The 64733-nt window shown below is 40.7% G+C and overlaps 3 protein-coding genes across 11 annotated transcripts in view; 2 read left to right on the top strand and 1 right to left on the bottom strand.

The window, feature by feature from the left end:
- LOC121769551 (probable methyltransferase PMT20) overlaps positions 1-1631 on the top strand; it is a 4094-nt gene extending 2463 nt beyond the window's left edge. For all 3 annotated transcript variants that reach the window (XM_042166396.1, XM_042166398.1, XM_042166397.1), the window contains exons 6-8: positions 272-947; positions 1045-1122; positions 1312-1631. In XM_042166396.1, coding sequence (XP_042022330.1) covers positions 272-947; positions 1045-1122; positions 1312-1534 — 977 coding nt within the window. In that variant the 3' untranslated portion in view covers positions 1535-1631. The remainder of the gene's footprint in view (positions 1-271; positions 948-1044; positions 1123-1311) is intronic.
- Positions 1632-4149: 2518 nt separating this feature from the next.
- On the top strand, positions 4150-9826 carry LOC121769092 (cyclin-dependent kinase F-4-like). 4 transcript variants are annotated; one of them, XM_042165779.1, is made up of 19 exons: positions 4150-4305; positions 5112-5473; positions 5566-5750; positions 5842-6024; positions 6100-6178; positions 6299-6367; positions 6448-6537; positions 6620-6758; positions 7152-7254; positions 7324-7376; positions 7469-7535; positions 7841-7949; positions 8149-8214; positions 8427-8495; positions 8607-8667; positions 8759-8872; positions 9044-9075; positions 9160-9241; positions 9460-9826. In XM_042165779.1, the coding sequence occupies exons 4-19, from the start codon at positions 6017-6019 to the stop codon at positions 9663-9665; spliced, it is 1347 nt and encodes a 448-aa protein (XP_042021713.1). In that variant the 5' UTR covers positions 4150-4305; positions 5112-5473; positions 5566-5750; positions 5842-6016; the 3' UTR covers positions 9666-9826. The 4 variants fall into 4 exon arrangements, with proteins under 4 accessions (XP_042021713.1, XP_042021711.1, XP_042021709.1 ...); XM_042165777.1 differs by having other exon boundaries at positions 5559-5746; XM_042165775.1 differs by having other exon boundaries at positions 5559-5750.
- A 449-nt stretch (positions 9827-10275) lies between these two features.
- On the bottom strand, positions 10276-15204 carry LOC121766554 (protein Brevis radix-like 1). Of its 4 annotated transcripts, none has more exons than XM_042162816.1 (8): positions 14945-15204; positions 14739-14854; positions 13982-14068; positions 13749-13866; positions 11281-11672; positions 11071-11200; positions 10704-10999; positions 10276-10615 (listed from the first exon to the last, which is right to left on the bottom strand). In XM_042162816.1, exons 4-8 carry the CDS (start codon positions 13851-13853, stop codon positions 10534-10536), a joined length of 1005 nt encoding a protein of 334 aa, XP_042018750.1. In that variant the 5' UTR covers positions 13854-13866; positions 13982-14068; positions 14739-14854; positions 14945-15204; the 3' UTR covers positions 10276-10533. The 4 variants fall into 4 exon arrangements, with proteins under 4 accessions (XP_042018750.1, XP_042018751.1, XP_042018748.1 ...); XM_042162817.1 differs by having other exon boundaries at positions 14739-14851; XM_042162814.1 differs by lacking the exon at positions 13982-14068.
- Between the last annotated feature and the right edge of the window lie 49529 nt (positions 15205-64733).

Raw genomic sequence — 64733 nt, 5'->3', positions numbered from 1 at the left:
TGTTTTGGCTCCCAAATAAGTGCATTTTCGGCCTTTTGGGGAACAAAGCTTGTGAAAATATGTCGACGTTCTGAACTTCTTGCGTTTTGCATGCCTAATTATTCGTAAAATTGCAGTCTTGGAAGGCTTTCCTAACATATTTCGTGATATGTGACAAGTGTCACACACTTTGGTGCATAATTGAGGATTGGTGAATCCTAACCCTCATCATGTGTCGAACACTATCTGCTGCCTTGTGTACTCTAAAACACTAAAATTTGATTCTTTTCAGGTGGAATATATCTTCTAGAAATACATCGTATTCTTCGCCCTGGGGGTTTCTGGGTGCTCTCTGGCCCACCAATAAACTATCGGAGACGATCAAGGGGATGGAATTCAACTATTGAAGAGCAGGAAACAAATTTCCATCAACTGCAAGAGTTGCTGACCTCAATGTGTTTCAAATTGTATGATCAGAAAGGCGATATCGCTGTCTGGCAGAAACTATCGAATAACACTTGCTATAAGAAGCTCGATGCCCCAAATAACTACCCTCGAAAGTGTGATGATGGCACTGAACCCGATTCAGCCTGGTACACCCCAATGAGGCCTTGTCTTGTAGCACCTGATCAAAAGCACAAGGCAATAGCATTGGGCTCATTAATGAAATGGCCCAAGCGCTTGCATGCTTATCCAGAGCGCATGGGAGATGTTCGTCGTGGAAGTATTTCTGCTTTCAAGCACGATAAGAGCAAGTGGGAGATGCGGGTGAAGCACTACAAGAAGCTGCTCCCTTTGTTAGGAACCAATAAAATCAGAAATGTCATGGACATGAACACTGTGTATGGAGGTTTTGGTGCTGCATTGATTGATGATCCCATATGGGTTATGAACATCGTTTCCTCATACTCGACAAACACACTACCGGTGGTCTACGACCGTGGCCTCATCGGAACCTATCACGACTGGTAAACATGCACTCGAAAATGTGCCACTCTTCATAGTTTTTTGAGTCCTACTATCTGACTGGAATATAATGTTGACTATCTCTTAATATCTTCTAAGGTGTGAGGCTTTCTCCACGTACCCTCGAACATACGACCTCCTCCATCTAGACGGCCTCTTCACTGCTGAAAGCCAAAGGTAAACGGGTATTATGTTAGCTTAGCCACACGGTGGTGGTACATCAGCTCTAAGTAAATCCTAATTAAGGATTAATAAACCAAATTGGGGATTGATGAGCCCTAATTGGGTGGATGCACCCTATGCATGGATGTGCACAAATTTATGCCTTAGCAGTTGTTACTTAAACAGTTCACATTCTTTGTGCAGGTGTGAGATGAAGTATGTCCTACTGGAGATGGACCGCATTCTCCGGCCGAATGGGTTCGCCATAATCCGGGAGTCGGCTTATTTTGTGGACGCCATCACCACCATCGGCAAAGGGATGAGATGGGGTTGCCGGAAGGAAAACAATGAACGCGGCGACGTAAATGAGAAGATATTGGTGTGCCAGAAGAAACTGTGGCAGTCCTCCATCAAAAGTTCTAGGTAATAAGGAGAGAGTCCATGTTGTTTTTAGGTAGGATATGTATGCTACATCTAGTTGAAGAAACTTGGTGAGATCTATATTATAATAATAGTTATATGAATCATATTTTAGTCCCCTCCCCAGAAAAAAAATAATTATGAGAAATTCAAATCGTAAATCGCTTTGAATTATAATTAAAGTGCACACACTTGATTATTGAAATAGAGATATTTCTTTTAGGGGATACAAATAGAGATATTATTGATGATGAATCAATCAATATGTTGAAATAAATTTGCATATTCGATGATGAATCAATCAATATGATGGTAGTATTTTTACTACACCCCCATAAATTTTGCTTTCGTATTCTTCTTCTTCTTATCTTTAATTCTTTTAATAAGTTGTCTTAAAAGAAAATGTGTGGCGGTGTCTCCATTAATCCATAATTATAATTTGGGTTTCAGTCCCTTGTCACGTAGGAGGCATAAAATGAATTATTTATGTGTAAGATAAATAGTATTTCCTATGAACGTAATTAGTTACTTCGTCCAGCCATAAATTGGATTATTTAGAAAATTATACTCCATAATAAATAAATGAAGAGAGTAAGTAAGAGAGAGTATAAAAAAAAGAACACTTTTTTTCTTAAGCATGTGATTTTGAAAAATTATAAATACTTTAAGGCTGCGTTTTGGTACACGAAATTGGAAGTGTGGATTTGGAATTGAACCTCCAATTCCACAATTTGAATTTCATATCAAAAGTAGTGGAATTCAAAATATTCACACACACACTACACATACTACACATATTTCATACACTACACACATTTCACACACTAAACAATTTCATATATTTCACACACTACACACATTTCACGTATTTCACATATTTCATACACTACACACACTACACATATTTCACACACTACACAATTTCACACATTTCACACACTACATACACTTCACACACTACACACATTTCACACACTTCACACATTTCACATACTACACACATTACACACACTGCACACACTTCACACACTACATACACTACACATATTTCACACATTTCATACACTACACATTTCACATATTTCACGTATTTCACCCACTACACACACATTAAACACACACCACACACTTCACACACTAGACAATTTCAGACACTACACACACTACACACATGTCACACACTACACAATTTCACACACTACACATATTTCACGTATTTCACACACTACACACATTCACACACCACACACATTTCACACACTACACACAATACACACATTAAACACACACCGCACACTTCACACGCTACACAATTTCACACACTACACATAATACACACATTAAACACACACCACACACTTCACACGCTACACAATTTCACATTTCACGCACTACACACACTTCACACACTTTACACACAGTTCACACATTTCACACACCACACATTTGAACTGTGTGTAGTGTGTGAAATGTGTGTAGTGTGTGAAATATGCGTAGTGTGTGTGAAATATGCGAAGTGTGTGAAATGTGTGAAGTGTGTGAAATTGTCTAGTGTGTGAAATGTGTGTAGTATGTGTGAAATGTTTGTAGTGTGCGAAATGTGTAAAATGTGTGAAGTGTGTGTAGTGTGTGAAGTGTGTGTAGTGTGTGAATATGTGAAATGTGTGAAATTGTGTAGTGTGTGAAATGTGTGAAATTGTATAGTGTGTGAAGTGTGTGGTGTGTGTTTAATGTGTGTAGATCTTTCCGCCGATTGCGTACGGCGGAAAGATCGGCCCTATTACTAGTGGCCTTATAGAAAATAATTGAACAGATGTCCAAATTGTTACTGATTTCCTAAAAGCATTTTTATTTCCTTTCTATGTAGATCATAAAGCTTAACAATCTCACAAGCTTCATTTGCCGGGCCTATTATGAGTTTAAATTAATACTAACTTCAAATTGTATTGTATTTTATTTTTATTAATGTTTATATTTTTGATATTTTGCATATATAGTTTATTACTTTCAAAACATTCTAAAAATTTTAATATTACACTTATAAATATATATTTAAATTTTTTTAAAAAAATTGTGTCGCGTATTAAACGACATAGTTTTCTCTGTGGTACCCGAGTTTAATTTTATAGTTAATATTTAAAATTAATCCAATTACAATTCATATTATTTAAAATTATATTCACATATATAGTTAATATTATTTATTATTCTATAATTTGAGTACACAATATATTTAGCTTCAATTTTTAATAATAAATGATAATTTAGATTGATAATATTAAAAATTATAAGGATAAAACTATTAAATATGTAATACATATTTCAAGTAGACCTTTAATATTTGTATACATATAATAATATTTTATCGATGTCATCATTTTTTATAAAAACCATATTAACAATTTTTTGAAACACATAAGTTATTCTTTTATGTTGATTCTTAATTAATACTCCTAGTTCATTAAGTTTTTTATCCATCAAATAAAATAAAAGTTGAATGCAAAGAAAGAAGCCCTAGTAATTTTTGGGTTTCTTAAAATGTTTTCCAAATAATCCGCGGAGAAAGTCCATTCAATAAATTTTAAGCAATTATTGCGCAATTGATTTCACGTTTATTATATGTATGTCTTCATCATTGCTGTATTATCACCGGCGCTGCAATAAATATACGCAACCCCCCAAAAAATCGTAATACTAAATTTTTGTGGGGGATTTTAGAGAGAGAAAGGGTGGCATCTCCGGGTTTCTTCTCCGTAGGTAATGCCGTTTGCGCCACAGGTATTATCCTTTTCCTTTTCTTATTTATTTTGCCTTTTATTTGAATTGTTGCGAACATCTTATCCGTGTTTATGCGTTTCTTTTTGGTTGTAATTGAGGGTGATTGTTATGTTCCGAAGGGAAATACGATTTGGATTCAGATTGTTTTGAGATTATGTTCTGAGATCTGAGATTGGTTTTCTAGCTAGATCTAGCTTCATACGCGATAGAAGGAAGCCCTAGTTACGCCCTGGTTTCAATTGGCATGCTGTTGGTGGAGTGAAACCACCGCAGCTGTTGAATTGATTTGCTGTTTTGAACTAATTTTTAGGTTATATGGTTGGACTGAATTGGAATTAGGGCGATGGTTTGTCTTAATATTTAGTGTTAGGCATTTTGCGTTGTTGATGAGAGATGTTTATCGGAAACCAGAGGAACCATATTTAGGATTTGTAAAATTGTTGTAGTATTTTATAAAGGTACCTTGGAGTTAGACAAAGTTGCTGCTTGTCGAGTTGCAAATTGCGATTTGAATTTCCAGTCTTTGCTTGATTTGAAATTATTGCTTCGGGGGTGTGATGGGATTTGGACTACCTATGACTTAGTGAATAGGTTAATGGCAGGGAGGCACTAGCAACAAACTCTTGGTGTTAGCTAGTTACTATTTCAATCTATAAGCTTGTCGAGATATCTTTCTATGTTAGTTGAAATAATGCCCTTTATATTTTAGTTTATGTATAATGTCATTTGCATGCATGTTCTGGAAGTAAGTTGCCCTGTATATATATAACTGAAATCTTGTTTCTACCTTTCCTCAATGCTAGCAGGATCTGTTAAATTACGAGACGAAGGAATTATCATTATCTAGGACATGGAGAAAATTTTCTTCTGGTCAGATTGCTATCAGCTCCGTGGTCTTCCATTCCAGGAATATCTTGAATGGCATTTTGTCATCCTTGGAGATTTTCTGCCTGTTTCTTTTGTCAATTGCACTTAGGCAACAGCTTACTGTAAATGCTCAGTACATGAGGCTGAAGCATTTTTCTCCTACTAGATGTTCTTTAGTGCACTTGTATGTGTGAATTGCGGCTGATTTAGCTCCGCGATTAGTTTTCTTGTGCAATTCTGCTATTGCTTGAGCATTGCCTCTACAAAATCCATTTGAGATCCTTATGGAGCAGACTTAAAGGTACTCTCTATTCCTTTTAATGTTTTGTGTTCCTGGGATTGTTTTGAAAATAATCGCTTACACTCTTTTTTTTCATTGTCATAAGTTTGCAGGTGTTAGTAGGATTTATTTTGGCTATAGAGTATTAGGTAGCTTTTTGGTATTAATAAGGGCATCTTTCAACTTGCATTTGATGGCCTATGGATAGTGGCAAGTTTTGGTTGACGGATTCGTATCAAATTCTGCATTACAATGTCTGGAAACTTAGCTTCACCATGTGCTCGACTGAGAGCTGTAGGTACTTCCAAATAACGTGTCAGTTTCTACTATTATGAAGATGTTCTACAGTATTCTGAACCCTCTGCAATTCTGCGTTGTCTTCATTTCAGGATATTTGATTTAGCGTACTTCACAAAATAAAGCTTTGAAGCTCATCCATCATAATCACATTCTGCAGTGAAGCTGAAGAGTTATGGTGGATTGCTACAAGGATGTCTAGAGACTATCTGCAGTTATTTAGCATAGTATATATATAGTGCTTTCTGTGCTGTTAAAAAGTTTACAATGGAAAGGTATGGGTTTTTCAATTTTGTATGTATGCAAATAGTTTCAAACTTATGATTGGCTTAACACTATCATTTATGCAGATTCAGTATCATAAAAGAAGTTGGTAATGGTTCTTTTGGAAGTGTTTGGAGAGCTCTAAGCAAGCAGTCTGGTGAAGTGGTAGGAGCCATTTTTGCTTAAATAGTCTATTCCAAGGATGAACCTTGTACCTCACACTGTTGGAACCAGTATCCACAAGTAACTTAAATTGATTTCGTACCTGATCAATTGCATTGTCAGGTTGCGATAAAAAAAATGAAGAAGAAATATTATTCATGGGAAGAATGCATAAATCTGAGAGAAGTCAAGGTGACAGCCATTTTATTTTCTTGTTGATGTTTGGGAATGCCTTTTTTATGAAGAACAACTGACGTGTTTGTTCCTGCCAGTCACTGAAGAAAATGAACCATCCAAATATAGTGAAGCTGAAGGAAGTGATTAGGGAGAATGATGTGTTGTACTTTGTCTTTGAGTACATGGTATGCCATCTCTTGCATAGCTTTTGTTTGCTTTTTAGAATCTTTATGGCCTATTCATTTATATTTGGATTCGAACTTTCAGGAATTCAATCTTTACCAGCTTATGAAGGACAGATTAAAACTTTTCTCTGAAGTAGAAGTGAGAAACTGGTGCTTCCAAGTGTTTCAAGGTCTTGCATCTGTACACCAAAGAGGATTCTTCCATCGTGACCTCAAACCAGGTTCTTACCATTCTGTTTCCTAATTATTGAAGTGATGATCCTAGATATGCTATCTGTCTTTCTTAATGCTTTTCGTTTGTTTATTTGATGATCCACTGAAGCCGTACTTGCTTTCATTCCAAGGATTATCACTTTTTAGCTATATATTTGGTAGTCAAGTATCTTCTTCCTAGGTTTGGCTGGAAACCTGGATGTTTATGTTATGTGATATATATGTGGATGTTTATGTTATGTGATATATATGTGGATGTTTATGTTATGTGATATATATGTTACTATCTCAGACTTATGTGTTGGCAGTGTTGCTACTAAAGTTTCACATCTTTGACAATTCTCTCTATCTATTTCTTGTCTTAACATACGGTGTTTTAACAATTACTTTCTTGACATCAGAGAATCTGCTAGTATCGAAGGATGTCATCAAGGTTGCTGATTTCGGTCTTGCTCGCGAGATTAATTCTCTGCCTCCATTCACTGACTATGTCTCAACTCGCTGGTTAGTGGTATACTTCTATTTGGTTTCACTACAATGTCTTTTTTGCATACTCAGTTTTATGGTTTGCAGGTATCGAGCCCCTGAAGTCCTGCTCCAGTCATCAGTATATGGTCCTCCAGTTGGTGAGTAGATGTTGACAGTGGGCAGCTCCCTAATTTCCTAATTTTTTTTTCTACATTATTTTCCTAGTGATAATAATAGTTTCTTCTCTCAGACATGTGGGCTATGGGTGCAATCATGGCTGAGTTATTCACACTCCGTCCGCTGTTTCCTGGCACAAGGTATAACTATCTTTCTTTATAGGAGTTTTGTATCTTGAATTCTTGATTGTAGTTAAACTAATTTTGAAGTAGGTGATATTAGCCTAATACTTTTTCCTTGCCTTGCTTGATATTTTATATTATTGCAGTGCTTATTCCTTCATTATCATACTGCATGTAACTGATAATTTCTTTGATAATCACACTGGACGTAATTGATAATTTTGTCACAGTACTAGTGCTCCACCTTTGCTAACAAACATGCCTCGATATTTAGTTCTCTTTATTAAAATTAATGTTGACATTCTTATTCTGTTTTGATGCAGTGAGGCAGATGAGATCTACAAGATATGTTCTGTGATTGGCAGCCCAACATATAATGAATGGGCTGAGGGGCTTAGACTTGCTAGCACTATCAATTACCAATTTCTGCAAGTGAGTGCTGTCTTTTGAGTGATGTTCTAGTTGCTTATTGTCTGAGTACTTGATTTAGATTATCTTGCTAACTATTAATGCGTTTCAGTTATGAATCACAGCCTTCTTTCTTTTAGGGGGTTTTATTTGATTTTCTGCTAGAATCTTTCTTTATGCCTACGTTCTGCAATTCATGTGAATAATATTATCAACTGGACAGGTTGCTGGAGTTGATCTATCCACGCTTATTCCAGGTGTTAGTGGAGATGCAATTAATCTTATTTCTGTGAGTATTTTTAAAACTTTGGAATTCATGCACATCTCATTTCTTGACATAGCTTTTAAAAAAACATATAGCTTCTTAGAGATTTATGTTTTACATGCCTAAAGTATACTACTTTGTCAGTGAAGATCCTTGTTGGAATTGTTTGAAACAAAAATATAACATTCCTTTGGTAGCCAGAACTTATGAGTTTCTCATGTTTGTGCCACATATAGTCCCTGTGTTCATGGGATCCATGCAAGAGGCCGACAGCCATGGAGGCCCTTCAACATCCCTTTTTCCAGGTGGTCTATCATTTTTTCTTATGCATCTCGAAAAGTCCTAGTATAATCTTTCCATTCATAGAACTGTTTGGTAAGAGGAGCTTGAACGCATTGTCTTTCACAATATTGCAGAGCTGCTTTTACGTTCCACCATCATTACGTTCTAAAACGGCTCTGGTGAAAACACCTCCGGGTTAGTCTCTGTCAATTTTGTGTGGTATGTCTGTCCAATGTACATGCTAGTACGAAATAGAATAGATTCTAAGATTCCTTGTCTTTTGCAGTTGAAACCAGTGGAGTCTTGGAACAAAGTACTAGGAAATATCCAGGAAGATTATCGAACCCAAAGCCCATGAAAAATGTCAATTTCACCAAATCAAAAGCATCCTTGAGCCCAAGTATATCCGCTTTGCCATTCTGTGTAAAACCGTTATCTACTGTGGCTAAATTCTGGAACTTTCTAGCTTATCAAATAATGAACTACTATTATGCATGCATAAATGTAAATTTACATTTATGTTTTCTGTAAATATGCATCTGGTTTTGACTTCATTGTTTCCTCCTTCTAGGTGTGCAAAGAAAGTTGGACTTGAACGATCTGGTTTGTTGAAACTATACTTTTATCAATTTGCCTATGGTATTTCGGGTAATATTGTTCTTAAGCTAAATCCTACTTATTGTGCAGGATACCACTAGAAATGGTAAAAGCCAGCCGAGCAATGTGAAGCAGCAGCCCAAGTATCGTCCACCTGGAATGAATGGCCCACGTGAGTGTAACTATACTATACTGATTTACTTACTATTTCAAATTGCGAATCTTAAATTGATCTGGGACATGTTGCTAAGTAACATTGCAAGTGTTCTAGGATTTGCTGCATTCATGTAAATGGCTATTTTTCTTGTAACAACCATTTCACACGAGCATAGTCTTTAGATTATGTTTTGGATTATACGATAACCAAACATATGTTGCATGTCTACACAGCCGGTATGTTAGGAAAGACGCGGCGAGTGTCAGATGTGGCGGAGAAGTTCTCAAACATGACAGTTAGCTCTAATAGAGCAATAGCAAAGGGGTCAGTTGGTCAACCTATGAAGTCTGGGGGATGGCATGGGCAATCTGATATGTTTTCAAGACGTTCACAGGAGTTTCTCCCAGGAAGATCGTATTCGAAGAAGGTGGCCGGATAACTAAACCCCTCACTATCCATGTATTTCAACAGTATAAAAAAGTTTGTCTGTCTTTCATTGATTGCCTTCATGAGATTTGGCTATGTTTATTTGTTATGTTGATGTTTTATGCTGAGCGGAGCAGACAGTTACTCAGTTAATAAATGTGTTTTTGATTCCTATTTGATATTGTATTTTAGAACTAAATTGGTAGTATTCTGATTTTATTATGTCGATCTAAAGTTTCTATTGAAACATGGGTTCACCATTTAATTATGAGTTGGAATATTGTGAAATTTAATTATAAAAGTCATAAACATAGTCTAGCTAGCCTAAGTGTTTTTTTACATGTCATATTTGATGTTAATTGTTATCAATGCTGTTCTAAATTTCTTGATACAGAACCAGACAAGAAAATTGTACTGATCTAATTAAATACGCCTCAATTTATCGTGTTAGCATATGGAGTTCGAGGTTCATAAATAGTACAAATAATATTCTTCAATTTGACACTGAATATATATGATCACAAATTCTGCTCTAAGCAAAAAGTCAAAAATGCAACAACAATCTACGCCATAATTGGTTATTTTCTAGGCTTCATCGCAATTAAATAAAAAAGAAAATAAAATAATGAATGAGTAAATACCATTGAATAGTGAACCAAGATATGGAAAGAAACATACCTTAAATATAATTTTCATGAAACATGGTATATGCCTTAAAGCAGCTACTACAAAGCCATATAAAAGAGACTGAAATCTTAAAACAAGATCATTTTGTAATTTTCAAACTTTCTATAGTTAGAACTATAATCAAAATGGATGATTTCTTGAGTCAAATCTCGAACCATCATCAACTGCAATGCACCATTCATCATCCTCATCTTCTAGGAAAGATATTGAGCTTGTATCCTATCCCTATTAGTGTCCCACCATTGCTTAGCATGCACCTCCCCAAATCGCTCCCGACTACACCATCAAACACACTTCAAAATTAAAACCAACCCAACAAATCTCAAAAACTTGATGAAGAAAAAAAAAATAGATGTATGTTCACCTGAATCTGACACGACGAAGCTCCCTCGTACCATCAACAAGCTGTCTGATGGTGATGTATACGCCCGGTTCGTCTTCCTCGATCCACTCTCCTTCAACTTCACTAGCATTGCTGATGGAGACTGCATCCTCGTCCCGGGACGCTGTGGTGTCCCGCGACCCCTCCATCGCGTATGAGCTCTGCCCTCCACCGTTGTAGTAGTTGCTGTACCTCGGCTGCCACTCTCTGTTCATTGATGCTGAAGTCATTCGCGGGCTCTCTCTCACTGATCCTAGCCTCGAGTAAGTTGAATCTCTCTGCATTTATCATAGTTAGTTAGTTAGTTAGAGAGAGATGTTTGTAGGGAGAGAATGTGATGATAACTTACTCCACACTCAGATCTGCCTGGAGTGTTCAATGCCTGCTGGTTGAATTTCTGGACATTGTATAGCTCCATTATTCTGTCAAAGTTCTCACTCCACCACCTCTGAGCTTGGGACTTGTCGAACATCTCCCGGCTGCAGGAGTTTATCGAGTTAACCTAGATTTAATACCAACTTAAAACAACGCACCTCAAAAAGAGGATGATGGGAAGTACCTGAAACGGATGCGTTTGAGGTCATTCCCACCGCGGGGGAGGGTGACGAAGGTGATTTGGACGCCAGGCTCGACCTGTGCCATCCATTCCTTGGGGCCGTCTTCCTCTCCCAGCCCCATGTCGTCGAACCGGGATGAGATGCGGTTCGGGGTCATGTCATCGCCACCGAAGGCTGTGTATGCAGAGTCGCGGGGGGCGGCACTGCCACCCCCGGCGTTCATGAAGTGCCAGGCTGGCGTGCTCGAGCTTCCGGGTTGGAAGTAGGGATAAGGGACTCCCTCCGATGATGTTTCGAATTCGGGATATGATCTTTGTCCTACCTTGAAGCTGCTGCTTGTCCCACATGGTTTTCCTTTGCTTGTTCCTGATACTTTTAGTGCCATGTCCTTGATCTAAACATCACCAAAATCATCATAATTAGAACACTTTACTTAGAAAAAATGAGTTAATTTGAAATATACCCCAGGATTTTCAAAATGAGTTAGGTCATGTTACCATCTAAGAACATGTGTGTGCCATATATGTCACACATTCAATGTTTTGATTGGAAAAGTGTGATTTTGATAGACCCTACTTGAATTAGCCAGGTCATCTTAGCCCTTTTGAATTTTGGGTGTCATGGAAAAAAAAGACATTTCATGATAGAGTGATTTAGTAAAAATGTAAAAAAATACATCTTACAAATATGTTAAATCAACTTGCAAATAGAACTTTCAATAGGAATGTTTTTATCAATGTGCCAACTTAAATCTGGTAAACTCCTCCACATATAGAGCATAAACAATCTCTTACTTTAAGAGACAATTCAAAGTGCTGAGCTATAAAATTACACAAGGGTTATGCATCATCTCGATTTAGTAATTCAATTTCAAATTGAGAGTGGAGTCCAAATCACCTGATAGCTAGGCTGTTTAAGGGCTACTTTATCTAACAAAAGCTATAGATTTCCTATTATTCTCTTGTACGATTTATGGAGACAGGTAGCAAGAAAGATTTAATTTATCATAAACATTGCATCATCTTCGTTTTCAGTTTTAATGAGCTGGAAAAGGACAGGAATTCAAAGGTGGGGCATTATTGCAAGGATCAGCCTGCCTTCTCCAAAACCTGAAATGTTGGGCTTTTCAAGAAAGATCTTCTCAACACCAATTCTTTTGACCCATAAAATTTTCATATTTGTTCAATAAAGAAGATTTCACACTGAATAAAGGAATATTAAAGATTTGGGCAATGGCTATATTGTCCCTTTGAAAGCACTTTTGAGCTTGCTACCAATAAATCTGATCTACTAGTGATCAGTCTTCAAATGAAATGCAGAAATGTCTTAGTAATTTGTGCATTTGAAGAAATTTGTAAAAAATAAAATGAAATAACGTACTGCCAATAGCATATTGAAGAGTAAAGAAAGAAAATGAATAATTTGGATATGGGGTAAGAACGAATACTTAATTAAGATGTCACTATACCAAAGATGGTTCATAATTGGCCATAGCTACTTATCATATGTTTGTTTGTTGTTTTATTATAAAATATTGCAATTCAATCATATGACTAATAAAAAAAAAGAAGCATGTTTGATACTGGGACCAGGCACATGATCCAAGGTGTGGCATGACAATCACCCATCAATATATTCCCAATATCTTTTTCTTGGGTGCGCCTTAACAGTCCCCAATACCTAAAAGATTAATAGATGCGCAATAATAGAGCCTTGGAATGTGTTATTTAGCCACTTTTTATATATTTATTTTACTAAAAAAATATTAGTACTACATGTGAATCGTAATTGGTACACAAGGCTCCTACATTTGTGCTATCAGTTTCACATCCACAATATCATATACACCCTCCGTTAAGCAATACTCATTTTGCAATTCTAATACGTTTTATTATACTGGCGAGTCATTTCTTTTTTTAGCAAAATGTCAACACATTTCTTCTCTCTTATTTTACTTTCTCTTATTAGTACTTTATTATCTCTATATCACTCTATTTTTTTCATTTCTTACTTTATTTTTTCTTTACTTAATACATTTTTTTTAAAATCGCATATGAAAAAGGAGGTAGTAATAAATAAACATTAAAAAATCAAATTGAACAAATTGGAATACTCCTAGTACCCACCTTAGGTGAAAAAAAAAAGTGAGGTTGAATAGTGAAGGATGCCAATTTCCTATTGTAGCAAAGTCTTTCTTGTGTCATTGACCGGAAAAAGACAATTCTACCCAGCATTTACCCTTTGGGAAGCAAAGGACAAAAACCAAAGCCCAAACCAAAAGCAAACAGTACACATCAAGATTTCACATTCCTAAAACAAAAGAGGGGCCCACGCCCATATTGGAAAGAGTGGGCCCCCGCCCGCTTGCATGTCGGAAAGAAGGCGAGAGTAGTAGTAAACACAGATTGAAGAGAAGAGACACCCACAAAACCTATACATACATAATAATCATATAGATACAAAAGGGTACCTGGTTGGCGACGCTTTTGACGGCGTCTTTTGTATTGGGAGTCCCACGCGGGGCATCTTCTTCGTCTTCCACTCTTTGTTTCGAGCAAGTTATGCATGTCAACATTTTTATTTTTTTACTGCAAAAGAAAAAGCCATTTCAGATTTTGATTCGCTAATACCATCAGTTTTTCTTTTCAGATTTGGCCTCATTACCCTATTATTATAAAATTTGAATAAAAGTTCAATCTTAACCTTTTCCATGCTCAACACAATCTTTGGAGCATTTGAAACAAATTAGTTTTTTAAATGATTTTTCTTGAGAATAGTACCTCTAATTTACTGCAAAAAAAGAACCAGAAATAGTATTAAATTTGTTAATAGGAGTTATGATTAAAGCTAAGGGGTGTTCCGTACAAGAGATCAGAGGAATCAACACAGAAATCAAATACGGAGCAGCAAATATTTAATGCTAATATTAAATACTAATGCAGCTTTAATCTTTCACGAAGAACAATAAAAAAAAGTGGGGATTGTACGCCGAATTTTCTGACACCATTTTTGTTGATTCGTCAATCACTCCAACTATACACATAAACAGTAATCTCATGCATTTTTTATTCCTATATATATATATATATAGAACAATTAATTTTTTCCTTTTCCCTACCAACGCAAGCCCAAGATTCTCATAATTTATTGATATAAAAAGCATATTCATTATCATTAAGGAAAAACGAAATTCAAAAATCATCAGAAAATTGAATGTCGAGTTTTGAAAGCGGCTGGCGAATGCATTTCCAGACAAAAGTCCGTGGAATTAATTAAATAAATAAACAAAACCTTCGTACTGTTGTATAGCTATTCATATATGATAGTGACTTTCCCCTGCAAATATACCCCTCTCTCCTCTCTCTCTCTCTCTGAAATAACTCCACACTTCACAAAATTGATCAAAAAAAAGAGAAAAATTCAAAAACCACAAAAGTGATTATCAATGCGAGAAGCGTACCTCGAGACTGAATCTGTGGAAAAGCCTTCTCAATTCGAAAACCGTGTTTGCAAAGGCTTTAATTTCTCAGAAATGATCGAATCTCAGTGGAAAACACTCTCATTCTTCACCAGCTTCTTCACACAAGTAATCAAGCAAGCAAAGAAAAGGAAAATTAGCAAAAATCAAAACTACTATTTCTCTGATCATCAATGCGAGAATCTTACCTAGACAAATCGAGAAACGCCTTTTTTCCTATTTGAAGCACCGATTTCAAACACTTTTCAGAAATGATCAAATCGAATCTCCGTCGACACTGGAAAATACTCGCATTCTCAAATCTCCGTATATATTTCGCAGCTATAATATCTTCAAAGGTAGCTATATTTCCGACGATCTCTCACAATCGCATGAGAGAGAGAGAGAGAGATTTAGAAAATATAAATGGGAGAAAAGTGGAACGGAGGCGACGAGGAAAGAGACGGGATATTGAGGTTGGGTCGTTTATATAGGAGTAAGGATGTGACGCCGTCAGCTCACGTCGTTATCTAACGGATAAATGTGTGTATATAAAAACGGTAAGCAGCAAGGACAGCTGCATCCATGACTTGTACCTTGCGCTGTTTCGAAGGGATTGTACTTTTTTTTCATCATTTATATATGGACAATTCGCACTTAGGAAGTCAATTTTTATTGCAAAATTTGTGTTTTATTTGGGGTCGACAAGGGGGCCCCGCCTGTCTTTTGCTCCTTGTACTATATATAGATGTTCAAATTACTAATATAGATATAAGTGTACAAATTTGGCTATTTAATTGAGCTTAATTGATTAAAATGAATTACTCTTGAATCTGTAAAATTTCCACACAAGTGGAAGTTCTGAAAATGGAAATAAATGTGTGTATATATTATCATATGTAGAGAACTGATATGCTGCGGACGGTTGCGTGGGGCGACAAGTTACGTGGTCAATTATTTCACTCTTTTTCCCCATTTCTACGGCTCCTATTATTTTTCTCTTATTTATTTTATTTTCCTTAATATTCTCTCTGTCTCTTCCATCCACCCCATTTCAATTACCATGTCTACCAATAGTTCTCTCTCTTCAAACGAAACCTTGGCACCAGACCTTCATTCTTCCTAAAACTTTCATTCTCTTGTATCTCACATGTAATTTTGTTCTTCCTCGTCAATTTCCTTCAACCACAGACTTAATACTCTCTGGTTTTAAACACTTTCGTTAGGTTTCTCTATTTCTGCGATTTAGGCCATCCGCAACGCTGTCTCTTATCCGTCTCATCTCTTAACTATTCATGGGCCCACTATACTTTTCACTCCATCTCTTAACTAAGATCATTAGCAATGGGGCGCGCCACGTCAGCAGTTTTATCCTCCTACCTCCCCATCTGCAGTGGGGCGCCCTAAGGCGCGTCACATCATCATTTTATTGTTTTGTTTAATATATTTAACTGTTTTCAAATAACAAGTAACGAGTAAATAAAAAACGGTCTAAATAACAAACGGCGAAGTTTTAATAAAAAAAGTTACATCATTGAACTAATAAAAAAAAAACTAAGTCGGACCAATTCCCAACTTCTGACGCAGCTTATCGAGTAACGCCCGGAGATATTCGGCTTCGTCGGGGTCGGTACACTTCTTGAGGGTATTTACAAATGAACGGTATTTATAAAAAAACGAAACCGCGTGCCATCGTCCGCGGTTGATCGTCCGCGACCTCCACAATGGTGCGGACGATGGCCATCGTCCGCTACAGCCGCAATGCGGCGGACGATGGCCATCGTCCGCGCTATCCTCCACGACCGAAGTATAGGGCGCGACTATCGTCCGCGCCCTATGGCGCGCACCCGCAATGGGTGCGGACGATGGATGGCGCGGACGATGCGCGCCATCGGGCGTGCCATCGTCCACCCATTGGGGATGCCCTAAGAAACAACACTTGCAACCCTCCATCTCTTATCCGTCTTTTAACCATATCATCCCTTAACTATTCATTCAATTTCATTATTTATTTTTATTTCCAACAAATTCAATTAATAAAAACACATTTCATTAAATAAAATAAAATAAAATTACTACTTCAAATTCTAAAAAAAATTAAAAAAACACATAATTAAAATCCTAAAAAAATATTAAAAATACATAATTTAATTTCTTCCGGGCACTCTACTGGTAGCCAAAGTTTGCCCAAATGTGCTCCATTAGATCATCTTGGAGTTGGGCGTGCGCGGTAGAATCACGTGTCCTTGCCCGAATAGACAACCGATCTTGCATAGACGGATGCACTCCACTGCGAGGCGGACTACTTGCGGTAGAGCTTCCCGGGGTTTCAGGGCCAAACCAATTTCCCGCCTCAGGTCCTTCGTCGGCGACAATCATGTTGTGCAAGATTATGCACGTATACATGATGTCGATCATATTCTCCATAAACCACGTACGAGTCGGGGCTTTGATAATGTTGAAGCGAGCTTAGAGAACCCCGAACGCTCTCTCTACCTTCTTGCGAGCAGCCTCTTACTTCTGCGCAAAAAGAGCCTGTTTTTCGTTCACTGGCCTGTTGAACGTCTTCACGAAGGTTGGCCACTTCGGATAGATGTCGTCAGCAAGATAGTACCCCATTTTATACTGCCGGTTGTTAGCGATGAAGTTGATGGCCGGCGCTTTACCATTCAAAACTTCGGTGAAGAGGTCGGATTGGTTGAGCACGTTGACGTCGTTGTTCGATCCGGGGACCCCGAAATACGCATGCCAAATCCATAGCCGGTAGTCGGCAACGGCCTCGAGTATAACGGTGGGGTGGGTGCCTTTGTGGCCGCTCGTGTATGACCCCTCCACGCCACAGGAAAATTCTTCCATTGTCAATGCATGCAATCGACGCTGCCAAGCATCCCAGGGAATCCGTGCACTTCTTCGTGAAGTCGGAGCAGAAACTGACAATCTGCCGTGCTTGGCTTCCGGAGAAATTCGTCGATGAAGGCTGCCCGGACACATTTGCAGAAGTTTATCAAACACATTCTCCCAATGATTTTCCCAATGTGCAGGTATTCGTCGAACACATCTGTCGTTTGTCCAGTAGCAAGCTGACGGATTGCTGCAGTACATTTCTGCAGCGTCGTGTGACTGGGACGGCCAACGGCGTCGAACCATTCTTGGAAGAACTCTTCCCGGGCTTCCAATGTATTTGCGATGTGCATAAATAACCGTTTCCACACGCGAAAACGGCGACGGAAGTAGGTCTCTCCCCATACCGGGTTGTCACAAAAGTAGTCGCGTACCAACCTTGCGGCGGCTTCCTCCCGGTTACGATGGATGTAAGTCCGAGATCGCCTTTGAGGCGCCGCAGCTTCGTCCTCCTCCCGACGTCGATCTTCTGCTAGCGATTCTTTCATTATTCGACGCATTTGCTCAAATGGATCCATGAATGGATTAAATATGGGAGAAGAATATTGTTTTGAGATGAAGAATGTAGAGTGTTTGATAGTGTTTGAGTGAGAATAGAGAGTTTTTTTTTTTATTAATTTGTGTGAATGATTTGATATTTGCTTAAACAAATTCAAAATAAAATAAAAAATTGTAAAAAACGACTATAAACGACTAGTATAATTCTGGGATTTTTTTTTCGAATTTTCCTGAATTTTAAAAAAATAATAAAAAATACATTTTCAACGAAAATAAACGACGCTCACTCGCGGGCTGGCGAGTGGGCATCACAGACGAACCGCAGCTCGCCGAGTGTCTCTCCGAGACGAGTTACGGGGCGGGCTGGGGACGAGACGGAGCCCGCAACACTATCTCGCTGCCGTCTCATCTCTTCGAGACGAGATAGGAACCGCAACGAGACGCGTTGCGGATGCCCTTAAGTTTCTAGCCAAATGAGTTTCTATAAATTATGCCTAAAATTTCGTGAAACCCAATAGCTATTTCCATTTGTTCTAAAAAAGTTCGAGATCCTTGCATATAAATTATCCATGGTTAATGCATATGGGCTTGCTCAAATCCACTCTCTCTCTTCAATACTGTTAAATTCTCTATATTCTATCCCACATCGACTTGGTGAAGATCTCATCTAATCTATATAAGTGTGGATAACCCTCCCTCTTATGAGGCCTTTTAAGGGGTGAGTGGCCCATTTCTAATATGGTATCAGAGCGGGCCCAAGTCGATGATGGTTTTCTCTTTATCTCTTATCTACCTCACGAGTGGAAGACCGATGTCCTTTCCGGCCCACATCGATGATGGTTTCTCTTGCATTGCCTACCCACGTGATGGAAGACCGATGTCCTTTCCGGCCCACACGTGAGGGGGCGTGTTAAATTCTCTAAATTCTATCCCACATCGACTTGGTGAAGATCTCATCTAATCTATATAAGTGTGGATAACCCTCCCCCTTATGAGGCCTTTTAAGGGGTGAGTGGCCCATTTCTAATAAATACCAATATCAGATTTCGCATTCATATCTACGAATACGATAATAGATAGCATTCCGTCCAGTTTAATCTAAACCAATAGTGACCTACAAAAAAGATATTGGAATTTACAAATAAAAGGGGGAAATCGGGAAATAGCAGAAAGGATAGGAAAGATGAAGATGAGATTTTGCAGAGAGATTAAGTTTTTAAATGGTTCGAAGTGTGGATTAGAGGAAATAGAATAAATCATAGAAAGATATAATATTAATAAAACACTCTAATAAGAGAGAAAAAATTGTGATAATATTCCACCTCACCTGTCGCCCACAAATCGCTCACGCAACCGTCCGCAGCACATCAATTCTCATCATATGTATACACGTGGTAATTAGAATATACAAGGAAAACGCCAAATCTACTAAGATTATCTTCATAAATGCCCATCAACATGCAATGCTTTTCCCTTTTTATTTATACCACATACACCATCTGTCATGGACGTCATTCGTAACGTGACCGGATGACGATCTTCGCGCAAGTTGCTGTGACCAAACCTTCGACGTGCTCGAAGGAAAGCTCACGATTTGTCGGTTCTCGGACGTTTTCTCAATGAAAGCACCAGTTGTTACGGACGTTCTCCGTAACGAGGCCGGTTAACTAACTTCTCGGAGTGATAAGGTGATCAAACCTTCGACAAGCTCGAAGGAAAGGTCACGATTTGCTATTTCACGGACGTGTTCCGATGACAGCAAAGAGAGAACCAAAATTACGCTTGTTTCTCAATCTAGGTTTAGGAAAAATATTTCATTCATTGATTGATTACAATGATATAATATCTCCTATTTATAATACTACCATACTACTACCCTAAATTAATGAACAAGAAACAAATATCTAAACAAATATGGGAAAGATATGGTGAATAAAGGAAAACTAAATAATTGGAAGATCAACCGTGGGGGAGTTGATACGATCATATCTCTTATGATCTTTCAATTATTTAGTTTTCCTTTATTCACCATATCTTTCCCATATTTGTTTAGATATTTGTTTCTTGTTCATTAAGTTAGGGTAGTAGTATGCTAATATTATAAATAGGAGATATTATATCATTGTAATCAATCAATCAATGAATCAATGAATGAAATATTTTCCCTAAACCTAGCTTGAGCAACAAGCATAATTTTAGTTCTCTCTTTGCTGTCATCGGAACACGTCTGTGAAACAACAAATCGTGACCTTTCCTTCGAGCTTGTCGAAGGTTCGATCACCTTATCACTCCGAGATGTTAGTTAACCGGCCTCGTTACGGAGAACGTCCGTAACAACTGGTGCTTTCATTGAGAGAACGTTCGAGAACCGGAAAATTGTGAGCTTTCCTTCGAGCACGTCGAAGGTTTGGTCATAGCAACTCGCGCAAAGATCGCCATCCGGTCACGTTACGAAGGACGTCCGTAACAACTGGTGCTTTCATCCCGTGCTCATCCTCCGTCTTCGTTTATCCATATCCCCCAAACAAATCACCAATATCAAAAAAAAGTCAGCCGCATCACCACCATCTCTACCACACCCACGCTTCAGTCCGTCGACATGTCATACGACTACGCCGGCTACCGCCATAGACAATACAACTTCCCTCAGGCCACACAGCCATTCCGTCCCTACCAGCCGGTCCAACCTCGCCGTGTAACCTGTTGGGACCCTCCGAGCAGCCTGGTGGAAGTACTCCGTCCGCCGTCGTGGTCTGATCCAGAATCACCCTACGTCTCACACCACTTGGATCCACCCGATCCGTCGCGTCGCTTGTCGGCGATGACCCACCGCGGGGATGGTCAACCGGTGCTGTCCCTGCGCGATAATCCGGAAGGCAGCAATCCCCCGTGGGCCTTCCCGGGATCGAGCGAGATTTTCTCCGCCGGGCTGGAGAAGATCGTGGCCCGATTTGACAAATTAAAGTCCATGCTGGAATCACGATGTGAAGGAATCGATCGCCGTGTAAAAAAATTGCATGCCTCAAAAGCAGCGTATGGACGACAACGCTATGTGGATTTCGATTCGGGAGCGCCTAGGCGTCGTCCAACTGGCTGGGATCCGACCTTCTAAACTTCCAGTCACTGTGTTGGAGAAACTCGTGGTCCTCCGCTGCCGGAACTACGGCTATACCGGAAGTCGCCCTACACCGACTTGGATTCTTCATACGAGCAGCCGAGGCAATACACGACCTCGACTTTAGGGCACCCACCTTATTCGTCGGACGTGCCCCCACGAAATCCTCATGCCGTGGAATCCCGACGCCTCTCACGTCCTTATCTCTGTCACGATCCATCTAGCCCCTCACTACCTGTTGTCGCTGCTGTTCCGCCTTCAACTCCACCAGCACCGTTGTGCTGCCCTGACGTCAGTAGAGATGAGGGTGAATTGTTACACGATGACCCGCCCCCACCGGCCCCAATTTTGCAGCTGTACAACCCAGATATTAGTGAAGAGGAGTCATTGCTAGAAGATAAAGAGGAGGATGGTTCTATTGGTGAAGTGGAGAAGATAATCGCATCGTTCAATGTTGCTCAAATGTCATCGACGGATGTGGATAATTGTTGGTTTAAGAGAGGAGGTGCTCCATGTTTGAGCATTCTGAGAGGTGTGAACAAGCTTTTCGTTGTGGCATGGAATTTTGCCAACAACATTGGGTCTCCTTTGTTGATTTTTGACAAAGGTGATAAAAGGAGATATTCAGTTGTTCGATATGTGTTTGATCCAGGAGGAGACGCCTCGCCAAAGCTTTTGCTTTCAACTCTCGTCGTTGCTTTGTGGTTTCCACCTTGAGGACAAGGTGGATTTCAACCGTGGGGGAGTTGATACGATCATATCTCTTATGATCTTCCAATTATTTAGTTTTCCTTTATTCACCATATCTTTCCCTTATTTGTTTAGATATTTGTTTCTTGTTCATTAAGTTAGGGTAGTAGTATGCTAGTATTATAAATAGGAGATATTATATCATTGTAATAAATGAATCAATGAATGAAATATTTTCCCTAAACCTAGCTTGAGCAACAAGCGTAATTTTAGTTCTCTCTTTGATGTCATCGGAACACGTCCGTGAAACAGCAAATCGTTATCTTTCCTTCGAGCTTGTCGAAGGTTCGATCACCTTATCACTCCGAGAAGTTAATTAACCGGTCTCGTTACGGAGAACGTCCGTAACACCATCTCCATCGCTCATGCAAATAGTAACTCAATAGTTGCAGGTGCTACATCTTCCTTCACAACTTAACTTATATTTTTGAGCTCTTCTGATTTTTACTTGCGTATTGAACATTGGAGCACCTGCATTGGTGTTGGATGCTAAGGCGGGCCGTCATGCCGCTGATGCAGCAAGCAGCTGCTCGTCGCTGTGCTCTTGCCGACGGCACGGTCCTGCTCGATGCATCGAGCACCGTCGTGCCGCTGAGCAGGCTGACGTGTCGCATTCTGATTGGCCAACGGCAAAGCCGTTGGCATTCCTTTTTTTAAAAAAATCAAAATATATTAAAAATTTGATTTTAAATTAAAAAAATTGTTTTCCCACTTCCCAATAAAATATATTCATTTTTCTCCACTTTTAATTTATTTTTCATTATTTTTATCCCAAAATTCACATTTTCATCTATAAATACCCCCATTACCTTACAAAAAGTTTTACACCACACTACACAAAATACTTCTCTCATCAATTCTCTCACCAATTCTCATCTAAATTCTCACTCTTTCACTCTTGCATAAAATGTCCGGCTCAGGCGATCACCCCTCCGACTCCCGCGGCTGGAACCACGAATGGTTCGGCTCATCGTCATTCTCTAATCCGGGTACGGATTTCTAGCCCCCTCCTCAAACCCAAGGTTCGCATATTCCGGGTGGCTACCGGCCTTACCCGGTGGACGAGCAAGATGCCGAGGGGCAATACGGGTGGGCTCCCAAAACTGGCACGAGAGGGAGCGCCCCGACGCCACCGGAGGGCGGTTCCGGCGCTCCTCCTCATCCTCGTAGTGTCCGTGTTCGTACTAGTGATAGTACCGGAGGTGACATCAACGTTCGCACCCCGTACACTCCGGGGAAGATGGAGAAGTTATTCAAAGCCTACATGGAAATCTCCGAAGATGTGGAAACCGACACGAACCAAACTGGGGACAGGTTTTGGTGGCGCATTTCTCGCTGGTACAATGCCAACCGACCGAATGGAACCATCGAGCGCAATGAGAATATGGTGCGCAATGCCATTGGAAGAGCCAACGATGAAATCCAAAAGTTCCAGGAATATTACCTCCAGGAACAGCGGTCGGCAGGGAGCTGCACGAGCGAGGTTGACATCATCACGGCCGCCATGTCGACCTACCATTCAATTAAGTACAAACCATTCAAGCATCTCAACGTTTGGCAGGAGGTACGTACTCATCCGAAGTATAAAGGAGGCGTCACATCCTCTTCCAGCAAACGGTCGAGGTCGATATCCCTATCTGACGCCGGCGAGGATGAGGTGGCTAGCCAGCTTGCCGGAGCTCACTTGGGTAGCCCCGACGCCGGCCCGAGCAGCTCCCAACGCCGGCCACAAAGAAGGAAACAGCCAACGGCCAACCGCCGTCGCGCCGTGACCCCAGCCGCACCGCGACCTCCCGCTCCCTTTGTACCGCCTCCACCCCCATCAACTCGTTGTGGTTTCTTTTGGGTCAAATCAATATGGGATATACGTCTCGGATGACTCCCGAGCAACTTGATTAACATCACGCAATGATACGAGCTCTCCGAGCTCAATTGGGGATACCGCCATCGGGCTAGTCTTCTTTAAATTTCCACGAATATATTATTTAGGATTTAATTATGTAATATTTAATTTGTAAGATTTTAATTATGTAATTTTTTTAGGATTTTAATTATGTAATTTTTAATTTTTAGGATTATAAATATGGAATTTTTAATTTTTTTAGTAATTTGTAATAGTATTTTGAGTATTTTTATTGTATTTTGATATTGTGGAAATGTTTTTATTTAAATTGAATAATAGAATGATGGAACCCTTGAGCATGCTCTTGCGGAAGAATATGTATATGGGTGTTGCGCTCTTGCGGAAGAGCAGGGAGTAAATGCGATTAATATTTCTTGTGTAAGAAGTTCTTTAGATGTACGAATTTGGCTGAAATTTGAAGAAAATATAGTGTTACGAGAAGATCCCAAAATTGAGAAAAAAAATGGTAAGGTGCAAATTTTGGGAGGCAAGATAATTTGATGTTGGGGATCATTTTGGAAATAAGAGTTCGTACTACAATTTAATTTATGGCCAATTCTTGAAATAGGTCGATCCAGCAATTAGCTTCTGAAAATGGGTCAGAAATTTTTTTTGGCTTTCGAAAATATGTGTTACTCATTTTCAATATGCGCGACACATTTTAGAAAATATAAGAGCACCCACAATCAAGCTCTTGCCAACGAGTACGGTTGTGGGTCCGACCCCACTTTTTCTGCCTGCTCTTAGGCAAGAGCACAACATCCACAGCTGTGCTCTTCCGCAAGGACGAGGTCCCACCATTCTATTATTCAATTTAAATAAAAACATTTCCATAATATTAAAATTCATTAAAAAAACTGAAATAATATTACAAATTATAAATAAAATAAAAATTACATAATTAAAATCCTACAAAATAAAAATTACATAATTAAAATCCTAAAAATTAAAAATTACATAATTAAAATCCTAAAAATTAAAAATTACATAATTAAATTCATAAGTGACCGAATTTCGTCCAAATGGATGATGAATGTGTGTATTTATATATGGTTTTGGGATTAAATTTTTTTAAAAAAATTTCAAAAAAACTGTAATAAAACGGCTATATTTTTAGGAATCTGAAAATATTTTTTTTGTATTTTTGGTATTATTTTTGATTTTTTTAAAAAAAAGAAAAAAAAGAAAATGTCAACGGCCAATAGAAACACGCCATGTCGCCATGCTCGCTGGCACGGACGTGCTCTTTGCATAGAGCAAGTCCGTGCCAGCGGCAAGGCGCAGCGGAGGACAAGCGTGTCCTTGCCAGCGGCAAGGACGGACGGTGAGCTTGTGCTCACCGTTGCAGATGCTCTAATGCACAACATATTATGCCTATCCATGTGCATTAAATATCGAGTAAAAATATATCTAAAATTAGTGCATTAGATTCTATCTACTCCCTTCGTTCCTTCACAGTTGAGTCATTTTTCCATTTCGGAAAGTTCTCAACTAACCGTTCCTTCATAGTTGAATCATTTTTTCCATTTCGAAAAGTTCCTTCGTAATTGAGTCATTTCCATATATAGTAACTTTTTTCTCTTTCTTATTTTATTCTCTTTTACTTTATTCTCTCTACTTTATTCACTTTCTGCTTTTTTTAAAGCTTTTTCTCTCTCTTACTTTTTTGATCTATTTAGTTAACACACTCAACATCACTTTCTTAAAGTCCGTATCGAAAAGTTTAGTCTCAACTATGAAGGAACGGAGGGAGTACTAGATTAGTTAATCAGACCATCTCCAACCATTTACACCCAAACCTAAACTCATTTTTCAGGTTCTGTCACATCAAACAGTAATTTTACTCCAACTATTTACACCATATTCAAACCCAACAGAATATTCCATATTCTTATACTTTCTATACATTTTTAATCTTACCTACATATTTATTTAAATTACACATTAGCCCCATATCACTTTAACAATAGTTTGTGAAATAAAATTATCTGATTTAATATTAGTAACTAATTAAAATACACTCAAATATTCCATAAATAAATGATTCCATACATTTTGCTTATTAAAATAAATCAAACATCAAACATTCCATAATAACAATCAAACATCAATTAAATATATATAATTACATAAAATATACGTACCACACAAATTAATTAGCAAAATTTATGACTCCAAATTTTCTTATATTATTAAATATCATGTCAAATATAATATCAGAAATTGTATAAGTGAAAATAAATAATAATTACTCATCTAAAACTTAATGTAAAATAAATACTAATTAAATAAAAATATATAAAGGATAATATATTAAAATTTCAAAGTAAGAGTTAATAATTTATCAGTCATTATACCCAATTATTAATAAAATCATTTGGCAAATATGAGCAATTTACCGACTGATAATACCTTTAGATATATTTGCATTTTTTATAATTATAGCCCATTAATTAAATCCCATTTAATATCCACAATTAATAGAAACCTAAATTGAAGCGCTGTTTCTGTTCATCGTCTTCCCCCATCCTTTGCGTTCGGTCTTCTGCCTAAAATTTTTGCATCGGACGACATGTTCTCCACAAATTAAGGTACGTCTTCTTGTCTCTATTATAAAATACACAAGCTGAAGGATCCAACTGCAATTTTAGAAAGTTCATAAACTGAATATGCAGTAGCAATAGTGCTACTGCATTCATTTTTGGTGTGTTACTGTTCAATATCCAAAAAAGGACGGTTTTGAGATGGGTTATGGAGTATGGTTGGAGCTTAATTCTACTCCAAAGATGCGTTTCCCAGTAGAGAAATTTCGGAATAAGGGATTAAATTCGCTGACCTTTCGTAATCAGGGATTCAATTCGCTGACCTTTCGTAATTTGAGATCGAGGTATGCGTATTCTTCATAATAAGGGATTTGTGATATTTTATCTTATTTAGATTCTTTTTTAATATTATTTCCCTCTAACAATTTATCAATTGCCTAAATTATCCCCTTCAAATTTTTATCTAAATTCTACTTCATAATTAGAGATTCAACTGTCTCTTTCAAAATAGGATTTGTCCAATTTTTTACTCCATTTTCATATATTTACGTGAACAATTCCTTAATTACTTTAACTAATAATTATATTCTTTTAACTAACAAGCTATGCTATTAACTGAATAATTGTGTTCAAGAGCATTTATCAATCACGTTTCGGTGTGGCGGAGGGTGGAGAGGAGGGAGGGGAGGAGAGTGAGGAGGGGGGGTTGTCGGACCAGTGGGGGGAGTCGGATATTTCGGAGATGAGGGATTTGGCGGAGGCGAGTTTGGAGCGGATGATTTGCCAGCGGGAGGAGAAGGAGGAGACGGAGAGGGGGGCGAGGAGGAGGAGGGAGATGGAGAGGAGGGTTTCGGCAGCGGAGGAGGGCATCTGTGTTTTGCTTTTGTGAGATTTACGAGACTTTGTGGCGGAGGGAATTGTGAAAATGAGAGAATGGGATTGGGAAATGGTGATGAAGAGTGAAGACTGGTAAAAAAAGGAGGGAAGAAGAGGGGTAGGGCACTAGAATCCCTACTAAGAGCATCCACAATAGCGCCTAGCGCACCGCCTAGCCGAGCGCCGGCGCTAGGCGGTGTGCTAGGCGATCTATTGCAGCCGCCTAGCGGACTTCGCGAAAAAAAACCGCCTAGCGCTCGGCGGTTCCGCGGCGCTAGGCGGTGCGCTAGGCGATCCGCTAGGCGCTATTGCAGCGTCCGGATCGCCTAGCGCACCGCCTAGCGCGAATTTTTAATTTTTTTTTCCGAAACACTATATATACGCGACTTGTCCGTCATTTTCATTCGCACCACTTGTATTAACGAGTACTCTCTCTATCTAAATTTCTGTACAAGATCAATAACGGTAAATGGATCTCAACAACGAGCCTACTTCAGGGAGTAGCGGATCTCAAACTCCCCCGATCCCCGTGGGAGGTGGATGAAGTCAGATGCACCCGAGTCAATGCACCCATACTACAACATGTACCCGGGGCAGCAGATGATGTCCGGGATACCAGCGGGGGGAAGTCCGCCGGGGGCGTTTCCGGCGATGTCGGGGTGGGCACCCAGTGTCCAGATGCCGGGGTGGGCACCCGGGATGCAGATGATGCCCGGGGGTACCGGTGACGCAGGGGACGCCCGCGACACAGGGGACGCCGGGGGACGTCTATCGCCCCAGTTTTGATTTTTCGACTGGTTCGTCGCACACATCGACGCCAACGGAGGCTGCACCTCCGGCCCAGTTTGACACTTTCTCCTTCGATGACTTGGGGATAGATCTTTCTGGTGTTCCGGATGCTCCCGTTCAAACGGGGGGCGCAGGGCGGGGTCGGGGTGCCCCAAAGAAGAAAGGCAAGGGGAAAAGGGTCGGTGAGTCCTCGCAGCCGGGTGAGGACGACAACGCGGTACGGAGGAGGTGGACGGACGCGGAGAACGTCGCGCTGTCCAAGGCGTGGGTGAGTGTTTGTGACGATCCTCTCGTTTCGAACAACTAGAGGATCGTCAACTTTTGGGGCAAGATAGCAGCAGCCTACCAGAGGTTTTGCCCGGAGGGGAGGCCACGCAATCGGGAGGATTGCCGGAAGGGGTGGGACCGAATCAGGGTTGCGGTCTCCCGATTTTCGGGCTTGTACACCAACGCCCTCCGCATGATGAGCAGTGGCCAAACGGAGGACGACTGCAGGAGGATAGCAGAGAAAGCCTTCCCCCTGAAGGGGGTGTACAAGGAATTCACCTACTGGAACTGCTATCTTGTGCTGAACGACTCCGAGAAGTTCCGAGTAGGTGTCGACTCTGGCTGGCCGAAGAAGCAACGGTTGAACTATTCCGGTGATTTCAGCGGCAGTAGCGGTGGTTCCTACGACCTCCCAGAGACGGCCCAGGAGGTCCCGACTCCTCGTTCGTTTGCTCGCCGTACTCGCCCGGTTGGGCACAGGCGGGCTCAACGGAAGGCGATGGGGGTCGCCGGGGGTTCACAGGAGGTCCAGTCGGCATCCCCCCTTGGCCAATCCACAGCGGATCTCAAATTCTTCGCGCGTCAACAAACGCGCGCTCAGATGGTCAAGACGATGGCCGAATGGCGGGCGGCGGTGGACCCCGTGGAGAAGAGTTTGCTTCAAACATTGCTCCTGAGCATGCAGGAGGATTTGGAGGCGGCACGGAGGGAGACCGGCGGCGGCGGCGGCGGTGGTGGCGGCGGCGATGGTGGCGACAGCGACGGAGGCGGCGACGACGGAGACGAGGAGTGAATTGGCACTCCTTTTTATTATTGTATTTTTTTTTTAAATTAATGTATTTTTTTTAAAATATTGTACTTTTTAAAATTTCAATATTATTATTAAACTTTTCCCGTATATGTCTCGTAAATTAAATTTCGTATATTGTGTGATTGTTAATTATTTCATTTCATTTTTTAAATTAATAGTGATGTGGATATTATGTGGCTAGGCTATGGCTGTGCTATTGCTGAGCTATTTGCTTGTTTTGATGATGTGGCAGGAGGATTTTTAGTGCTGATGATGTGGCAGTGACTAGGCTATGGCTGGGCTATTGCTGGGCTATTCCTATTGTGGATGGCCTAAAACTGCCTTTTATTTCGTTGTCCCATGCCCAGCTGTCAAAATCTATCTATTCCATTTGTTGGGGCCCGCTTTTTGTAAACGTAGTTAGTTCTGTAATATTTAACGAGAATTGGTATGCTTACTGTATGTGAATGCGTCTTACTAACATTTTACAAGCATGAGTCACATTTAGTTGGATTCATATTTATTGCCAACGTCATTCCTCAGTGTCGATTGATAAATGTTCTTGAACACAATTAGTTAAAGTAATTAAGTGATTTGAAGGGGGTAATTTGGGTAATTGATAAATTGTTAGAGGGAAATAATATTAAAAAGGAACATAAATAAGATAAAATATCACAAATCCCTTATTCTGAATAATACGCATGCCTTGATCCCAAATTACGAAAGGTCAGCGAATTAAATCCCTAATTACGAAAGGTCAGCAAATTTAACCCCTTATTCCGAAATTTCTCTTTGCAGTATGGTTGGGGATGCCCTCCATTTAAAAAATTTAGTTGTGTTGTGAAATTTAATTATAACACTATTTTATTGGTTAAACATTTTGAGCATGAGTAACTTGTTTAGTTCTATATTCTCAAAATGTGTAATACCTGTTTTAGTAGAAAAAAAAGTGATCCATTTTCAAAAGTTAATAGTTGGATCCATGATGAAATCAAATTTGTGAAAATAACATTTATAATGCAGAGTACCTTTTTTCTTTATTTTTTCTCTTCTTCTAATATATTTTTGACATAATTAATGTCGAGCTCAATTCAAAGATTTTGTACAAAAACTACTTTGATGAAGCGTCGTCTATGATGGCACGATAGCATGAAACTTGTCACGTAATCAGATCGTCTCACCTATTAAAATATTAACATGGGTGAATCTATGAGATTAGAGATGACGTCTCAATTATTTCTTATGAGTTAAGTAATTGGTTTTAAAAGATCATGTAGTATGGAATCTTGATTTGCGGTTTCATAGGACTTTTTCTTTTGATACTTAGGCTAGGGTTTTCTTCAAGAATAATTTAATTGCACTGATCATTCATTTTTTTTATCCATCTGTCCCATAGAAATAAACCATATTTCGTCCATCCCATATAAATAGTCCAAATTCAAATCCATTTATGACAACATTTTTCTTCTTCTTCTCTTTTATTTTATATTTATGGGTTCCACTATTCACTGCACAATTTCAACTACTTTTTCACATTCTCTCTTATTTTACCAGTTATGTATTAAAATCCGTGTTCATACAAATGATCTATTTCTATGGGACGGAGGGAATAATTTCTTTTACTTTGTTCATAAATGAATCATATGGATTTGATTTAGAGCAAAACTAACTTCATTTCCAAATTAATTTATTTTTTGCCTTCTGGTTGACTATTTATTATACGACGATTCGAAATGGATTCTGAATTTCACTATACATCAAAATTGAAATTTATATTAAATAAAATATACACAGAGAAGTATAAACACACACACTTGAAAATCAAATTCATACCAAACATTCACACTTGAAAGTGCATAGAGAAGTAAAAATAAAATTGGATTAGTTACACATTCTGTTTTGGCATATGGGTCTAGTTAAATATATCTATATTACCTTCTAAATACCATTAAAAAAAAGAAGTTACAAACAAGACAAAATTTCTAACGCTTAGAAAGTTAAGTTTCTAATGTCCGAAACTTTATTTCAGCCAATAATTGCAACTTTATGGTTTCATATGTATATTTGATGATTAGACTACTCTTGTGAGTTGTGCTATATATCATTTCTCTCATTGTTTTGAACTAATATCAACCGGTGAGAGATTTTGCTGACTGATCAGCATACACATTTTATTAATTCCTGCGTTATGTACGCAAGTGGCCAACTTTTTTTTTCGGCATAAAATTAAAAAAAAAACTAATGTTTATTAAGTTAGGTGGGGAAAATAAAGCATAAGAAAGAATAAAATAGAAGAAATAAATAAAGGCTAAAGTACGAAAAATAAAGAGGGAATATAGTAAGAGAAAAACTAAAATAAGAGAGAGTAAGGCAATTTTTATTTCTAAAAAAAGAAATTAATGACTTAAATAAATAATCCAAAATGAAAAGTTAGAACACTAAAATGAGAAGAGTAAACGACATGATTATTATAGACCACTCACTCTATGAAACGACATTTTATTACTGAGATTTTCATCTTCAGGTGTTTATTTGTCTCCTGTCAGTGTTGGTTTCAATTTCTGAATTTGCTGAAAATTAATGTCTGCTGTAGGAATAATGCACCACAAAACTTTCAGATTCTATAACCTTTGCCATCACCTTTGTAGAAAAAACAAAAACAAATAATGTTAAAAAATACAAAAAAATTAACGATTGGCTAGTCGTGATCAATGAATTAGTAAAGGGGGTTTCTATAAGGATTTATCTTTAGATTTTCCTTTTTTTTTAAACTTTTGGCTCATATGCAAAAATAGATATGAGAATTTAAAAGTTACGGAATACTGCAGTAATACTCTCTCCATCCCTACCTAGTTTAGTCGTTTTTTTGCACTTGATTGAGAAAAATATATTCCTTCCATTTCACCACAAGCGAGTCACTTTCTTTTTTTGGGATATCTCACCATAAGTGAGTCATTTATCTTTTATGCAAAAAGTCATATTTCTTACACTTTTCCCTCGCCATACTTTACTTTCTTCACTTTAGCTATTTAAATATCAATTTCTTAAATTTCGTGTCTAAAAGAAGTGGCTCGCTTATAGCAGGACAGAGGGAATACTAGTTAAAGTGGAGAAAGAGTAATTTAGAGAAGACTTTTCTCTACATCACTCTCTCTCCACTTTAACTATTCATTACTACTATCATTTTTCAAAAACGTGTTCTCAAAAGAAATATTAGTACTACATTGAGACAAATGGAGTACTCCCTCCGTCCCCAAAGAATATGCACTTTGGGTTCGGCACGGGTTTTAATACAAAATTAGTAAAGTAAGAGAGAGGTAGAGAGAAAAAGTAATTAAAGTATTGTTAGTGAAGAATGAGTCCCACCTCATTAGAGAGAAAAATAGTTACCAAAATTAGAAATTGCATATTCTTGTGAGACGGACTAAAAAGGAAAGAGTGCATATTCTTGTGGGACAGAGGGAGTATTATTTAGGTATGAGAGGAATGTTGGGAACATTTTTTCAATATCATGCAAAATGTTCAAATTCAAACCTTATGAAATGGTGAGTTAAAAGTTCAAACATAAGAAGAAAGTACTCTCTCCATCCCATTCAAGATATCTGCTTTTCATTTTTTGTTTGTCACACTGAAGATGTCCACTTTTCATATTTAGAAACACATTGCTCTCTCCTATCTTCTCATTAAAATATTCAATTATCTTTTTCACTCTATTTTATCATACTCAACTACTCTACCTAAAATTCCGTGCCACTCAATAATGTGGCAAGTGTATTACTAGCGAAACACAACGGTCCAACAGAAGCTAAAAACGGATCCCAAAACAACCCCTATATGCGAGTACCATGAAAGTGAAACAAACGTACCAATATTCCTGGGTTTCAATGCATCACTTCTTGTTTGAAGTATATGATCCTGTCACGACCGCAGTTAGCTAAGGATAGCATAATCCGGGGAATTCGCGACTAAGGAGGGATTATAAGAAGCGGGGATAGAATTTAGGGGAAATTAAAGCCAAAGCAAAACGAGACGCACATAATAACTTAAATACGGAAATACTTATAACCAAAATACACTCGATCATGTAGAATCGAGTGACCGTTCATACAAGTTCTGATTATCAGAGTAAAGAGTAAGATAGACACTGCCTCTTAACCGGCACAGCGGAAACGAAAGAACGCGGTCCATGTATGGAGACATGAACCTCCGAGAGTTTTGTTCATAGTTATCTACTAGATTGCTCTCCACAGCACTTATCCCTTCCCCTTTCCACGACTCAACCTGCACGTTTAGAAATATGCAGGGCTGAGTACAAAAAGTACTCAGTGAACATAATGCCGAAAATTACAAATATACATTTGAAAATATTGTCAAGCCATCATCGCAGTAATACTCGGGGTTTTATTTAAAAGACCCGAGCTTACTAAAATATTCACTTTGGGCCCTTTTTCCTGTACTTAGCCATATCTGATCACCTTGTGCCGTCGAGATGGTGTTCTCGCACGGTCACCTTACATGCATGTGCCGGGAAGGTGGCCACCTTCCTCGGTCACCTGCTCTGCCCAACATGACAGAGGGAGCTTGTGTACACTAGTCCGAGCGGGGACACCACCCTCACTGGGACCCGAATTCGACTTATATCATCATTCACAATTCACTTGGCCTTAGCCAAACAGATAGGCATCATACACAAAACATTTATGGCAAGACAATATCTTTAAAACATCCACGAACATGTGCTCGCGTTTTCATAGAATACGATTTGTATTTTAAGTATAAGAAAGCTCACCTTGATCGCTTATTTTCCTTACTTGAATCTCTTACTCCGACCTTACTTGCGGAGATAACCTTTTGAAACAACACAATAGGAAAAGAAAAAAAAAATACTAATTCAGTTTTAAACTAATCTGATTAAATGAGAAATAAAATCTCAAGGTTTAACTTTATTATTAACATTATTATTATTATTATTATTATTATTCGAAATTTCCAAATCTTGCATTATTTACTTCCACTTCGTTTGCTAGTTAGATTCCAACCAAAATTTGATATTCTATACTTTACTAATTACTCCCAAAAAAAAAATAAAACAATTTGGGTCACAACTATTTATTTTAGCTTACTTAACCATTTCATTCTTAGGCCCGGAATAATTTAATTTCGGAATGGACCTCAAATCAATATGCATTACAGCCCCAAGGTCGCTGAATCGGCTCGGAGGCTCCACGTTCCTCGCCGGCCTTGTCCTCGCAATGGATACTTCCTCCCTTGCTACACTCTGCTCCTCGACCGGCTCTTCCCGAGGCTGTAGGTCTGCCGGAGTCGTTTCCTACTCCCTGCTCGGCTCATGCCGAGGTTGCAGCTCGGCTGGGACCATGCTCGGCTCTTGCCGAGGTTGTAGCTCGGCTGGGACCATGCTCGGCTCTGGCCGAGGTTTCAGCTCGGCTGGGACCATGCTCGGCTCTGGCCGAGGTTTCAGCTCGGCTGGAACCATGCTCGGCTCTTGCCGAGGTTGTAGCTCGGCTGGGATTGCATCCACCAGCCCTCCCCTCCCTTCCAGCGCCGTTGCCGTCGAGACCCTCATCCCCTCCCCCTTTTTTTATTTAAGTTTTAAATACCTTTATGATAATAGACTTTGTTAATTTCATTCCAAGATTTCCCAGATTCATGGAACGAAAAGAAAGGATGGGTTTTTGGAGCGTGGGCTGTCATTGTTGACGACGGAGCGCCTAGCTCGCTGCCGGAAGTTCCTCACGGCAGATTTACTGATTGGCTCAAGATGAGTTTCTATATTTATTTTAGAGGTCTACATAGAATTGTTATAAGAGTCACATGCTTTTGGTGTTGTCTAAAGCATCATTAAAAGTCCTATGTTATGTCTATCATTCGATAGCTTGGGGAAAATTCTGGTTTTGGCATGCTACTTGTATGTGTTGGGTGAATTTTGGAGTCCCTGATGTAATATGTGGAAATAAAGGTTACCTAGCATGTTTCCATTTTCATTCTTACTATAATCTGATGTATATGCATAAAAAAAAAACTTGGAATTACCTTTTATGTGGGAGAAAAAGAGGTGGTGTTGGATTGGTGACTTGATTCTACAAGTGTGTGTAAATCTTCCTCCTTAGGCTCTGTCCGATGTGGAATTGAAGTAGGAAGAGGAAATAGTATGTGGGGTTTGTGAAGGAATTAAGTGGGGTTGGGAAGGGGTGATTAGGATATGTGATGGTAACGTTTTTCTGGTGAAAGAAAGTGAGGAAATATACTAATCTATAGAAGATGGCAATAAAAGATGGCCACGTAAGCGGTAATTATTCTTGGAGAGAATGTTCACCATTTGTGTCAGAGAATGAGAATTTTTTTTTTTCATACTTCATTAATGCATTCATAAATGCAGCATTTATTACTTTTACTACTCATCAAGTAACATTAAATGCATTGTCATGCCCTTCTCGGATAAGCTATCAGAGAATATATTAATTAATTATTATTATATATATATATATATATATATATATATATTTTTTTTTTTTTGATCATTTCATTTGGTGTAGGTACAAACGGCGCAAGCTCGGGGCTCGGATTTAATCGCAGTAAAAGTTACTTATATAAGTAATTTAGCTAATAATATTGTTTCTAATAATATCGGCTTAGCGGGTCGTTACATACTACCCCTCTTAAAAGAAATTTCGTCCCGAAATTTAGGATGTGTTTAAACCAAAAAGCTCGGGATATTTCTCCTTCATTTTCTCTTCTAGCTCCCATGTTGCTTCTTCCTGTCCGTGGTTTTTCCACAAAACCTTCACTGTAGTAATCGACTTGTTCCGAAGCTGTTGCACCTTTCGGTCTAGTATTTCTATCGGCTTTTCTTCGTAGCTCAGGTCAGGTTCTAAAGCGATTTCCTCGTGACGAATGACATGCTTCGGGTCGAACACGTACCTCCGAAGTTGGGAGACGTGGAATACGTGGTGCACATTACAAAAATTGGGTGGTAATGCCAAACGATATGCTACCGGGCCCACTTCTTCCAGAATTTCATAGGGTCCAATAAACCGTGGTTTCAGCTTTCCTCTGAGTCCAAATCTGGTTATCCCTTTGGAAGGAGATACTTTCAAAAAGACTTTCTCTCCGATGTTAAATTTCAAATCCGCTCGACGCTTATCGGCGTAGGATTTTTGTCGGTCTTGCGCTTCCTTGATTCGACTCCGGATTCGTCTCACGATTTCAATCATCTCCGCCACGGATTCTGGGCCTAATACCTTTCTCTCCCCTACTTCGTCCCAATAGAGTGGAGACCGACATTTTCTTCCATATAGTGCCTCATAAGGTGCCATGTCGATGGTGGCTTGATAACTATTATTATAGGCAAACTCTATCAGATGCAAGATGGATTCCCAATTTTCTCCTCTATCGAGTACGACGGCCCTCAACATATCTTCTAGAGTTTGAATTGTCCTCTCGGATTGTCCGTCGGTCTGGGGGTGGAATGCGGTGCTGAAATTTAATCTCGTACCCATTTCCCTTTGCATGCTTTGCCAGAATCTGGATGTAAACTTCGAGTCTCGGTCTGACGTGATTGTCACAGGTACTCCATGCAGACGCACAATTTCCCTTACGTATAACTGTGCTAGCTTCTCGGATCCATACGTGATGGGAATAGGGATGAAATGAGCACTTTTCGTGAGTCGATCAACAATTACCCAAATGGCAGTATTTCCACGCTTGGATCTGGGCAGGCCTGTCACGAAATCCATGGCGATATGTTCCCATTTCCACTCGGGAATTTCCAAGGGTTGTAGTTTCCCGTAAGGTCGTTGGTGCAATGCCTTGACTCGCTGGCAAGTTAAACATCTCTCGACAAACATTGCGATGCTTCTTTTCATGCCGTCCCACCAAAACTTTCTTTTCAGATCCTGGTACATTTTTGTGCTTCCCGGATGAGCGGTATACGGTGTGTCGTGTGCCTCAATCAATATTTCATTCCTAAGGTCCGGATTGGCCGGTACACACAGTCTTCCTTCAAAAGTGAGGGCATTGTCCGCCTCTTCTCTATAATTGCTTTGCTCACCGGTCCGCACTTTTATTCGTATTTTCTCCAGCGCTTCGTCGTGTCTTTGGGCGTCAACTATTCGTTTCCTCAGGTCGGGCTGCAGCACCAAAGTTGCGATTTTAGCTTCCACCGTTTCCGGTGCTTGTATTATTTCTATTCTCATCTTGGCGAATTCTTGTATTAGTATTCCCTCCCTGGTGGCTAGACAAGCTTGTGATTGGGACTTTCGACTCAGTGCGTCAGCTACCACATTTGCCTTGCCAGGATGGTAGTTTATGGTGCAATCGTAATCCTTCACCAACTCAAGCCATCTTCTCTGTCGCATGTTTAGATCCCTTTGTTCGAAAAAGTACTTTAGACTCTTGTGGTCAGTGAAAATCTCACACTTAACCCCATATAGGTGGTGTCTCCAAATTTTTAGTGCATGCACTACGGCTGCTAATTCCAGATCGTGAGTGGGGTAGTTCAGTTCGTGGGGTCGAAGTTGTCTCGACGCGTAAGCTATCACCTTCCCGTTCTGCATTAGGACGCACCCAAGTCCATTTTTCGAAGCATCTGTGTAAACCACGTAGTTTGATCCTGGTTCCGGCACGGCTAACACGGGGGCGGTGGTTAGTTTCTCCTTTAGCAGTTGGAAGCTAGCTTCGCATTCAGGGGTCCACACGAACTTGATGCCCTTTTTGAGTTGTTGGGTCATTGGCCTGGCAATCCTTGAGAACCCTTCGATGAATCTTCTATAGTAGCCAGCCAGTCCTAGAAAACTTCGAATTTCGTTCGGGCTGGTTGGTGATTTCCAGTTCTGTACGGCCCCTACCTTTGCTGGGTCTACCCGGATTCCTTCTGCTGTTACTATGTGTCCAAGAAAATTAACCTCCGTGAGCCAGAATTCGCACTTGCTGAATTTAGCATAGAGTCTCTCGGTCCTTAATATTTCGAGGGTAGTTCTTAGATGTTCCGCGTGTTCTGATCTATTCTTCGAGTAAATGAGGACGTCGTCTATGAAGACCAGGACGAATTTGTCGAGATATGGATGGAAAATGCGATTCATCAAATCCATGAACACCGCAGGGGCGTTGGTCAATCCAAAAGGCATTACTACGAATTCATAGTGACCGTACCTGGTGCGAAAAGCTGTTTTGGGTATATCTTCAGACCGAATCTTCAGTTGGTGGTATCCGGACCTTAAGTCAATCTTAGAAAATATACTGGCCCCCTTGAGCTGGTCAAATAAATCATCTATCCTTGGCAATGGGTATTTATTCTTGAGTGTCACCTTGTTCAATTCTCGGTAGTCTATGCACATCCTCAACGTCCCATCCTTCTTCTTGACGAAAAGTACAGGAGCTCCCCATGGTGACACGCTGGGTCTGATAAAACCCAGGTCTAAAAGTTCTTGCAGTTGTAGTTTCAGTTCTCCCAGTTCCTTTGGGGCCATTCGGTATGGCGCTTTTGAAATTGGCGCGGCTCCTGGTTCCAAATCGATGGTGAATTCCAGTCGTCTGTCTGGGGGTAACCCGGGTAGCGTATCAGGAAACACGTCTGGAAATTCACGTACAATCTCCACGTCCTCAATCTTCTTTTCTTCATTATGTTCTCTGCTTAAGTAGACGAGGTAGGCGGGACACCCTTTTCTCACCAGCGCGGCTGCTTGTAGGACCGAAATTATGGATTTGCGCTTGTTCATAGTGATTCCATGGAGTTCAACTTGCCCTTCTCCTGGAGTTTGAAAGGAAATATGTCTTTCACTGCACTTGATGGTGGCGTGGTTCTTGGCCAACCATTCCATTCCTAGTATAATATCGACATCTTCCATTTTCATGACCCCCAAGTTATTAGCAATAACCTTACGTTCTCCGAGCGTGATTTCTAGATTCGAGCACTTTTGTGTGATTTCTATAACTCCTCCTACTGGTGAGGACACCGTTACTCTAGGTTCGGCTGGTTCTGGTGTGAGTTCTAAAGTGCTTACACACGAGGTTGATATGAAGGAGTGCGAGGCACCAGTATCAAACAATAGGACAATAGGTACGTTCAGTAGAGTGCCCATACCTGCCAAATTCCCATGGTTGTTGTTCTGTTGGTTTCGTCCCAATGCATATGCCCTAGCTTGAGTGGAGAGGCTCGGTCGTTGTGGATGCGGGGTCTGGTGGTTCTGGGTGTCTGCATGTAGAGCCCGCAAGTGTTGACGTTGTGCTGGCTGGTTAGTTGGTGCACTCCTTCTCTGGGGTCCATTTTGACAGTTCCTGGCGATATGGCCATACCTTCCACAAGTAAAACAAATCATTTCTCCGGCCCTGCAGATTCCGCTGTGGGGCTTGTTACATTTGGGACAAAGATTGGGCCTTGGTTGAGTGATTCCTGTGGGGTTAAAGATAGGCTGCCTTGCAAAGTTTTGTGGGCGGGGTGGTCCATGCCATGGCTTCTTTTGTCCCCACTGGTTCTGGTTTCCTTCCCACTTCCTTTTGTCCCTTGGGGCCTGGGACGAGGTCTGCAGTGACATATTTGTAGGGTTTGGTGCAGGTCTTTCTTTAGGCAATGCAGCTTCAATGTCTAAGGCCAGTTTTAGAGCTTCGGTATATGGTAGTCCGCCACGGCTAGCCAATGCTACTCTTATTTCGTGCCTCAAGCCAGTACAAAATTTCTCGGACATCTTTTCATCCGTATCCACTTGATCAGCTCCGTACCTGGACAGGTCAAAGAAGGCGCGATCATATTCTGTCACTGACATTCGTCCCTGTTTCAAGTTGTAAAACTCTGTTTCTTTTTGCTTTTTATAGCTCTTAGGGATGTACTTGTCATAGATTCCTGTCTTGAACTGTTCCCAGGTTAGGTCCTCTAGCTGCTGCGGGGGCATTATCTTTTTGCGAGCCTCCCACCAATAATCTGCTGACCCTGTCAGTTGGAGTGAGGCACAAATCAAGCGCTCATCATCTGTGCATTGCAGTAAGTCAAACAGGCGCTCTAGTGCACGTATCCACGATTCCGCTTCAGCGGGGTCGCCTTTTCCGTCAAATGTTGGCGGCTTCTTTTTCAGAAAGGTGTTAATGACAGTCCTATCCACTGTCGGGGCAAGTGGAGGCGAAAGTGATCGAGGTGGAGATGGTGGCGGAGGGTTTACGTGTTGTCTTTCGGGCTCAGGGTGCGGCCTTCTACCACGTCCTCTTCCTCTTCCTCGGGGTCGCCCAGCTATCCTTGGCGGCATTTTCTATTGATAAAACACTTCCCTATAAGTTACTATTGTTGGAAAGATTTTAAAGATTAGGAGAGTAGAGAACTTCAATTTATTCAAACAATCATTATCAAATTCTGCTAGAGACAGAAAGTAAAACATGTATATATATACATATAAAGTTTATGTACAGGGAAAAATTGCCTCCACGGAGGACTTTCGTACAACCATTCTTGGTGTCGCAAAATATCACATCTGTTACTAAACAGATGTTAGTCAAAATATGTCAAGCCACAGAACACTCACATGAATGTTTCTGTGATGTCAAAATACTATAGCTAGTCAAAACATAAACCAGAACGGTCTCATAACGGATCCGTTTCTGGAGTACACACATATATACAAAGCTGACATCCCTATCTAGTCAACGATCAGACTGGTGTCTCAGTGGCACTCGCACCGGTCCCCGGGTCCTCCTCATCTTCCTCTGGCTCCTCCTCGTCTGAACTCTCATCAAGGAGAATAGCTGACTCCATAGTGCTGCCCGGAGGATGTGGTCCACGGGACACAGCTCCCCAATGGCGTATAGCCCATGCGACGGGTCCACGCTCTAGTGATATAGGCTCGCGGCGACTCGGAATAGTACGACTCGTCGCTCCTGGCAGTGCGTCGAGAGATGCCTCGGAGGGAATGGGCAGTGGCTGTAGGCGACTGGTGCCAACTATGATCTTCTGCTCAACTGACTCACCCTCGTCTGAAAGAGTGGCAGGGGCCTTGCCCCTCCTACGCCTCTCGGCTGCTGCAGCTCGTAACTCTCTCGCCTCGGTGCCTGCCGACCCTACTCCTTCTAGGCTCGGTGCGGGGTCAGGGCTGACTAGGTAGAGGTCCTCCTCAACTCCCAGAGGGGAACGAGATGGTCCAGCCTCAAACTCCCCGCGAGTCCGACGCCTCGGTGGAGAGGGCAGGGGTAGGAGAATCAGCTCGGGCTGCGGATCTGCTGGCTGCGGAGTGACCGGCTCGGGCTGGAGGTCTGCTGGCTGTGGAACTCCTGGGTCCCCTATCGGGGCTAGATCGCCCGGCCGCATGTATGGCCCCCTCGGTGCCTGGCCATGTAGGATAAAACACGAGTGAATCTCCCCGATGAACTCGGGAAAATCACCATGAGGGTCGAATAAAGGGGTTGCAGGAAATATATAATCACGGGATCTGTCGATGGCAAATCCTACCCAATCCGAGGGTAGAAGCCAGATAAGCCGTCGGATACCGTCATAGTGAGTCACTCCAAATGGGTGCGCTCTCTCCCAGAGCCACCTGAACTGTGCTAGAAGTATCCCAAGATCTTCTCCTACGAGCATCACAAATGTGAAGTACTCAAAGAGAATGTCCTCGACTGTAGGATAAACCATCTACAAGAAGGCGTATCGTTCAGATTCTCGTATTCTCATGCTTAAATATGTGTACAAAACATAAAGACATAAACGTGATGCGATGCAAAAGCTCGATCATTCCTACAAGTCGTAACCAACTGTGTTATACTTGGGTACTAGAAACAGCCCTAGAAGTCACTTCTACGTCACATCATACATTTCACTATCGTTCGGAACTACTTGTTATAATGTTTTTGGTTTTGTTGCCTCGCTCAGGGAAGCGTTGGCAAATTATGATTGATGTTCCGTTAAGGCTATGTATAAAAAAAAAAAATTTTAATACACAGTTCAGTAAATAGAAAATACACACTTGCTTTCAAAATATAATCACTTACCGTTGCTTTGGTTGAGCGTGTTGGGGGTAGGTGCTGGGAGTCTCTTTTATTAGAGGAAAAAGCCTAGCGGAACAATGCTAGACCGAATATTATTGAAAAAGACCCTCGGGTTCTGAGCGAGAAAGAATGCTCTGATACCACTCTGTCACGACCGCAGTTAGCTAAGGATAGCATAATCCGGGGAATTCGCGACTAAGGAGGGATTATAAGAAGCGGGGATAGAATTTAGGGGAAATTAAAGCCAAAGCAAAACGAGACGCACATAATAACTTAAATACGGAAATACTTATAACCAAAATACACTCGATCATGTAGAATCGAGTGACCGTTCATACAAGTTCTGATTATCAGAGTAAAGAGTAAGATAGACACTGCCTCTTAACCGGCACAGCGGAAACGAAAGAACGCGGTCCATGTATGGAGACATGAACCTCCGAGAGTTTTGTTCATAGTTATCTACTAGATTGCTCTCCACAGCACTTATCCCTTCCCCTTTCCACGACTCAACCTGCACGTTTAGAAATATGCAGGGCTGAGTACAAAAAGTACTCAGTGAACATAATGCCGAAAATTACAAATATACATTTGAAAATATTGTCAAGCCATCATCGCAGTAATACTCGGGGTTTTATTTAAAAGACCCGAGCTTACTAAAATATTCACTTTGGGCCCTTTTTCCTGTACTTAGCCATATCTGATCACCTTGTGCCGTCGAGATGGTGTTCTCGCACGGTCACCTTACATGCATGTGCCGGGAAGGTGGCCACCTTCCTCGGTCACCTGCTCTGCCCAACATGACAGAGGGAGCTTGTGTACACTAGTCCGAGCGGGGACACCACCCTCACTGGGACCCGAATTCGACTTATATCATCATTCACAATTCACTTGGCCTTAGCCAAACAGATAGGCATCATACACAAAACATTTATGGCAAGACAATATCTTTAAAACATCCACGAACATGTGCTCGCGTTTTCATAGAATACGATTTGTATTTTAAGTATAAGAAAGCTCACCTTGATCGCTTATTTTCCTTACTTGAATCTCTTACTCCGACCTTACTTGCGGAGATAACCTTTTGAAACAACACAATAGGAAAAGAAAAAAAAAATACTAATTCAGTTTTAAACTAATCTGATTAAATGAGAAATAAAATCTCAAGGTTTAACTTTATTATTAACATTATTATTATTATTATTATTATTATTCGAAATTTCCAAATCTTGCATTATTTACTTCCACTTCGTTTGCTAGTTAGATTCCAACCAAAATTTGATATTCTATACTTTACTAATTACTCCCAAAAAAAAAATAAAACAATTTGGGTCACAACTATTTATTTTAGCTTACTTAACCATTTCATTCTTAGGCCCGGAATAATTTAATTTCGGAATGGACCTCAAATCAATATGCATTACAGCCCCAAGGTCGCTGAATCGGCTCGGAGGCTCCACGTTCCTCGCCGGCCTTGTCCTCGCAATGGATACTTCCTCCCTTGCTACACTCTGCTCCTCGACCGGCTCTTCCCGAGGCTGTAGGTCTGCCGGAGTCGTTTCCTACTCCCTGCTCGGCTCATGCCGAGGTTGCAGCTCGGCTGGGACCATGCTCGGCTCTTGCCGAGGTTGTAGCTCGGCTGGGACCATGCTCGGCTCTGGCCGAGGTTTCAGCTCGGCTGGGACCATGCTCGGCTCTGGCCGAGGTTTCAGCTCGGCTGGAACCATGCTCGGCTCTTGCCGAGGTTGTAGCTCGGCTGGGATTGCATCCACCAGCCCTCCCCTCCCTTCCAGCGCCGTTGCCGTCGAGACCCTCATCCCCTCCCCCTTTTTTTATTTAAGTTTTAAATACCTTTATGATAATAGACTTTGTTAATTTCATTCCAAGATTTCCCAGATTCATGGAACGAAAAGAAAGGATGGGTTTTTGGAGCGTGGGCTGTCATTGTTGACGACGGAGCGCCTAGCTCGCTGCCGGAAGTTCCTCACGGCAGATTTACTGATTGGCTAAAGATGAGTTTCTATATTTATTTTAGAGGTCTACATAGAATTGTTATAAGAGTCACATGCTTTTGGTGTTGTCTAAAGCATCATTAAAAGTCCTATGTTATGTCTATCATTCGATAGCTTGGGGAAAATTCTGGTTTTGGCATGCTACTTGTATGTGTTGGGTGAATTTTGGAGTCCCTGATGTAATATGTGGAAATAAAGGTTACCTAGCATGTTTCCATTTTCATTCTTACTATAATCTGATGTATATGCAAAAAAAAAAAACTTGGAATTACCTTTTATGTGGGAGAAAAAGAGGTGGTGTTGGATTGGTGACTTGATTCTACAAGTGTGTGTAAATCTTCCTCCTTAGGCTCTGTCCGATGTGGAATTGAAGTAGGAAGAGGAAATAGTATGTGGGGTTTGTGAAGGAATTAAGTGGGGTTGGGAAGGGGTGATTAGGATATGTGATGGTAACGTTTTTCTGGTGAAAGAAAGTGAGGAAATATACTAATCTATAGAAGATGGCAATAAAAGATGGCCACGTAAGCGGTAATTATTCTTGGAGAGAATGTTCACCATTTGTGTCAGAGAATGAGAATTTTTTTTTTTCATACTTCATTAATGCATTCATAAATGCAGCATTTATTACTTTTACTACTCATCAAGTAACATTAAATGCATTGTCATGCCCTTCTCGGATAAGCTATCAGAGAATATATTAATTAATTATTATTATATATATATATATATATATATATATATTTTTTTTTTTTTTTTTGATCATTTCATTTGGTGTAGGTACAAACGGCGCAAGCTCGGGGCTCGGATTTAATCGCAGTAAAAGTTACTTATATAAGTAATTTAGCTAATAATATTGTTTCTAATAATATCGGCTTAGCGGGTCGTTACAGATCCCCTCCAATTCCTAGTGTGATTCAAGTAATTAATCACTTGTCCCATTTCAAGCACCAACCCCTATGTCAATTACTAAGACGTGAAACCAAAGTGTGTGTGAGTTGGCCAAGCAGTAGAGAGAGAGGTTAATAATGCCTGAGGCCAAAGATCTCGGGTTCAAAACGCGAAACCAAACTTTTTCTCTCCATATTTTAGTGGATTTTCGCTTTTCAAATGTTGTCTTATTGATAATATACCATATAGATCTTGTTATCACATAAAACATAGAAATCTACAACTTTTATCGAATTTTCTGAACGGAGAATCCAACCGATTTGGGAAGCACGTCTTACAAGTGATACATTAGTAGTACTATTAAACACTTGCTTTGGATAAAGTTTCTGTTTCGCTCTGTTCATAATATTAACATGTAATCAAGCAAAGATAAATGCTTGGACTGATTAGGAAATAGGAATGAGAGGCAACTAAAAGTAATTCAGGTTAATCGGTTGTCATGGTTTATGTGACTTAAACTGGTAACCATGTACAGATCTTTGTTTATTCTTTTTATTTGTTGAATGGAAACTGCTACTGTAAAGTGTTGAACTAAAAATATAAATATGGGAAAATTGTCAAATTAAATCGTAACTTTTGGTTCACTTCTAATCAATCCCATAACTTATAAAAGTAGATAATTAGATCACAATTTTTGTACATTTCTCCATTGTCCCATGCAATTGTATTTTTAATTAAATTTATAGTGACTTTTCGTTATTATATCTTCACCAATCACATAATAATCATCTACAATCGATTATCATAATATAGATCAATACTAAATTTATGCAAAAGTTAACCAAAAACTATGATTTATATGACAAATTTTTTTATTTGGTAGGTTTGAGATTCGCACTTTCGTTTCTCGACCTTACAAAGGCGAGGAGTACCACTAAGCTATTGTTTCGTGTTTTTTTTAACTTTTAATTGTATGGGACAATTGACAAATTTTCAAAAGTTATGATTTAATTAGCTATTTTTATAAGTAATGGGATAGAAAGAAGTCAGCCAAAAATTAGTATAATTTAATTAACAATTTTATCTATAAAAATCGCGGCTAGCTCTCAATGTTTTCAATCTACATTACCGATATTAGTAGTATTCAGAATATGATGCATAATAATGACAAAAATCATATGCTTTCAAAACTATCAAAAAATTTATAATGACATAAAATATACATTGAAACGATATTTTACTGCACTTAATTTCAGCCATGATTAATGAATTAGGCAAAAACGGTGTAATGTGCATTAATCCATACACCCGAAGTTTAGGAGCAAATTGAATTTACAGTTTCAAAATCTATCATTTTCAAATAAATGGAATTGCATGAAACAACTTTAACTTCCATTATTCTCATTGCTTTTGTTTCTTTAATTTGATTCTTTAGAAGATATGCCAAAGGGGTGTGCCCAATAATGTGACACATAAATACACCAATAAGGACTATTGTCTTATAATTCAGTTTGAAGTACACATATATGTATGGGTCCATAATGTTGTCTTGACCGGAGGCAACCTTTAATTTAAATTTGATTGCCAAATTATTCATTTATTTAACCAATTACATATACATCTTAACTTTATTATAATGCATGCTACATCACATTTCATTTTCATTTTGATATACTAGTATAGGTTAACTTGGCATCTATACTCCTATAAAATATAGGAATGGTTTATCTCTCATGTAATATAGAAGTAGAGTTTGCCTGATCATGTCTAGATTTTTTCGGATACTTCTTTTCATAATGAGTGTTGATTAAATAATCATGAAATGTTAAACATTTTTGATATTATTATAAAACTAACAAACATGCTTTCTTCATAGAACCATGCCTTATGTAATGCATCGAAAATAAAAATTAAAGACCCACAAAATCTAATATAAATTGAAGAGGCATAAAGATTATGGTACCTTTGGAAAAAAGCAAAGTGATGAGTTTAAGCTTTATTCCAACGTTTGGAATGTTCAATGTTGTAAGCAAATAAGAGTGACAAGAAATGAAAAAGCGATTACGAAAAGCCATTTGGCGATCATCAATCGAACTGTAAAGTAAAGTATGGGTCTACGAAGTAGAGAATCACAGATCTCAATCTCAAAATCAATACCAAATTCGATCTTTCCCTATTCCCAATGATTCATTGCTTTTATTATATCCTTCCTACTTTCCAACCCCATGATTTTTGCAAATTATTTTTCTTATTCAGTAAAATGTTGCATTAATCAAACCGAATTTCAATGATCAAAATGTTTGATAAAGCACGATTTGTTTGAATGTTTTTATGTGTCATTTTAATATACTTAACAAAATTTCATATTAGTACTAGTAGTATTTTTTTACTTTATCTCATGACTTATAAATAAAAAAAATACATTTATATATTAGGATTAGTAGAATGTGCCATAGATAAGTATCAAGATAAGTTAGATTATTTATATTCCTCGAGTTATAAAAAAAATACCACTTTCAAATTTTGAACTGATTAGCAATCAACTTTTCTACATATTCCTGCGATCAATAAAAAACTTGCTTCTTTATTTTTTAAGTATCTTCTTTATTTTTCAGCTTGGATGCTAATTTCCAACCAGCATAGAATTATCTAAACTACACCAATATTTAGGGGAAAAAAACAATTTAAATATATTAATTAGGATTTGATTCTACTCCGATCTACACTAAAATTGGCCAATCCAGCTCAGGTCACCAATCCGGGTGGGCTGGGCTGAATTTAACAAGACTAAATTAAATCTTACTAGGTTTTGTTGTAAACAGAAGCCCGTATTAGGCCCAACCAAATTTGAATTATTATAAAATCTGATATATAAGTCTAAATATTTTGTTAAATTTAAAAGGAAAATGGACGAAGAAACTTTTGACATCTGTATTTGATACGCAACAGGTAGATGATCCACCATATCCAGAACTGAAGGATGATCCGAGTGCAAAACATCATCAACCAAGAGGTGCAGAGCAAAACCAGACCGCAGCGCACAAGAGGGCCTCCAGCACGTTTCCACGACTATGCCAGTCGTTAGTTATTCAGTCAGTTATCTAATGTAATAGTGTAGGGAGTCGAGCGTATTATAACCTCTATCTCGGGTTTTCTTTGTGGTTCTTTCCTGAGACATAGGAGGTCGAACCGCTCTATGGTCTTAGATATAAAAAGGGGAACTTGTCAACCTATCTATAATGAATGATAAGTTTACTCCAATTTTGCTGTCTTTTCTCTTTTAAATCAGTTTTATCTCCGCTGCTTGGCGGAGTAGAACTCCGCACGCAGATTGTACTCTCTCAACGAGCCTTCTCGTCTTCGATCGCGTTGACGCATCATCTGGTGCCTTCATTGTCGATCTCATGTCTACAAATCCTAACACCATACCAGTAGTTCCCAATCGGGAACAATTGGGCATGCCTCAAGTTGACGACGTCGCCGTTCCTGCCACAGGTGTTATTCCCAACGGACAATTGGAGTGGAATATGTCCACGATTGCAAAGTTGGAATCGAGATTGGTTGAAACGGCTCGCCGTGCTTTTGAGCACCGTTTTCCACCACGTCCGGCATCCGATCCACCTTATGCTGTGCCGCTTTCACCGGCGATTCGTGATTCTCACATGTTGCATCATCCGCTTCACTGGGCGGTTACAAATGATGAGTTACCACCACAGCCATTAGTAACTCCTCTTGTTCACCACAACAACACACACGCTCATGATGTAACTACCCACAACCGCCCACAACAATTCAGTTTTACTCCAACACAATCACTACCAGGACCTCACTACCAGGACCTCAGTTCGTGCAACCACCTCCTGGACCTTATTCAGGAGTTTGATCAGTTGATGTACTCCACTATGCCTGGTCCACGCCCAACTTCATGCTGGTATCCGTCTATTGATCGTCATCAACGTGGTACTCCATTCCAGGATCATAATCGTGGTGTGCGAATGGGTCCTCCACGTTTTGACGGCTCTGACGCTGCAAATTGGATTTTCAAAATTCAATACTATTTTGACCATATGATGATGCCGGATGCAAATCGACTCCACTATGTTGTTCCTTTGTTTGATCCACCGGCAGCGGAATGGATTAAACAGTATTGCTCAAATAATGATTTTGTGACTTGGCAGGAATTCCTGAACGAGGTTCGTTTCAGATTTGATCCAGATTGTTATAAAAGTTACATTGGTTTGATCGCCAAATTGTGTCAGACGGGTACCCGTCTCTGACTATCAACTCGAGTTTGAGCGTCTACAAAACAAGCTTTCAGGAGTGCCAGATTGCATTCTGCTGCCAATTTATGTTGTCGGCCTTAAACAACCACTTCAACGTGAGGTTAAGCTACACCACCCAACCACACTATCGTCAACCTTTGCACTGGCAAAAGAGTTGTCAGCTTGTCGCTCAGATGCGCATCCTTCCACCTCTACATATTAGCGCAAACCATGGGTTTCCCAAGATTCCAGAAATCAGTATAACCCTGGGGCCACTACGAATCTGCTCTCTACACAATCTTCACAGTCTTGTCCTGCGTCTGGCAGATATCGGTCTTTTGAGTTAGGAAAATTGCCAGTAGTGCGGTTGTCCGGGGCAGAGAAAGCTGAGCGTTCTCACCGTGGCCTATGTTGGTATTGTGATGAAAAATGGCTTCCAGGTCATGTTTGTAAGCACAATTTTCTTGCTTATATGGGTGTTGATGAAGAGGATGTTGATGACCAGGAGCTTGACAGTAGCTTGCCGAAAGATAATGTGATTACAGCTGATCTCTCTCATTTGAATGCAATTGACGTCCGTCAGCGTTCAAAGTCAATTAATATTGTCGGGAAAATCAATGAGACATCGGTCAAAATTCTGGTTGATACCGGAAGTTCACACGACTTTGTACATCTGCTTGTAGCCGAAAAGCTAAGTCTCCCTTTGACTAAAATTAAACATTTTCGTGTTTATGTTGGTAATAGTGAATCTTTACTTTGCTCTCATGTTAGCAGAGAAACGGTTGTCGATCTCCAAGGTCATATTTTCCGGATTGATCTACATATTCTAGCTTTTCACGGTCCGGACATCATTTTGGGGATGGAGTGGTTGGAGTAACACATGATTATGTAGCCCGCATAATGGAATTTTATCGAGATGATTCATTGGTGGTTCTACAAGGTATCTCTGCCTTTCCGTATCAGATATCTGTCCATACCTTGACCACAATGCAGTCACAAACAGACGACCATGACCTGTTCGAAATTGTGGTTGTTCCCCATAATTCATCTTCGGCAGCTACCGACCAGCAACCAGTTTTCCAATCTGATCTGCCACCGCAAATTCTCAGAGTTTTGACCGATTTTACAGCCGTGTTCGGTCAGCCGGAAGGAATACCTCCATCCCGTTTATTTGATCATCGGATTCACCTACTTCCGAATTCAAAGCCGGTAAATGTTCGGCCTTATCGGTGTCCCTATTTTCAGAAAGAGGTGATTGAAAGTCAAGTCCGTGCAATGCTTGAACAGGTGATGTACTTTTTATTAGCACTATAAATACCTGCAAGTATACAGAGTAGGAATAGTATAGCTAAAGGTTAGTACCGGATATCGATCACGGGGAAAACAGACACAAACTTGTTGTCCTTTACTAAAAATCAATTACTATTTGGAGAACCGAAAGATTTTGAGAAGTTTTTGAAAACAAAAGAACAATTGAAAGCAATAAACAACTAATTGCAAATAAATCACGGAGATAAAAGTATAGAGATAAGGGAATTCAAGGGATGTGCGCTCATAGTTATGGTTATACAAGTTCCAACTACAATATCCTAGCACAGTTCTTACTTTGAAAGAATGAGTCACCTAGTTTATGCTCATGCGATGCAAACGTTGGTTACAAACATTAGGATTGTCAATCCTAAATACGTAACTCCTAAAAGCTCCTAAGACCCTTAAAAAGTCCTCACTCTCAATTAACAGTGCCGTTTTAAAGGAAGATAATTGTAGTGTCTATTAAGTGGATCTAACTCGCCAACCTCCTCTCATGAGTATGTAGCAAGTTACATTAATTCATCACAAAATGTGCCACTCAAACGTGAAGCATTATCCATTAACTTAAGGAAGAAACAAAGTAAGAACAAAATGGATATTAAATAGAAAATGAATTGTATAACCAAAGTCGTTACTAACACATCCCCAGAATCCTATGAATTTAGTTACACATGATAGAATAATCTAAAGACATAAATTGGAGGGAAAACAATTGGAACATAAAACTAAAGCAAATAAAACCCAAATGTTGAATCTTTGTAGCTTTGATGCTCTTGAATCCTTCTTCAACTCCGTGCACAATGAAGCACTCTAACTTTTAATCTCTAGAAATATGTTGCAAAAAGAGGATTGGTTTGATGAAGCTTGAGGGGGTATTTATAGGGAGAAATTCGAGCTCCTCCAATAAGGCAAAGGATTGCAAAATATGGTAAATCTTGGAAAGAAATTTAGGGCAAATCTGCTTGCCGCTCTTTTGTGGCGGACCGCTACACATTGGCCGGCGGTCGCCATGCATTGATCCGAGGCTGCTGACTCTTGGGTGGCGGTCGCCACGCATTACCTGGCGGTCGCCGGGCGTGTCTTCATTCCATGCACAGATTTCCCGAAACGGGCCGCTACAGAAGTAGCGGCCGCTAAGCATGATTGCAGCGGTCGCTGGATTCTACCTGAAACTCCAGATTTTCTACTTTGCTTTTTGACTCCCTTTTTGAGCTCAAATATGCACATTTCTCACAAAACATGTCAAAATACCAAAATAGATGAAACATACAAAATATGAACATGAATTGTGATTTTGACATTAAAAACGGACCAAATAATGGCCTTAAAACCGTGTAAAATCGGAGCATATCAACAGAGTATCATTCAACCTAGTCAAAGCCCTTTCTCTTCACCGGTCTTGCTTGTTCGGAAGAAAGATGGTATGTTTCGATTTTGTATTGATTATCGTGCTTTGAACAAAGTGACAATTCCGGACCATTTTCCTATTCCAACGACGGATGAACTTTTTGATGAGTTGGGTCCGGCGAAGTTCTTTTCAAAGCTTGACCTTCATTCGGGCTATCACCAGATTCGTATGCACAGAGAAGATATTTTTAAGACAGCTTTCCGGATGTATGATGATCATTTTGAGTTCCTTGTCATGCCTTTTGGTCTTACCAACGCACCGTCGACATTTCAAGCAGCCATGAACTCCATTTTCGACCATTATTGCACAAGTCGGTAATCGTTTTTTTGATGACATTCTTGTCTACAACCCTACTATTGAGGATCATTGTTGCCATTTGTCGGAGGTGCTGTCCACTTTGGCAGCTAACCATTTTTCGTCAAGCTGTCAAAGTGCATTTTCTGTAGCGAGTCGGTGGACTATTTGGGTCATATTATCACTAATGGGCAACTGCAGGCAGATCCAACTAAACTAGAGGCTATGGTCGCGTGGGTGACTCTATCAACCGTCAAACAATTGCAGGGATTTCTTGGCTTGACGGGCTATTATCGCCATTTCATTGCTCACTATGCGATGATTGTTGCACCACTTACCGAGCTGCTAAAAAAAAGATTCTTTCAGTTGGCCATCCGTTGCCGATGATAGTTTCGTAGCTGGCGGGCTCGGAAATGCGCAGATTAAGATTGGATCAAGTTATATGGAGGATAACTGAATCGGTTGGACCAGTTAGCAAATTGTCGTTGCCACTTAATCGAATCAATCCTCGAACCGAAACGCGCCAAAGATAATATTTATAACTCCCGATTTCGCACTACTTTAATAGTAAAGCGGCAAGTTCGGGGTCGATCCCACAGAGAAGTTGGTGTGTCGAGTGTGTGAGTAGTGAACAGGGGGGTTGGCTGCTGCCACGCTTTAACTTGGGAGTTTTAACTACGGTTTTTATCTAGGCATAATTCAAACTAGCTAGCTTGATCAACGAAAATTTAAACACTGAATCAAGTAAACTGCAGGTAATAACAGAAAAGTAAATGCGCGATTTAAAAGAGAGAATAACTTAGATTAAACTAAGATACGATTACAGCGTGAAAATAAACTACGCTAACACTTCGAAAATAAAGAAAGCGGTAAACTGAGAAGAATCTCAGTTGGAAACTTAAGTTACGCCGACATAAATGGTTATTCTGCAGCGCTCCTTTCGGTCGCCCTTTTAACTACGCTATCTAAGCTAAACTAGAGATCTGAACTAAACTAAGCTAAGAGAGCAGAACTAAGCTAAACTAAGCTAGAGAGCTGAACTAAGCTAAACTAAGCTAAACTAGGCGGAAAGTAAAGTCTCGGATACTTTCTTGTGGTGGCGCAGCCTCTATTTATAAGCTCGATTCGGCCTCCAGCTGGATAACGATCTTGACAGGGAATATTCACTCATGCAGAGGACGAGTGACTCATTGATTGCTACGTGCTCTTTCTTCTAGAATAACGACGCTTTTGGATAACAAATTTCTGATCGGTTCGTCCTGGCGTCTTCACAAGCTGGCACGCGTCCTCTTCTAGAACGTCGTCCTGGGTAACAGAATGGTACGCCACATCCAGCTCATTTCCTCACGTTTTCCTTCTAGAAACCAGCGGTCCCCACTTTAACTGTTTGACCCCTCCCCTTGATCAACTCCCCCGATTTTTGGCCTTTTTTGCCTTTTGTACGTTCTTGATCAGTTCGGCCTTGCTGCCTTGGACAAGTAGCATTTCTGCACATTTTAACACTTGTTTGCGCGATAAACCGATCAAGTAGTATATGTTTTACCCCAAAACCGATGCATGAAATGAGCCTTATCAAACTGTTCACACTTAAAACATACTTGTCCTCAAGTATAAAGAGAAAGAAAAAGAAAGATAAAAAGATAAGGCAAATTTCAGGCATGGTTTACTTATTTCACAAGCAAAACAAAGAAGAACAAGAACTAAAAACACGTATTCACATGTATGCATTGGACCGAATAATTTTCCAACAATCATACCCGAGGTCGAGGTCATACCATTAACCAGTAGCTTATGTTTTTGCTTTTTCGCTTCTGCTTGATCAAGGAGTCAGCTTGTCAAGATTGCTCAATTTAAAAACCACTGTTGGATTCACTCAGTCACTCATTTCTCACTAGAGATGTTAGGGCTGTTCACTCGGTGTTGCTACAAATTTAATACTTTGAATCGGTCTGCACAAGATAGTTCCTTAAGGTGTTTGTTTCGGGTTCTAACATGGCTCAGGGGTAGTAATTTGTTAGGGTAGGGTCCTAGGGGTTCTAAATTTAAAAGAGAAAATCACATGAGTCAAAAAGCCAAAGATTTGACTAAACTTGCTGGATCAAATTTGGGGTGTTTATTTCTTCTTCCACTTGATGCTCCTTCTCGGTCAATGTTGACCCTTAGCCTTATAACTTTCGGCTTTATTTTATTTTTTTCCTGGGTCAGGTTGCAACTATTTCCTGCCCCATTCTTTTCTTAAACCTTTTCTCAATTTTTTATATGATCAACTTGATTGTCTAACTTGATCGACCCGACTACCTTTTAATTTTTTTTATTCTATTGCTATCCCTTTTTGTTCCCCTTGATAAATTTCATCTCCTTGACCCTCTTCCCTCATGTGTTACGAAAATTTTTGGTTTTAAGGTTTCAAAGAATGGGTAAGAGTGTATGGGCTCAAAGTGGCTAACTAAGGGGTGCCTTTAATAATGAGGCGGGTTCGTGGAACGAAGGAAGAAAAACGGCTCAACTGGTTAAATCCTAATGCCTTTAGTCCTCACTACTTGTGCAATTTTCATCTCAATATTAAAAGTTAGACTCTCGTAATTTTCTTTTGTAAAGAGTAGTAGAAAGTGTTCTACTTTTGGCTTATAACTCACATATAGAGAGGCTTCACAGTTGGTTTAGAAATTGAGCGATTCCATCATACTTGCGTCATTCAAATTGATCAAGTTTTGCAATCAAGTTTTACATGTGAGCGTACTGAATCCTTTCTCTAACTCTTCCACGAAGTAATCAAGTCTTTCATTTATCCGATTTCATGCATGTTTCCTATCTTATTGCTATCTAAAATTTGTTATTTTTGAAAAATTTTAGCATGTATGAATTTTATGTAACTAACCCGTCCCCCCTCCCCACTGCATATGAGCTCGTCCTCGAGGGACTGGATGCAGTGGAAAGAAGGGTTAGGTACAGGCAATTTGCACAAAAACAAACAAGGGAAACTTCTCACACTTAGACCAAACATTGGGCTAAGTGTGAGGCGGTGCCAATAATCAAAACATGCTAAGAAACACAAAACACTTAAGCAAAACTAAAAACAATTTTCCATAAACTTCTCACACTTAGTCTCGACTTAGAACTAAGTGTGAGAGTGGAGTCAAAAAGCAATTTGCACAAAGAAACATAGATGAGGGTGATACTGTTACCTTCTGGATGGTTGGATCAGGGAATGTTGCACGCCTTCCTTATAGCCTCCATTTCTCAGGCCTTCCTTATTACCTCCATGGTTCTTACGTTTATTGGAGCTCCTCCTCTTTGGAATTTTTATTCTTTTTCTCCTTGGGAGGGGAAGACTTATGCTGGCGGCGTTAGTCGACTTTCACACCTTGATTGGTATGGTGGTCCTTCTTCGGAGGAGGAAGAACACTTCCTTCCTCTGCTCTAATTTGGCTGCCTCCCACAGTCTTGCTTGCTTCTGCGGCTGGCATGGTCCCTCGGTCTACTTGTCTCTTCTCATCCACCTGCTGCCTTGAACCCTCAGCTTCAAGAAGGAGTTGGTTCGGAGTCTGGTGACGCGTCCTTTTCGGGATGGAGTAAACCTCTATAGTCAAAGAAATGTTACATTCTGTCTCCTTCCGTTGCCATAGGGGCTTACTAGGAAGAGGCACCCCTTCGTGAAGGTGCATAAGGTCCTTGCCACTGGGTAGTGACTTGGTGTTCTGAGCAAGCATACCCTTCGTCGGTGGCGGCGTAGAGAAGTCCTTTGGTCGAGAAATTGTTTGGCGAATCTTGACGGCGATGTGTCTTTCCACGGGGTCAGTGCCGACGGGGAAACTTCTGAGTACCTTATGTCAGTCGGGCTCATAACTGGGAGTGGGCCGATGACCCTAGGAGGTAATGAAAGGGTTCTTGTTGTTGGTGGGTTGGGCGGTGACAAGGATCTCTGATTATCACTATTGATGCCGGCTCCTGAAGAAAACGAGGAGGTACTGGAAACTTCGAGTTGATTGTCCTTCATCTCTTCTGATTATGTTTGCAGGTGATTTTCATTGGAGAGGATTAGATAAGGATAGTAAAGAGGTAGCTAATGGAAAGTGAGATCCGAAAGATCCCTTTAATGCTTGAGCTCCGACTGTTGAGATTCCTTCCTATCGAAGTCTCTGCGACCTTTCGCATACCGATGCACCTTTTTAGAATGCCAGGTGGCAAAGCTTCCCCTACACGCTTCGTTACTCTCTCTTCAGGGTGTCCTTTCATTTCAATCAGTCGGCGCCGCCTGACACTCCTCTAATTACTGCACACTTCTTATAATCTCCTGTTTTTAATCAACTCAATCCCTGAACCACTAATTAAACTCAACTTGCACTGATCACGTGGGCCATGACATCTCACATAATCCTACTTGATCAGTTTCTTGCTTTTACTTCCGACTTTTGATTTAAATAAAACTAAACCTACTAAAGACTATTTACACTAACAAGGGGCTGACCGAGTTTTCTTGGAATGTCACTTGATCAGATTAAGAAATTTAGACATTATCGATTGGTCAAGCAGACTATCTATGAATACTCGATCACTCATTTTACCTGTTTACTGGCGCGAGCTAGGCGTTGGTAGTGACATGTAGTCCACTACAAACGCCTCTCTTTTGTCCTTTCCGGGTAACCCTTCTTCCTTCAATCCATTGCTACTTGCGAGCCTTGCCTTCTTGGATTCAAGTCGTTCCCAGCTGTTCTGTCTTCCTTGATCAGTCCTCCCTTTTTGGTAGACCCGCTGTTTCTCAGACTTGGACTTGATCAAATACTAGTGCTTTTCAGGGATTCTGTCTTAAAGGCCCCCCTTTCTTTCTTCCTGCAGAGCTCGGCGCTGGTGATTCGCCTCTGTATTTTCACATTTGTTCCTATCAACTGCCTCCCACTCAAATTCCTGTAGGAAAAGTAACTGAAGGGAGTGACTAGCTACGATCTGGTAGTAGTGTGGTTTCACACGGAGTAAGCAAGTGTGCACAGAGAAAACTAATGCAAGTGCTCGGTCAAGACACCCCGCTCCTTAAATCCACTGGATCACCAGGTCCAGGAACTCAAGAGAACACAGAGTGTTTTTGTCGTTGGACACACTCGACTTCCCTTTAAAAATAAATCCCTCAACCCGAATACTATAAATTAGCATAGGGAAGCGGGGTCGATCCCACGAAGATGGATTCGTGAAGTAGTGCTTAGAGACTCTGGAAACAAGCGGCTGCTGCCACGCAAAAGGGTTGAGAATTTTAACTACCTCCAGATCTAGACACGAAATGTAAATGCTAGACCTAAGACACAGAAAATGTAATAGAATCAGACTTCAACACTGAGAGACACATTTTACTTCCTAGATTAAGTAAACGACTAACTAACTAAGACTAGACAGGGAAAATAAAACAGTGGGGACCATGACTCCAAATATAGCAAGTACGACTAAAGCTGCAAATAACAAACTCATGCTCCAACTAACAACGACATGCAATTTCCTTACCGATTCAAGCACGCAAATGGAGAAAACAGAGCATATATCTAGATTCGAACAGAATATAAAGATTTGGATGCCAGAAACTTGCTATGAACCGGAAATACATCAGATCTACGTAAACTAGGCGAAATGAAATGAAAACACGTAAACTAGGCATAAAATTAAATAAATCTTGCTCAGATTCACGTCGGGTGCTTAATCCACTCCGGATCCAAGCGATCCGAACCCAACAACAGACACAATCGACTCCATAACTCCGGTTTTCACAGATCTGCTCCGATCAACTCCGAATTCAAACAATCACAGACAACTCCACAACACCAGCGAACTCAACCCTCCGATTCATCCACAATCAGACTCCGATCACCCAGATCCAACCACAAACCTGCATAAATTCAGAAAACAACTGCGAAACGCACCCAACTCGAACAATCCAACTCCAAAATTCCGAAAATCAACATAACAGACGTAACAGAAAATCAAACTTGCATTAAAATAAGAGAATATTCGGCAAAAGCAAGCAGAGGTCCGAGCTTTGAACAGCGAAGTTCGGCAAAATCAGCAAATTATGAAATCGGAAATTAAATTGTTTCTTCGCCCCCACCGAAGGACGGTGTTACAACCCAATCGAAAATATATGAAAGCTCAAAGTAAACCCCAGTGCATGACCCCCGTGAATCTCCCCACGAAAAGAACCCAAAGTGTGTGAAAAGTGAACTAAGCTACAGGCTGTTAGCGAGGCCTCCAACCGAGAAGGTCCCTCCAGCGTGCATGCTTCTGCCTTTTATAGACGCGGACATAGCCTTCTAGAGTCTTCGTAGAAATCTCTATTCTACCCTTCAACTCCGAGGCTTCCTCCGTCAAGCAATTTTCCGCATAATGTCCACTCATTCGCCTATTTCCTAGGTCCACGCAACTGTCCTCCTACTTTCCTGGACCTGGCGAAAATCTTCACACACCTGGCTTAAAACGTGCGTTAGACCAGAAATTTTACGAATTAAAACCTAGACCTATGCATGAAATTAGCCTTATCAGTAACCATCTGATCAATTGAGGTTTGACTTCTCCCTTGACGGTAGGTACTTGATGGCCGCACGGTCAGTATACACCACCACCTTCAAACCAAGAAGGTGCTGTCTGAACTTCTCAAATGCAAAAACTACTGCCAGCATTTCTTTTTTGGTCGCATCATAGTTTCTTTGCACCAGACCCAATGTTTTTGACGCGTAGAGGAACACATGACTCTTCCCTCGGATTCTCTGACTCAGTACTACTCTAATTGCATGGTCACCGGCTTCACACATCACTTCAAAAGAGTGATTCCAGTCAGGACAGCGTATCATAGAATAACTCCTGAATCGATCTCTTAGAAACGGGAACGCGGTCTCGCAGACATCAGGATATTTAACGTTGCTCCGGGGTGACTTCGTCAGGACCTGTGCTCTTTCGGCTAAATCCTTTATGAGTCTTCTATGGGCTCCAGCGCGTCTTAACGATGCTCTGACCTCCTCTTGGTCAATGGGGTATGGAAGTTTTGCCGTGACTGCTCGAAGGTCCGACCAAGTTGAACTTCGCTTCTTAGGCATCAGCTGGGAGTGATGTTGGTAGAGTAGTTGCCTTGTAAGCGAGAGATCCCTTTTCAGCATTCCTTTTAGTGGGGCGGTTCGGTCTGGAGGTTTTTCGACCCTTCTCGGTTGGGTACCCTCTCTTGCCTCGGTGGGTCGCGATGGCTGGCAAAATTCCATAATTGCGCCCCAACGGCTTGATCATCCCTTGCTCCAGTCATTGTCGCTTCAATCTAATCTTCTGCCTCTCTCCTGATCAGTTTACTCTTAGTGGAGACAGATGGTGGCTCCTTGAAGGACTCCTCCATCGGATGCTTCTGTCTCCGAGGGCCAATGGCGTCTACAGTTTGTATGCTTTCTTTGTCCTGCAACCGTTTTGCAGCTTTATCAATTTCGACTGTAAGCCACTCTCCTTTAAACTCTAAATTAACTGTTCCCTGGCGAACGTCAATGACCGTGTTGGCGGTGGATAAGAAAGCTCTCCCCAAGAGGATTCCAATAGACTCCTCCGCTCCTGGTTCCGTCATCTTTATAACAAAGAAATCCGCGCAATACATGAATCTGTTTACCTTGACGACCTCATCTTCCAGAATTCCCTCGGGGTAAATGCAAGATCAGTCTGCTAACTGTATTTCCATATTAGTTTCGACGAGCTTGGCATTCCCCAGCTTCTTGAATATAGAGTATGGCATAATATTGATGGAGGCCCCTAGGTCGCACATTGCGTGCTCTATTTGGACGTTTCTGACAGAGATTGGGAGCGTAAATACCCCTGGGTCAGTTCTCTTAGGGGGAAGATCACCAGGTCGGACCATATTGGTCACTTCTTCTGCTTCGATCCTCCTTCTATTTTCAGCAACCTATTTTTGGATGTCAGGTTCTTCCTCCTCTGTGACTTGATCAGAGGTGACGAATTTAGAGTTTGCATTATGACTGATCCTGGGTGTCGGAAAACTTATAGTTGAGCTTTGATAAACTCCTTCTGATTTCAGGGACACTGTGTTGACGTTTTCCCGCCCTGCTGGTGGTTGCACTGTAGCCGGAATCTTTCCTTCATTACCTCTCAGCTCGCCCAGCGATATGGTGACTTGAGATAACTGCTTGGTAAGCATCTCTAATGCAGCCCTCTGTTCCCTCTGGGTTTCCTGTATTTCACGCACCGCATCATTGGGCTGATGTGGAATCATCATATCCCCTGGATTTTCATTTTGTTGCATGTTATTTCTCTGATTAAATCGGCCTCCTCCATAACCTTGCTGATAGAAACCGGACGATCCATACTGCTCTGGTTGGCTCTGGAACTGGTGGTTTTGTTGGTTCCCTTGGAAGTACTGTGGAACATAACTCACCATTTGGTTACTTGACTGCCTTCCCTGGTTGCTATACTGGGGGATTTGGTGTTGGTATCCTCCCCAGTCTCATTCCTTTTGTCGGCTTGACCAATTAGATTGTCCTCCGCTTGACCAGTTCCCTTGAGGGGCACTTGAACAACCTGCCTGACCCCCTTGCACTCTGTTTCCTCCAGTGTTTGGTCTATCCATGATTCGGGACGGCCAGTTGGACTGCCCGTCAGAGGAGTGCGTCTGCTGTGGAGGGGGTAGTTGTGCTTGGTTCTGATTTTGATCGGTCCATCTGAAGTTTGGGTGTCCCTCCATGGAGCATCTCTCTGCTTCCCCTGGATCCAGTTGCCATTTGCATTCCAGTGGCCTGCGGCATTCACTTGCTCAACCTTAGGGGGAAACTCGCAGTAGTAGTAATGATGTTCCTCTGGCGGCGGTGGTTGCGGCACATACTACGTTTCTTTGGTGCAGTTGGTGGTGGTGGTCTGGCTTTCTCCACTGCCTCCAGCAGCCTTTTCTCCATTTGCTCAAATCGAGCTTCTAGCTTTTCATCATTGCGCGCCTCTGCTGCGTGCACATCCCCTCGTCTGTACTGCCCTCGGGTTGTCTCATACGACCGCTTGGCCTCGATCAGCCTCTCCAGAATATTCTTAGCTTGGCTAAAAGGGGTTTTTGAGAAATCCCCTTGAGCTGCGAGGTTGAGGTCGTTCTTGCTGTCCACCGTGAGTCCGCCATAGAAGATCGAGTATATCTCTTTTTCTCCCAGCTTGTGGTTGGGGCATGATTGAAGCAGCCCTTGAAATCTATCCCAGTACTGGCCGAGGGGCTCGTCGTACTCTTGTCTGGCCTCTGTAATCTCCCTTTTCAGGGCACTTGTCTTTGATGCTGGGAAGAAACGGTCGAGGAATATCATGCGGAATTCTGCCCAAGTCCTGATGGATCCCTCTGGTAGCCTTGACAGCCATACTCCTGCGTCCCCTTTCAAAACGAAGGGGATAGCCTTGAGCCTGTAATCTTCAGACGTGGATCCAGCCGGGACGGGCTGAATATCGCAGTATCGATAGAACTCCTCCAGAAAGGCGTACGGACATTCCTTCGAGAGACCGTAGAAGTGGGTCAAGACGGCCAGCACTCCTGATTTGATAGCGATGGTCCGCATCCCAGGAGTGGCGGCAATGGCATGTGTGGGTTCCTTCTCATCATGAGCGTGCAAAGAGCCGATTCCTGAGTCGTCGATGACAACGACCATCTCTGCTTCTGTTTGCTTTGGTGGTGGTGGTAGTGGGTTTTGCTCAGCTGCTGCTGCTGCCTCTAAAGCTGCTCTGTAACGAGTGGTAACTACGTCGGCTTCCTGGACTCTCCAACGATTGTTAGTTCTTCTATATATCAAAGGATGATTCCAGTAATCGCCTTGGTGGTACCTTCTCATCAACAGCAGGAAAAACAAATAAGAAAAGAAAGAAATAAACTATTTACTCCTACGCACTACACACAAACATAAAGTAACACCATGCTTCCCCGGCAACGGCGCCATTTTGGCGGGCTCGGAAATGCGCGGATTAAGATTGGATCAAGTTATATGGAGGATAACTGAATCGGTTGGACCAGTTAGCAAATTGTCGTTGCCACTTAATCGAATCAATCCTCGAACCGAAACTCGCCAAAGATAATATTTATAACTCCCGATTTCGCACTACTTTAACAGTAAAGCGGCAAGTTCGGGGTCGATCCCACAGAGTAGTTGGTGTGTCGAGTGTGTGAGTAGTGAACAGGGGGGTTGGCTGCTGCCACGCTTTAACTTGGGAGTTTTAACTACGGTTTTTATCTAGGTAGAATTCAAACTAGGTAGCTTGATCAACGGAAATTTAAACACTAAGTCAAGTAAATTGCAGGTAATAACAGAAAAGTAAATGCGCAATTTAAAAGAGAGAATAACTTCGATTAAACTAAGATACGATTACAGCGTGAAAATAAACTAAGCTAACACTTCAAAAATAAAGAAAACGGTAAACTGAGAAGAATCTCAGTTGGAAACTTAAGTTACGCCGACAGAAATGGTTATTCTGCAGCGCTCCCTTCGGTCGCCCTTTTAACTACGCTATCTAAGCTAAACTAGAGATCTGAACTAAACTAAGCTAAGAGAGCAGAACTAAGCTAAACTAAGCTGAGGGGCTGAACTAAGCTAAACTAAGCTAAACTAAGCGGAAAGTAAAGTCTCAGATACTTACTTGTGGTGGCGCAGCCTCTATTTATAAGCTCGATTCGGCCTCCAGCTGGATAATGATCTTGACAGGGAATATTCACTCATGCAGAGGATGAGCGACTCATTGATTGCTACGTGCTCTTTCTTCTAGAATAACGACGCTTTTGGATAACAAATTTCTGATCGGTTCGTCCTGGCGTCTTCACAAGCTGGCACGTGTCCTCTTCTAGAACGTCGTCCTGGGTAACAGAATGGTGCGCCACATCCAGCTCATTTCCTCACATTTTCCTTCTAGAAACCAGCGGTCCCGACTTTAACTGCTTGACCTCGCCCCTTGATCAGTTCGGCCTTGCTGCCTTGGACAAGTAGCATTTCTGCACATTTTAACACTTGTTTGCGCGATAAACCGATCAAGTAGTATATGTTTTACCCCCAAAACCGATGCATGAAATGGGCATTATCAGCATCTCTCAAAGCTTCCATGATTTCAGCCCCGGTACTTCAATTGCCGGATTTTAATCGCACTTTTATGTGGAAACAGACGCTTCAGACTTCGGTATTAGTGTAGTATTGTTACAGGATGGACACCCATTATCTTTTTTCAGTAAAAAGCTTGGGCCTAGGCGATGCACCGCTTCCACTTATCACAAAGAATTGTATGATATAGTAGAAGCCGTTCAGAAATGGAGACAATACTTGTTGGGAAGAGAATTCATCATTTGTTCTGTTCAGAAAAGTCTTAAGGACTTGCTTCAACAAGTAATTCGAACGCCGGATCAACAACTCTATGTTCACAAACTGATGGGTTATAAGTTTCGAATAGAGTACAAAACCGGCGCTTCCAACAAAGTGGCGGATGCTTTCTCACGCCGTGACCCCAACGCCGAAACAGTTGGCGAACTCCTCACAGCTATTGCCCACCCGTCGCCTGATTTGCTGACTAAACTTAGGCGTGAAACTGCTTCATCTGATACACTGTCTGCAATTCGCCTGTGAATAGTGGATGGGTCAGTTGTTTCTCGTTTGTCTTACTATGAGGGTTTTGTCTATTTTAACAAACACATTTATGTAGATCCGACCTCTCCGTCAAGAGCACGATTGTTATTTGAACATCATAATACTCCAGCAGCAGGTCATCCGGGAGTGGACCGAACTTTCAAACGCCTAGCTGCTGTCTTTTCTGGCCGAGGATGAGACGAGAAGTACAAAAATATGTTGCCTCGTGTGTGGAATGTCAGACTACTAAATACTCTACCCAACGCCCGGCTGGTCTTCTTCAACCTTTACCTATTCATTCCCAAGTGTGGGAGGATGTCTCCATGGATTTCATTACCGGTCTTCCACCTTCTCGAGGGTACACAATTATTATGGTTGTGGTTGATAGATTGTCCAAATATGCGCACTTCGCGTCACTACCAGCCAAGTTTGATGCTTTGCGCGTAGCAAGATTATTCATCGACACAGTCGTTAAGCATCATGGATTTCCAAAAACTCTTGTTTCCGATCGTGATCCGATTTTTCTTAGTTCAACTTTGGAGAACATATTGCGTTTGAGTGGCACGATGCTACATTTCACCACGGCCTACCACCCTCAATCCGATGGCCAAACCGAGGTACGAAACAGAGGCCTTGAGCAATATCTCCGTGCTTTCACTGCGGACAAGCCCTCACAGTGGACAAATTTCCTTCCGTGGGCAGAGCTTGCGCTCAATTTTTTCATCACTCGGGCTTGGGAACTTCTCCATTCCATGCCTTGTATGGCCGTGAGCCACCTGCCCTTATCGCAGTTCCGCCGTCATTATATACTCCTCCGGCAGTAGCGGA

Source organism: Salvia splendens, chromosome 15 (assembly GCF_004379255.2).
Source record: "Salvia splendens isolate huo1 chromosome 15, SspV2, whole genome shotgun sequence".
Lineage (NCBI taxonomy): Eukaryota > Viridiplantae > Streptophyta > Magnoliopsida > Lamiales > Lamiaceae > Salvia > Salvia splendens.
This window is presented reverse-complemented; position numbering and strand designations above follow the sequence as displayed.

Bases quoted from the DNA above. Each gene is read 5' to 3' on its own strand.
- LOC121769092 (XM_042165779.1), top strand. The intron at 6,538-6,619 runs GTATGCCATCTC...TCGAACTTTCAG, and splicing joins ACTTTGTCTTTGAGTACATG to GAATTCAATCTTTACCAGCT. The intron at 9,076-9,159 runs GTTTGTTGAAAC...CTTATTGTGCAG, and splicing joins AGTTGGACTTGAACGATCTG to GATACCACTAGAAATGGTAA.
- LOC121766554 (XM_042162816.1), bottom strand. From the start codon at position 13,853: ATGTTGACATGCATAACTTGCTCGAAACAAAGAGTGGAAGACGAAGAA. The intron at 11,673-13,748 runs GTACCCTTTTGT...GGTGATGTTTAG, and splicing joins TCAAAAGCGTCGCCAACCAG to ATCAAGGACATGGCACTAAA. The intron at 11,201-11,280 runs GTACTTCCCATC...AAACTCCTGCAG, and splicing joins CTCAAACGCATCCGTTTCAG to CCGGGAGATGTTCGACAAGT.